This window comes from Rhododendron vialii, chromosome 8a (assembly GCF_030253575.1).
Source record: "Rhododendron vialii isolate Sample 1 chromosome 8a, ASM3025357v1".
NCBI classification, from domain to species: Eukaryota; Viridiplantae; Streptophyta; class Magnoliopsida; order Ericales; family Ericaceae; genus Rhododendron; species Rhododendron vialii.
In genome coordinates, this window is record NC_080564.1 from 34,304,531 (window position 1) to 34,365,478 (window position 60,948).

At 39.1% G+C, this 60,948-nt stretch overlaps 5 protein-coding genes, 2 long non-coding RNA genes and 1 other non-coding gene across 9 annotated transcripts; 3 read left to right on the plus strand and 5 right to left on the minus strand.

Annotated features, from left to right (window-relative positions):
* Positions 1-2,540: 2,540 nt before the first annotated feature.
* LOC131299331 (small nucleolar RNA R71) lies at positions 2,541-2,643 on the minus strand. Its single transcript, XR_009190714.1, has one exon. It is a non-coding gene; the product is annotated as a small nucleolar RNA R71 (small nucleolar RNA).
* A 13,072-nt stretch (positions 2,644-15,715) lies between these two features.
* LOC131335754 (uncharacterized) lies at positions 15,716-17,506 on the plus strand. Its single transcript, XR_009202621.1, has 3 exons — positions 15,716-15,852; positions 16,649-16,713; positions 17,325-17,506. It is a non-coding gene; the product is annotated as an uncharacterized LOC131335754 (long non-coding RNA).
* Positions 17,507-17,650: 144 nt separating this feature from the next.
* On the plus strand, positions 17,651-18,579 carry LOC131335753 (uncharacterized). The gene is made up of 2 exons (XR_009202620.1): positions 17,651-17,680; positions 18,261-18,579. It is a non-coding gene; the product is annotated as an uncharacterized LOC131335753 (long non-coding RNA).
* A 1,552-nt stretch (positions 18,580-20,131) lies between these two features.
* On the minus strand, positions 20,132-21,668 carry LOC131335755 (transcription factor MYB26-like). The gene is made up of 3 exons (XM_058371248.1): positions 21,509-21,668; positions 21,124-21,253; positions 20,132-20,817 (listed from the first exon to the last, which is right to left on the minus strand). Exons 1-3 carry the CDS (start codon positions 21,639-21,641, stop codon positions 20,154-20,156), a joined length of 927 nt encoding a protein of 308 aa, XP_058227231.1. The 5' UTR covers positions 21,642-21,668; the 3' UTR covers positions 20,132-20,153.
* Positions 21,669-32,105: 10,437 nt separating this feature from the next.
* On the plus strand, positions 32,106-36,215 carry LOC131335758 (uncharacterized). The gene is made up of 3 exons (XM_058371250.1): positions 32,106-32,467; positions 35,301-35,400; positions 35,786-36,215. Exons 1-3 carry the CDS (start codon positions 32,191-32,193, stop codon positions 35,856-35,858), a joined length of 450 nt encoding a protein of 149 aa, XP_058227233.1. The 5' UTR covers positions 32,106-32,190; the 3' UTR covers positions 35,859-36,215.
* Positions 36,216-38,095: 1,880 nt separating this feature from the next.
* Positions 38,096-40,145, minus strand: LOC131335757 (transcription factor MYB26-like). The gene is made up of 3 exons (XM_058371249.1): positions 39,684-40,145; positions 39,357-39,486; positions 38,096-39,238 (listed from the first exon to the last, which is right to left on the minus strand). Exons 1-3 carry the CDS (start codon positions 39,814-39,816, stop codon positions 38,527-38,529), a joined length of 975 nt encoding a protein of 324 aa, XP_058227232.1. The 5' UTR covers positions 39,817-40,145; the 3' UTR covers positions 38,096-38,526.
* Positions 40,146-50,180: 10,035 nt separating this feature from the next.
* On the minus strand, positions 50,181-53,330 carry LOC131335759 (protein IQ-DOMAIN 8-like). 2 transcript variants are annotated; one of them, XM_058371253.1, is made up of 5 exons: positions 53,015-53,330; positions 52,580-52,807; positions 51,604-51,831; positions 51,367-51,480; positions 50,181-51,178 (listed from the first exon to the last, which is right to left on the minus strand). In XM_058371253.1, the coding sequence occupies exons 1-5, from the start codon at positions 53,081-53,083 to the stop codon at positions 50,543-50,545; spliced, it is 1,275 nt and encodes a 424-aa protein (XP_058227236.1). In that variant the 5' UTR covers positions 53,084-53,330; the 3' UTR covers positions 50,181-50,542. The 2 variants fall into 2 exon arrangements, with proteins under 2 accessions (XP_058227236.1, XP_058227234.1); XM_058371251.1 differs by having other exon boundaries at positions 52,967-53,232.
* Positions 53,331-55,572: 2,242 nt separating this feature from the next.
* Positions 55,573-58,830, minus strand: LOC131335760 (IQ domain-containing protein IQM1-like). The gene is made up of 9 exons (XM_058371254.1): positions 58,705-58,830; positions 58,038-58,441; positions 57,835-57,949; positions 57,502-57,567; positions 57,305-57,393; positions 57,130-57,217; positions 56,809-57,039; positions 56,396-56,497; positions 55,573-56,324 (listed from the first exon to the last, which is right to left on the minus strand). The coding sequence occupies exons 2-9, from the start codon at positions 58,388-58,390 to the stop codon at positions 55,947-55,949; spliced, it is 1,422 nt and encodes a 473-aa protein (XP_058227237.1). The 5' UTR covers positions 58,391-58,441; positions 58,705-58,830; the 3' UTR covers positions 55,573-55,946.
* Between the last annotated feature and the right edge of the window lie 2,118 nt (positions 58,831-60,948).

The following is a 60,948-nucleotide window of genomic DNA, read 5'->3' on the forward strand; positions in this document are numbered from 1 at the left end:
AGTTAAGTTCATAACAACGCAGTTTGTTCTCCCCCCTCTCTCTCTCTCTCTCTCGGGCATAGAGAAACACCGACGTGCGACGGAACTGCACAGAAAAATGGCGTCCAAAAGCGTTGTTAGGACCAGAGGCTCCATGATTAGCCGACTATTGAATAATCCAATGCTTCAGAAACAAAAGAGTACAAGCAGCTCAGACCATCTAATTGCATCGAGCTGCTTCGAAGTTGCTCCGATGATCTCCCCAGTCCCCACCTTCTCTGTCCAAGTTCCAAACCTCTCTCCGTTTTCCCCAGACCGATGAGGACACCCTCAAAAGAATATCTTCCGACGGATTTTTGTACCTGATAGGTGCATAAATATGCCTATTTATACCCCATAACTTAGGTTTGTTATGTCCGTTTAGTGCGCTACTTGGAGTTTGATACTCGTTTTCTTTATTTCAGAACCTACGGAGCCGTTGGATAGCATTTGAAGCTAAATCGATATAAAAATAATTAACGACGCAAAGTGAGCTCGAAGTCATGCTTGGAGAATGTAATACTTGCCGATCAAATTAATTAAGAGGTGAGGCCAAGCTTATAATGGATGGTTCAGCCAATAAACTTTTTGGCTTGGCTTTGCACGTGCATATGATGAGGGCCCACTGAATTCCTTTTATTGGGCTAGAGGTTTACAACAGCAAGTATAAAAAGAAGCAAGGTTTTGTTTAGGGCAGATTCTCCCACGGCAAACTGAGAACAGAGGCTGCTGTGCTAGGATCTGTTTTCCACGGAAAAACAGAGGGGGGCTGCCATCGAGATATTTTCCCACGGCAGAAACAAAACAGACGGGGGCTGCCATTGGATATCTGATTTCCCACGACAGAAACAGAACGGGGCTGCCTTCAAAGCTTCTTTTCCACGCGGACCACGCACGAACAAAGAGCACGGCAATTTGACGACGCCACGGTGCTCACGGCTGAAACAGGAAAGGACGAAAGGCTTTGGGGTTTAATCTCTTACTGTTATTTCAATGGAGTCTTACACATGCATGATTATTTGTTCTAACTCCATGAGTGGCTAAATCCCTTGATTAGGGTGATGAGGAGGTCTCTCCAAGTAGCGTAGTTGTTAGATTTCTAGGGTTTTATATTCGACTGGATTGTATGACTTGGTCAATTCATAATTTTTTATGAGAGTTTATATTTTTTCTGATATTCGAATGTGTTTATATCCATTGTTTCAAGCACAGTCATGCAATGATTTTGAATGTTTCGAGATAGGCTTTGAGATAGATTATACGACATGAGACGGATCGTGCCATGGTTAAATCCAATGAGACGATCCGTGCCGTGTTGAGATAATCTATACGGAGTACGAATCTTGATTATATTTTTGGGGATTATCGATAGGAATTGCTACCCTATGGTGATCTGGTTGAATGTTGAATGTGAACCCTAGGTTTCGAAATAATTGTGTTACAAGGGGAGACTGAATCGAAAACCCTAGTCCCATCTCTCATCAGTTTACAACTCCTTTAATTTGCATTCTAGTTTAATTTTAGCTTAATCAAATCCAAATCCAATTTCCTTTTAGTTTCAGAATTAAATTAGAAATTAATTGAAACTACTGCAACTTAGCTTTTTACTCTCCGTGGACGATCTCGGACTTAACTGCTATTCTTTGGGATAATTGTTAATTCCCTGTTTTATAAATTATATTTTTGGTACGAAAACGACGGACCAAATTTTGGCGCCGTTGCCGGGGAGTTAAAACACGGTTGCGTATTTTCAATTTGTTTTTAGTTTAATTCTTTGTTTTATTTAATTTTTTTGTTTTCTTTCTTTCCTGTTAGTCTGTTTCAGCATTGCCAGGTTTTTGAACATCACAAGGATTGTGAAGTTGAATTTATTGGTGGCCAGGCAGATCAAAGCGATTTCGTTTACCCACTGTGAGTTCTCTTTTCGATTACTTTATTGTTGGATCGCTGAAACGGTAGTGGAATTGGGGTTTTTGGGATATTTATGCGTCGATATCGGTCGTTATCACCTCAGACAGCGTCTGATATCGATCCTGATTTTGACAAAACCCTTAGATCTTTTAAGAAGTCTGTTAAAGCAAAACGTGAGCGCCCAATTGCTCGTAATATAAACTTTGACATAATGGGCGACCAAACAGGAGCAACCGGTGGGGAACAGGGCTCCCCATTGGTGGAGTATTTTATTCCAAATGAGTATGAGTCCACTTCGTGCATAGTCATGCCCACGGTAAGAGCCAACCAATACGAGATAAGGCCGGGCACTTTACAGATGTTGCCCTCATTTTATGGGAAACCAAACGAGGATCCTTATGATCACTTGAACCAATTCATGGAAACGAGCAAAATTATTTGCATTCGTGACTTTGATAAGGATGCATTGAAATTACTCCTTTTCCCATTCTCGTTGAAGGATAAGGCCAAACAGTGGTTGAACTCCTTACCGGCAAACTCCATCACCTCTTGGACTCAGATGTGCGAAGAGTTCCTAAAGAAATATTTCTCCATCGGTAAGACAACCCTTCATAGACAAGAGATCACCGGATTTACCCAACACGATGGAGAACAGTTTCATGAATCTTGGGAGAGATTCAATGACCTTCTTAGGACGTGTCCTCACCATGCTATCCCCAAGTGGCAGCTTGTTCAATCTTTTTACCAGGGTTTGACAGAACCGCATCGCCAACTGGTTGATTCTTCTAGTGGTGGGACCTTCCTGCATAAGAATGTGAACGATGCATGGAAGTTATTCGAAAATCTTAGTGAAAACTCTCAACATCTTGCATCGTCCCTCAGACATTCGAGAGGGGCAGCGTCTAGTTCTTCCAAACAGAGAGGGGTCTATGAGGTTCAACCCTCTAATGACCTTACACATCAAGTAGCTGCCTTGACCCAAACATTGAAAGAATTAATCACTTCAGGTCAACATCCTCTCCCTGTGGGACATCATCCACCCACTTTTCAGGAGGCGTGTGGGATTTGTGCTAGTCCCATGCATTACATCACTGATTGTCCTTCTGCTTCCCAATATCCAGAGTTTGTGCAAGAGCAAGTTAGTGCTGCACAAGGGTTCTCCAGGCCAGGCTACGACCCATTTTCTCCAACATACAATGCTGGCTGAAAAGATCACCCAAACTTTTCTTGGAGGACGCAGAATCAAGGCAGTCCCTCCTCTTTGCAACAGAGACCGCACAACCAAAGTGGTTTCACCCAACCAAGGCCCAATTACCCAAGCACTTTTAATCAAGCGGCTTCCCAAAGGGCACCACAGCCTTTCCAACAAGTACCTCCTCCTTCTCAGGCGCCCCAGCCTCAAAGGTCTCCCAATTTTGATGAGACCATGTTACAAGGGATGCAAACTGTGCTCCAAAAACTGCAGGGATTAGAGAGTACCAGCCAACAATGTAATTCCAATACTCAATCCATAGTGCGGTTAGAATCCCAAATCGGCCAACTGGCCAATGCGCTTAGCAAAAGAGAGGAGGGTAAGCTACCCAGCCAACCAGTTTCCAATCCTAGGGGTCAATTCCAAGTTGACCAGCAGCATGCTCCTAACCATCACCAAGAGCAAGCTAAAGCAGTTGTGGCCCTTCGATCAGGCCGGATTGTAGAGACTAGGCCTACAGATGACATTTCGAAAAAGCAAGATGCTCGATCTTCTGTTTCTAGGCCTAAGGAAAAGGACAAGATCCTTGAAGAGGAGGATGCGCCTCCTTTTGTTACTGATACCACTTCACCTACTTCTCCTTCCACCAGTTCCGCCGTGGTACCACCAGGTGTACCACGTGTCCCTTTTCCAGCGGCTCTTAATTCACAATCTCCTTATACTAAGAAAGTCGCTGTGATGGAAGATATGATTGAGACTTTCAAGCAAGTCAAGATAAATCTTCCTCTTCTGGACGCCATTCGGCAAGTCCCCTCATACGCTAAATTTCTTAAGGACCTTTGCACTCAAAAACGTAGAACTCGAACCAATGTTACAAAAAAGGTCCTTCTAGCTGAGGGTGTCTCCTCTGTTTTCCACACTTCTACTGCCCCTAAGTTGCCCGATCCAGGGACCCCCACAATTTCATGTGTCATAGGTGACCACATTATAGAAAGGGCACTTCTGGATCTCGGGGCCAGTGTTAATCTTATGCCATACTCTGTGTATGAGCAGTTTGGGTTTGGGGAGTTGAAACCCACCTCGGTGACTTTACAGTTGGCGGACCGATCCGTTAGAATCCCAAGGGGCATTGTCGAGGATGTATTGGTCAAAGTTAACCAATTTCTCTTCCCTGCAGATTTTATCATCCTTGACACAGAGCCTGGCCAAGCATCCATGCAATCCTCCACCATCATACTTGGTCGTCCTTTCTTGGCTACAGCCAATGCTAATATCCATGTCAAGGCCGGGGTGATGGATGTGTCTTTTGGAAACATGAATATTAGGCTTAATATTTACAATTCCACCAAGTACCCTTCCACGGATGAAGACTGTTTCACAGTCGATGTCATAGATGATGTTGTGGAGGAAGCTCTTCCCTACATTCTCACTAAGGACCCTTTAGAGGCGTGTTTGGCCCATTATGGCCATGAGGAGTACGACTCAGGTCAAACCATTGCAGAGGTCAACTCAGTGCTCAATCATGCACCTCCAACATGGCAAGCCAAGTTTGAATCATTACCACCATTGTCACGTGAGCCTGCGCTCCCTTCTATAGAGGCCTCTCCGAAGCTTGAGCTGAAGCCACTCCCGGCCAATCTCAAGTATATCTTTTTAGGGTCTACAGATACTCTTCCTGCGATTATCGCGTCTGACCTTACTGTCGTGCAGGAGGGTCAACTTGTTGATGTGCTTAGGAGGCATAAGGGTGCCTTAGGGTGGTCAGTAGCGGACCTCAAGGGGATAGACCCCTCCGTTTGCATGCATCGTATAAATTGTGAGGAAGATGCCAAACCATCTCGAGAGATGCAACGGAGATTAAATCCCAACATGAAAGAGGTGGTAATGAAGGAGGTGGTCAAATTGTTAGATGCGGGTATCATATACCCCATCTCTGATAGTAAATGGGTGAGTCCCACGCAGGTGGTGCCTAAGAAGTCAGGCATCACCGTGGTGAAAAATGATAAGGGTGAGTCTGTCCCCACTCGCATGACCACGGGGTGGCGAGTGTGCATTGATTACCGGAAGTTGAATTCCATGACTAGGAAGGATCACTTTCCACTTCCATTTGTGGATCAAATCCTAGAACGGTTGGCCGGTCAGAGTTACTATTGTTTTCTTGATGGCTATTCAGGCTATAATCAAGTGCCCGTTGACCCCGCAGACCAAGAAAAGACCACGTTCACCTGTCCATTTGGCACCTTTGCCTATCGGCGTATGCCTTTTGGTTTGTGCAATGCACCTGCGACCTTTCAACGGTGCATGATGGCAATATTCTCCGATATGGTGGAGAATTTTCTTGAGGTCTTCATGGACGACTTCTCGGTTTTTGGGAAGTCTTTCGAGAGTTGTCTCCATAATCTTGAGAGGGTGCTTAAGCGCTGTTTGGAGACCAATTTGGTGTTAAGTTGGGAGAAGAGCCATTTTATGGTTCAAGAGGGGATTGTGCTAGGTCATGTCGTGTCTAAAAGGGGGATCGAAGTCGACAAAGCCAAAGTGGACCTTATCTCTAAGCTTCCTCCCCCTTCTACTGTCAAGCAAATCCGCTCATTTTTAGGGCATGCAGGGTTTTACCGCCGCTTCATTAGAAACTTTAGCAAAATTTCAAAGCCCTTGTGTGACCTCCTTGCAAAGGATGCCCCTTTTGTCTTTGATGATGCGTGCATGAATGCCTTCGTGAAGCTTCGTACTGCGTTGTCTTCTGCCCCGATCATGCAATCCCCTGTTTGGTCTCTTCCCTTTGAGATCATGTGTGATGCATCTGACTATGCGGTCGGCGCGGTCCTTGGCCAACGGGTGGATAAGGTGCCTCACGCCATTTACTATGCGAGCAAGACTCTCTCTGATGCTCAATTGAACTATACCACTACGGAGAAGGAGATGCTCGCGGTAGTATTTGCGTTAGATAAGTTTCGGTCCTACCTCTTGAGGTCAAAGATTATTGTGTACTCTGACCATGCCGCGCTGCGGTACTTGCTTTCAAAGAAGGACACGAAACCTAGGTTGATTAGGTGGGTCTTGTTGCTACAAGAATTCGACTTAGAAATCCGGGACAAGAAAGGTTCCGAAAACTCCGTAGCTGACCATCTCTCGAGGATCTTGATTGACTCCGCATGTGACCCTTCACCCTTAAAAGACTCTTTTCCAGATGAGCAACTTTTTTCGGTGTCACATAGTCAACCCCCTTGGTATGCAAACATTGTAAATTACCATGCCATTGGAGCCATACCTTCCCATTGGTCTAAGCAAGACAAGGACCGATTCTTTGCGCAGGTTGGTAATTATTTTTGGGAGGATCCGGAGTTGTTCAAATATTGTTCGGATCAAGTGATTCGGCGATGTGTCCCCGAAAGTGAGCAACAGAGCATATTGACTTTTTGTCATACTCTCGAGTGTGGGGGACATTTTAGCAGTAAGAGGACCTCGGCGAAGGTCTTGCAATGCGGGTTTTATTGGCCTACACTTTTTAAGGATGCCCATGAGTTTTGCAAGGCATGCCTTTGTTGCCAAAAGGTTGGCAACATATCCCACCGAGACATGATGCCTCTGTCCGATATTCTTGTGGTAGAAATTTTTGACGTGTGGGGAATTGATTTTATGGGACCATTCCCAACCTCTTTTGGGAATGAGTATATTTTAGTGGCAGTCGATTATGTCTCAAAGTGGGTGGAAGCGGTAGCAACGCGGACTAATGACCACAAGGTTGTGGTCGAATTCTTGCAAAGTAACATTTTTAGTCGCTTTGGCTACCCACGTGCGATTATAAGCGATGAGGGGACCCACTTCCTAAACAAATACTTTGCGGCGCTAGTAAAGAAATATTCTATCACTCACAAGGTGGCAACACCTTATCATCCTCAAACTAGTGGCCAAGTAGAGGTCTCGAATAGGGAGGTTAAATCAATTCTTGAGAAAACGGTTAGGCCCGATCGGAAAGATTGGTCGCTTAGGCTTGACGATGCTTTGTGGGCCTACCGTACGGCTTTTAAAACTCCCATTGGCATGTCTCCTTACCGATTGGTTTACGGTAAAGCGTGCCACTTGCCTGTCGAGTTGGAACATAGGGCCATGTGGGCCATTAAGAAATTTAATTTTGATATGGCTGTTGCCGGTTCGAATCGTAAACTCCAACTCAATGAATTAGAAGAACTTCGTAATGATGCATATGAGAGCTCTAAAATCTATAAGGCTAGGACTAAAGCATTCCATGATAAACATATCCGTAGGAAGTCCTTTGAGCCTAATCAAAAGGTGTGGCTCTTCAACTCACGTTTGAAATTGTTTCCGGGCAAGTTGAATTCTAGGTGGGATGGACCTTATGTTATTACTCGTGTTTTCCCCCATGGTGCGGTTGAAATTCGGGATCCACGTGATGGCCAAGTATCTAAGGTCAATGGCCAACGATTAAAGCCATATGTGGACGGTTTGAGTGAAGAGGGTGAAATTGAGTCCATCAATTTGGTGGACCCAGTGTACCCTAACCTTTGAGTGCTTTCAATGAGTCTAGGAGACTTGAAATCTATTGAGTTTGAGAGACCTCCAGTGTTTACCGTGCTCGAACGGTTTTTAAAGGTCTGGTATAGCCACCTTGTCAAAGCTATGTATGTAGTACTTAGGAGGTTGGGTCTGGCGGCAAGCGTGTAGTTAGCAGCGAGAATTCTGTCTGAACCATCTGATTTTAATGTCCAACTTGGTGGAGATTGCTTCATAAACCGAGTGGTGGGTAAGGGATCTGGCAGCCCCAGAGGGAGTGACAGCCTATTAGATGATGGCACCACTTCTCACGATATCGTTGAATCCTACACATATTGTCCTTCCAACAAATAGGGAACCACAGTCTTTGACAAGGGAGAAAAGTAGTACCCGTGTCTTTCACGTGAAGAAAGTGTATACGTTTTTGTCCTGGTGGAGTATTTTAGGGAGTATTTGTTATTATTATTTTTATTATTATTATTATTTTTTTTCTTCTCTCTTTTTCTTCGCTTTGTGTCTTTTGTTTTAATTTCTTTTATTCTCTTTATTTTTTGTTGTGGGTCTAATGAAGTGCAGGTTTACGCTACAAGTTTGGGGATGACTCCCACTTATTCTTTTGCCTTGCTTTTTGTTGCTCCTACATGAGGTGATATCTCTCCTTTCTTTCTCCGGTTTGTCTTTTACTTTTCTATGGCTGAGCCGTCACTGAGGACAGTGCCATTATAAGTTGGGGGATGGATCGCTTTGCTTTTTGTCTATAGAGTTTTTAAAATCAAAAAAAAAAAAAGCTTTGCTTTTTGTCTATAGAGTTTTTAAAATCAAAAAAAAAAAAAATTAAAAGAAAAAATACTTGTTGGATCCTTTCTACTTGAGACTTAGAGATTGCAATGTTTACTTATTGGTTGCTTGTGCTGAGAATCTATGAGCATTACTTGAATACTTATGTTGCATGATAGTTCTTTTTGCTAGCTTGGCGATAGGAATTTATCTTGGCATACGCTCTTAGCATCTTTGCACTGCACGTTTCTTGGACCTTGACTGCTTGTGAGTTGTAACTTAAGTGCTTTCAATGGCTAGATTAGTGGAGACTTATGCCCATGTGAGCTTTAGTGCCTTACCTTCCTTTGGAGTGGTGTCATATAAACTCTTTGTTTGTCGTAAAAAAAAAAAGAAGTTTAATCATTGTCGATCTCATTATCTTTTGTCGTCAAGTATTGAGACTTAATGCATGCCTATTATTTTATCTTTTGGGATTGGATCGTTACATGGTTGTATTGCCCCTAGGAGAGGATAGTAGGCCATTTTTGTTGCTTTGAGCCGGTTCGTTTCTTTCTACCCGCTTACCCCTTGTTAGCCACATTGAACCTCTTACATAAGCCTTTTTCTTGTTGTGCTCCACCATCCATATTGTGTCTTGAGAATTGGCAAATATATGAGAATAATCTTTGGAGAAGGGAGTGAGCGAATTTTTGTGAAAGAAGTGCTTTAAGTGTGGTGTGTTCTTCCCCATTGTTAAAAACAGTGAGAAAATTGCAAAAGAAAAAAAAATAGAACTTGAATGAAAAAGGGGAAGACACCTATGCATTTGTTTGAAGAAAGAAACATGTGAACTTCATTGTGGAATTGTGTGAAGGGTGAAAAATATGAGAGATATGGCGGAGTTGAAAAGAGTTGGAAGAGGGCGCACATTGTTACTTGCCCTATGTGTTTTGGCTTATTCTCAGACACTTGATTATGTTATACCCTAACCTTTGAAACACTTTTCCTTAGCTAATGATATAACCGAATAAAAGTCCTACTTGATCTTAGGGGCAATCGGTTGTGGATCGATGTATAGATATGGTCTTTAATACTTGGCATTCCTTTCATGAGATCTTGTGTCCACTTTAAAAAGCTTTCTTTTCGTGTCTAAGTGTGCAGGAGACTTTGGTTCTTTATTGCATAACTTTCATCCGTACACTTTGAGAGTTTACTAAATGCACCTTGTTTCGAGAGTTTTCTTTTGATGAGTGCATGACATGGTGAGAATTGAAGTCGAGACTCGGTCCGGAGAGGGTGCTCGGTTGTGGTTCACTTGTAGTCGAGGTCCTTGCTCACACACGCTAAGCTTGGGTGCCATGATTTATTTCTATGTTTTGATAGCCTCTAGAACTATTTTTTGCATATGCGTTATTCTTTGCATTGGCGTTTCAATGAGTTGCATTGCAGGTTTTCGGGTTCCAAGTAAAGGAATCCGCGGTGTTTTGTGGGTGATCACTGCTGAAAACCCTCACGAGACTTCACTCGTCCTACCGGGGCCACCCGGGGGTTTAAAAGATCTATCCCTTAGTTAATTGCTTTATTTTATTTATTTTTCCTTTCTTTGCTAGGGACTAGCAAAGTGTAAGTTGGGGGATGTGATAGGTGCATAAATATGCCTATTTATACCCCATAACTTAGGTTTGTTATGTCCGTTTAGTGCGCTACTTGGAGTTTGATACTCGTTTTCTTTATTTCAGAACCTACGGAGCCGTTGGATAGCATTTGAAGCTAAATCGATATAAAAATAATTAACGACGCAAAGTGAGCTCGAAGTCATGCTTGGAGAATGTAATACTTGCCGATCAAATTAATTAAGAGGTGAGGCCAAGCTTATAATGGATGGTTCAGCCAATAAACTTTTTGGCTTGGCTTTGCACGTGCATATGATGAGGGCCCACTGAATTCCTTTTATTGGGCTAGAGGTTTACAACAGCAAGTATAAAAAGAAGCAAGGTTTTGTTTAGGGCAGATTCTCCCACGGCAAACTGAGAACAGAGGCTGCTGTGCTAGGATCTGTTTTCCACGGAAAAACAGAGGGGGGCTGCCATCGAGATATTTTCCCACGGCAGAAACAAAACAGACGGGGGCTGCCATTGGATATCTGATTTCCCACGACAGAAACAGAACGGGGCTGCCTTCAAAGCTTCTTTTCCACGCGGACCACGCACGAACAAAGAGCACGGCAATTTGACGACGCCACGGTGCTCACGGCTGAAACAGGAAAGGACGAAAGGCTTTGGGGTTTAATCTCTTACTGTTATTTCAATGGAGTCTTACACATGCATGATTATTTGTTCTAACTCCATGAGTGGCTAAATCCCTTGATTAGGGTGATGAGGAGGTCTCTCCAAGTAGCGTAGTTGTTAGATTTCTAGGGTTTTATATTCGACTGGATTGTATGACTTGGTCAATTCATAATTTTTTATGAGAGTTTATATTTTTTCTGATATTCGAATGTGTTTATATCCATTGTTTCAAGCACAGTCATGCAATGATTTTGAATGTTTCGAGATAGGCTTTGAGATAGATTATACGACGTGAGACGGATCGTGCCATGGTTAAATCCAATGAGACGATCCGTGCCGTGTTGAGATAATCTATACGGAGTACGAATCTTGATTATATTTTTGGGGATTATCGATAGGAATTGCTACCCTATGGTGATCTGGTTGAATGTTGAATGTGAACCCTAGGTTTCGAAATAATTGTGTTACAAGGGGAGACTGAATCGAAAACCCTAGTCCCATCTCTCATCAGTTTACAACTCCTTTAATTTGCATTCTAGTTTAATTTTAGCTTAATCAAATCCAAATCCAAATCCAATTTCCTTTTAGTTTCAGAATTAAATTAGAAATTAATTGAAACTACTGCAACTTAGCTTTTTACTCTCCGTGGACGATCTCGGACTTAACTGCTATTCTTTGGGATAATTGTTAATTCCCTGTTTTATAAATTATATTTTTGGTACGAAAACGACGGACCAGTACCCTTGTGGCCTCCCTTCTCTCCGATTCTTCTTACTTGACGGTACTCTCTCTCTCTCTCTCTCTCTCTCTCTCTCTTTCTCTCTCTCTCTCTCTCTCTATATATATATATATATATATACACACACACACACACACACACACACACATACACACACACGTATACATACATGAATTTAGTGCTGCAAACGATTACCGAGATGTTCACGAACAGCTTGAGGCTCGGCTTGTTACAGGTCTGCTGACTCGGCTCATTAGTAAATGAGTTGAGCAGTTGAGCTAGAGCTCGAGTTTTAAGTTCGTTTAGTAAACCAACCAAACTCGAGTTCGTTGTAACTCGGCTCGTTTATAAAAGGTCGACTTGTTTGTAGGGCTCAACTCTAGCTCTAACACCGCGATACTAAACGAGCCAAGCTCAAGTTCGATTATTTGGGCTTGACTTGATTTAGACCAATTTTGAACGAGCCAAGCTCTAGCTGGATTCTTTGGGCTTGAATCGATACAGGACAATTTTGAACGAGCTTTGCGCAAACACTTCAAAAGCTCGGCTCGGCGCATGATAGTCCATCAGGAGTTAGTAGTTTGTAGTTAGTGAGACGGGCTTAAAATTTGGTAGGAGTAAGTTAGTTGCTGAGCTGAAATGTACCAATGTTGAGATCCCATTGTATGTATGTACATGAATTTAGGGCTGCATACAATTGCTGAGCTATTTGTGAGCTGCTCAAGGCTGGGGTTGTTACAAGATTGGCATGTTAGTAAACAAGTCAAGCTCCGGTTCGAGTTTTAAGCTCATTTAGTGAAGGAGCCAAACTAGAGTCGACTCGTTTATAAAAAGCTCAACTTGTTTTATAGGGCTTGGCTCATTTACAGAGGCTCGTTTGGCAAACGAACCGAGCTCCAACACCTCCGTACTAAACGAGCCGAGCTCAAGCTCGATTATTGGGGCTCGACTCGAGCTTAAGCTAGACCAATTTTAGTCCAGATGAGCTCGCACACTTCAAAGTTTAGCTGGGTTCGTTTGCAGTGCTAGTTGGCAGTAACATGATGATAGTCAGTTAGTACATACGCGTTAGTGAGATGGGCTAAAAATCTGTTAGGAGTGAGTTAGTTGCTCTGTTGTGTTCATATATTCATGCGACCAAGTGCATCCTCTTAACGTGTATATACGCATCTTTGACTTGGTAAGTATAAAATTGGTCATTGATGTGTAGTAGGAGGGCTCGAGAAATCGGGCCATCTGATTATTATGTGTTGCTGTTTCATTCCGTTTTTATGTAGGTTTAGCACTTGAATGTGCAACTGGCCTGATTCACTGCAATTCTTAATATTGGGTGCATTATACGGGGTTGCTTTTTCTCAATGCTAAAATGGTTGAGTTAGTTTGACTGTATTACTACACTAAGGTGTGTTGTTTAACATTATGAGAAAATAGTGTGGTGGGCGTACGTTATTGTGTAGTGGGATGTAGTGATCAATGCTCTTCCCAAATCATGTTGAGCTGATTCTGTTGAATCTATTTACGTAGCTACTCCAAAGTCTGGATTCTTGAAGTATAACTTTCCTTTCAATGTGTTCTTTGGCTGAGTACGAAGAAGTGATAGAAAGTAGGATAAATACAGAACCAGTTTATAATAGGGATATCAATAAGACCATAAGCTATTATTTGCTGGCGCCTGGTGGGCTGACAAAACTTGGTTGCTTGCTTCATGGACACAGGGAGTATTCCTGACCAAATCATTTTTGTAAATGATTTGATTATCTTCTCTGTTATGCCTTAAGATTATGCCTTTCCTATTTTGTGAGCGGTGTTCACCTGTCATCAGATTTGCTTCTTGCAGCATTTTGTTTAGTTCTTTAACAACTCTTGAACAGGGAGGAAAAAGGTCAAGCATGTTTCAAAAAAGCTTTACTTCTGATGAGGAGAAAATCTATTACAGGCCATGTCAAGCTTAAAAGGTTTACTTCTGATGGGGAAGTTATCTATTATAATTTATAGTCAGTGTCATGCTTAAAAACCTTGCATTTACTTTCAGTGTTATAGGAAATCGATTCAATGTTATAGTTGCCGAGAAGTTTTATTTTTGGCTCATTTTTTCCAGCTTTGGAGCATGCCTACCTGAGTGCCGGGTAAAGAGCTCTGCTGTTTTGAATGTAGTTTGATGATTATGCTAATGATGGGTTTGACTAATTATCAAATGCAATAATTACACTACTTCATGGTGTTGGCTTGCTTAGTCATGTCAATGATGTCTTGTTCACATATTTATAGGGATGGTCCTAGTCTTCAAAACTTCTTCCTAAATGTTCTGTTTCACGTTGGTCTGAGGAGAGTAGTCCAATTTTCAAAGGCAAGATTTGTTGTTGCAGGGCAGTTCCCATGTTAATATAAGTTGCTGATTAGCAGTAACCAGTTGCAAATTACACAAAATCTATCTAGACCACCACTACTACTTAGCAATGAAAAAAGAAGTCCATCTACAAGGGATGTTTTCCTTTCAACGTCTCTCATAATTGAGCTAGCTAGCAAGTATTGCATTATTGTTAGATGGATTGTCAGCTTTTCACCATTTCGGTAGATTATATTTGCTCAACAAAGTAATTTTATGCACTATTGTAATTCATATTACCTGTTTATTTTCTTGCTTCTTAAGGGGATGGGTCTTCATCATATGCTCTTATTCCCTAAAAGAACTGTAAGGAACAAATTTCGGAGTCTTTGAGTATTGGCAATTCCGTATGACAAAACACATAAATTTTATTGAGTTGTAATTTTATTACTTTTAATAAGCTACTGAGTCTGTATAGGATTAGAGTGAAAGGAATCATTATTATTTGTATTTGAGAGTGAGCGTTTTTGGATAAAAAATGAAGTCGACTACAATGAGTTTGTAACCGTGGCTGTGTGCGGTGGGTCTGTGGTGTCGTTTCTCAGCAGATCGGGTGGGGCGGCAGTGGTTAGGTGGTTTCTGTTGGGGTTTGGCAGGCAGTCTCGTCGGCGTGACGGCGTGTGGTGGTGGTCGACAATCTGGGCTAGGTTTGGCTGCTGGTGCTTGCTGCGGTGTTGGGCCTTTGGTGGAGGATTGGGCTAATGGTGGTGGTGGCCCACCGGAGTCCTGCTAGGTTTAGATCTTGCCGGACGAAGGTGCTAATGCATTTCTACTCCCGCTGGTCTTTGGTTGGTTTAGGGTTAGGTTGTGGTGTTTGTGCTGAATTGTTTTGATCTGGGCTTTTGGCCTATTTTAGGTGTGGGCTTGTCCCAATGGGTGTATTCTAGTTTAGGCTCAGCCTGTTGGGTCTTTTTCAGTTCCTCTGTATGGTTTGGAGAAGAGGGTCTTGGATAGTCAGGCCGGTGTATCCAAGCTCCTATTATCTCTGTAACTTCGTGTTTATGAGTTAATGAAATTATTTTTTGTTGATAAAAAAAAATAAAAAAAGACGGATCAATCGGTTATCAATCGGCACCATCTGTTCATTTAAATAAAAAGGCAACATGAAAAAGAGGAAAAAGGATGGACTTTTTATTTCCTAGGGTTTGACTACATGCAGTAATATAAAAGAAAAAGGGAGCAGCCATACAACATATACTCTTGAGGCCACATACTGAATATACATATACGGTGATTAAGAAAAAGACAACGGGCGGCGGCAGGAGCAAAAAGATCGAAGCATCAGTTCTACTTCAGAACTATTCCAAAGGAGAATTTTGATTAGGTTTTTTAGAGGGTTTGTGGACTCAAGGCTTTTGGCAATCAAGATCACTGGGTGCGGGGTACGTGTGAGGACTCGGCATGTGATATTTAGAACGTTGTAAGGATTTACTTCATTTGAACAGGTATATCTGCAATTGCACATTGATTATATTGATTTGATTCATTCCCGCGATTTTTACACATTCTAGAGTTTTCTACGTATATCTCTACATTGTAGGTTTGATTGCTTGCGTAGTTTTTGCTGATAGTATTATTTTGTGATTCGCATTCATATTGTTAGGGTTTTTAAGTATTGTTAGGGAACTCTGATTTTTCAAGAACATACCAACCTAGTACCCTTAGGAGGAAGAGGGTGTAATACCCGTCCCGAATATTTAGTATTTTAAACTCATATATTTAATTGAATTATGTGTTTATAGGGTTAATTATTATTTGATGGGAATTTAACTAAATGTTATTGGTTGGTTGCATAAGTGGTTCGGTGGTGTGGTTACACCACATAATTTTTCAAAAGGAGATATTTCTTAAATATCTCCTTCCTCCCCCTTTCCCTGATATTTTTCGGAGAGAGAGAGAGAGAGAGAGAGAGAGAGAGAGAGAGAGAGAGAGAGAGACGCAGGGAGAAAGAAGAGGAGAAGGAGAAGAAGAGAAGAAAAGAAGAAGAGAAGAGAAGGGGATTTGCTTGTGGATGATCATTCTTTCCTAGAATTGAAGTCCTAACATGGTAATTCATGTTTTCTTGTATTTGATTTCATATTTAATTTGTTGAGTTCATATGTTTGGGGGTTGAATTCGTGCCTAGAATAGATGGGCTTGGGTTAATTTGGATGTGGGTTGGAGTTCTTGGAGAAATTAGGAACCGAGTCTTAAGTCTCTTGAATTTGGTGTTTAGAACTTGATTTGGTCCGTGGGTTTTGATGTTCTTGAGTAGCTCTTTGTTATGTATGAGTTTGAGCATGATTTTGTGAAGTTTTGGTGAGTTTTAGATGAAATTTAAGTTAAGAAAATGTTGGGAATCGGAGGATGAACAAGCTGAATTTTCGCTGAAAATCCAGTCGGTACTTGTACCACTTTTTGTTGGTACCTGTACCGACAGATCAGAATTGAAGCATTTGGGTCGATTTTGGATGGGTACCTGTACTGAGTTTTTGTGGTACCTGTTCCTCTCGGGTAAATTTTCAGCAACTGTTGTGAAACTTCGAACGATCATATCTTTTTCATCCGAACTCTTTTTTGGGCAAATTATATATCGAAATTGATGTTCTCAAAACGTACTTTCTAATGGTGGAGGTTTCATAACCCAATTCTAATCCTAAAAGAAGTTATGGTCAAAATATGGTGAAATGGTTATAAGTTTTCATATAGATTTTGGAGATTTCGTTTGAATGCCTTAGGGATGTTTGGTGACTTGGTTAACTTTTTGGCATGTGTTAGCTTGGTAAAATGTTATGAGATGTTATCATATATTTGTTTGAGCATTTCAATGGAGTTGTATGCTAATATGGTTAGCTTGTGATTAGGTAGCGAGTTGGTCAAGTGGGAGGTGTCGAAACCGTAAGTTTGGCATACTCCAGTCGAAGTGAAGGTGAGTGTGTCTGATATGGTTCTTCTCAATAAGATATTGCTATGGTGATATGTATATATCTTGCTAATGGTATTTTAGTTTTCGTTATGATTATCGATATGTAAATAATGCGGTGGAGGTGATTGTATATCAATGATATCATGCTAACCGAGATTTAGCTATTGATATGGATATATGTGGTTGAAATTGTATATCATGCTATATGTTATTTTAGCCAATGGTATGCATGCTTGTTGTATGTTGATTGTACCCGCGAAAGGATTGTGGAGTGAGTCACGCCATGTCGTATGCCATTCCGTCTAATTAACGGAGGTTGGGAGCATGGTTTGCGGGACACAATGCCTTGGGTTCATGGGAATGTGGCAGATGTGTCACTTCATGCTTGTGTGATTTACATTCATGCTGTCGTTAATTCAGTTATTGTTACGTGGTTGTTTATTGGATAATATTGCTATGTTTGGCGGATGTGGTGGTTATAACTAATATACTCATATGGGTATTGCGGTTATGTTGGTGGTGAATATTCTTATTGATATTCTTATGGGTATTGTGATATTTTATTGAGCATTTCTATATTTCACACACTCTGGCTTTCCTTTTTGGACTGTCAGGTAGCAGGTGGCTTAGAGTGGGTCCACTACTGGTCAACGCCTTGGAGAGTGCTGAGACTCGTGTCGGGTGATGTCTTTGGTTAGATTGTTGTGTAGCTGATTCGTCTAGAAGTTAACCTACATGTTTTGTAATTAATTGAAGAGAGGGATATTTATTATGACTTGTGAGTTGAGTTTTTGGCGTTGACTTGGTTGTATTTTATGTGAGAAGTCTTTCGCTAAGTTGTATTCTGATTGGTTGTAGAGTGTGGTGTGGTTTTTTGTGTGGAATGCCACGTGGCCGCGCCGACTCGGGTCCACTTTGGGTGTCGTTTGCGGGGCGGGACGTGACAGAGGGTACACGGGTTCTTGGTTCGGTACATCTCTCTCACACACACACACACAAAGAAAAGTAAACAAAATACCGTGTGTATGCTCATGAACACATGTATATTCGTCTTTGTATCTTGCTTACATGCCTTTCAATTCTGGTCGCCTTTCTTTTGTTTACTTGTGGTGCAAACTTCGTTCCAAAACGAGTGACATTTTTTGGAAAACGTGTCGTTTTCAATTGATTATATTTTTCAATATGAATATTAAAAAATATGCAATATGGATCTTATTTGATATGAGTAGATTTTAATTAGTTCTATTAAACAAAGTTTTCAAAATCACATAAAACTTCATAAATCGAAAAATGTAAGCATTTTAAAATGACACAGAGTCCCAAAAAGGTCACTCATTTTGGAACGAAGGGAGTATTGTGCAAACAAATCTTGGATTGCTTGTCAAATAAAAAATCTTGGATTGGAAGAGCATGCATGGTTTTTGTTTAAATTTTTAATGGTCGTCCAGAGATCTGTCTTCTAATTATGTGAAGTTGGTTGTTTCAGTAGTTAATGGAGCCGTGTGCATATATCAGTTCTACTATTAATCCAAATCCTAAACTTTTTCCAGCAAATCAACCAAGGGTGGGCGGCGGGTCATTGCTCGAAGAATCGCAAAGGGACGGTTTAGAATCACAGCATAGCTGCTTGTTATTTTGACTCTGTCATGTTTCAATGAAATCAAGTTCTAGTTCTCCACTTTTGTAAGGGTGGTGAGCAACTAGGAGGAACCTTTGCTTCTTTCCGGTGGCTGCTTGAGTGCCTGATGGTCATTTAATAGAGCTATGGTTGACAGAGCATCAGAGCCCTCTCTTGTGAAGCTACTTGAATTCTCTTTGTCAAATTATCCTCTTTCGGTTATTCATATGCATGTCTGCTGCAGTTTATTACGTACCCAAATTGCTGCTGCTAGTATATATGCTAGTAGTGATTGTTTTTGGAACTCATCTGTCAATTACGGAATTTGGTTCTGTAACCCTTGTAGCCCTGGAGCTATTTATAGCCCTCTTAAATAGTGTTTGGGATAATCAGAACATTGGATGGATTTTTCTGTAGCTTAAAAGTTGTTATATTAGCAGACTTCGAGGGCGATGCGTTCCATTACGACCTTTCTTCGATTTTAGCAAAACAGGGGAAAAAAAAAAATACACTTTACAACAAAATGGTCTCTCTAAGTATGATCCAAGTAGTTGATCAGATGCATGCAACGGCACAAGCTGGCCTCGGACATAAAAAAAAAAACTGGAATAACGAAAATCAGTTTGTTAATCAAATTACATTACGGACATTGTGAATTTTAGAGTTGGCTTAACCACGCCATCGCTTTATACTGATACGAAGTGTTAAAAAAAAAAATCCTCTTATTAAAGATTTGGATGTTGAACCTCCAAATAATTAAAATAGGCCTATTAATAAAAACTTTAGGCCACTATTTGATTCAATCTACCACTTCTACGTGCATATTTACCAGTCAACACAAATTCAGATACCCTCTCATTAGAGGTTGGTCTCGCAATGCACGCCACACGTTGTGAGACCCACCATTATGAAGGCGATAGAGAGAGGGTGGGTTTCACCACGTGCAGAAAAGACCCACCCTTATGAAGGTAACGTGTTTGGCAGGTGTGCACGCATCTTCTAGATCTTTACCTAATATAATTTGGGGATCGATCAGAAGCATTCTGTAAAAATGTGTCCACAAAGGGGTGTTGAGTGATTGTTGCTCAATGTTATGAATTTGGATCGTTTGCCGTTCTTCGTTCCATCTTGTTTGTTATGCTGAAGCTGTAACATAGGTATGAAAATACGGAAAGATATGAGATCCCTTTGACACGACACCTCTTCAACGTAATTGGGAGCTAAAGTGCATGACAGCGTCCCCATCTGATCTATAATACGTACACAAACACTTACTGATATGCGCAGAGAGAGAGAGGGGACTATAGAGTACTTCAAATGAGAAACACTAGTGAGACACAAGTACTCTATAATTATGGTGACAAGGCATTCAAGAATTGAAACATTCAAAAGTAGGACAACTTTATGGCAACATTTAATGTTTTTCAATCCCCGTAGAATTTTACAAATGCGACAAAATAGGAAGTAGGCATGACCACTTCAGAAAGAAAAATGCTTTCGACATAAATCTAGACACCGATGTGTCTGCAGCCATCTAAAACATGCGGATTTCACGTGCATCGTGTGGGGTTCAACGTGGATCGAAGGGTTTTGCACATGTATGCATGTGATCTAATTTATGTTTGGTCATTTGTGTCTTCGACACTACTCTTTTTGAAATAAATGCGTTGTAATAAATCATAATCCGTATCGACATACGTACCCAAAATACTAACATATACCATCAAGTCTATGGATCCCAGCTTATAGAAAAATTAGGGTTTGTCATAAATTGACTGCTGCACGTTGACGGTAACGATGATATGATAGCATCAATGATTTCCATTTAATTGGTTGGCACATGGGGATCACATGAGTTCAAAAGATCAGATGGGAAAAATGTATCAAGACTTGTTGCAACAATAGAGTCAACTTGATCATGTGAAGCAGTTGATGAAGATGGCATAGCACAGCTGATCATCTCACAGAGTTTTGGCATGGAAGGCCCCACAAGTCCAGTTGGATCATCATACGGCGGTAGTACTAGTACTATCGTCTTCGGGTTTGTAACTTTATAACATGGAGCGGCGGTATAGCTGATCATGCACTCCTCTTGTCTAAGAAAATTTTGGTGATCAATTTGTGGAGGGTGGTTATAGTCTAAGGACAATAAGGAGTGATCAAATGAAGGTGGGTCTAGGGGAAGGAAACTAGGACTATCAAGACCTTGTGCTATGACTGATGTGAATGGGTTGGGGATGTGCATGTAGTGTTCTGGCTGTGGAGATGGGATGAAATTAGGGTTTGGATTGAGCGTGTGGAAACATTCAAAAGGGACATTTGGGTTTGGGTGATAAGGAAATGTGGTGGCTGCTAGATGATGATGATCAGAGAGGCCATGAACATGGTGATTGTGATGAGATATGAGCTTCTTTTTTATGCTTGAATTCCAAAAATTCTTCACCTCGTTGTCAGTTCTTCCCGGTAAATGTTTAGCTATTTGAGCCCATCTGCACAAGGGGATCGATGTTCTTTTGCATAGATATGTTGATAAACAAGAAATATAAGATCTACAATTTAAGGTTGGAATATTATTGGTCCAAATTTTTGAATACGAAGAAAACTTGATAATCGCTTGAAATCTTCTACATGCGTTAGGCTTGGATATATAGATAATCGTGAACCACACTTGACTATTCTAATCCATTCATATCGTTGAAGTAATCTGAAACCAAAACTTACAAATCAAGCTGGGCTTATAAGTTATATATATGGACATTGATAAGAATCGCATTTCAATAAGGAAATTAACTTACCTGTTGCCAAGAATGCTACGGAGTTCAATGATGAGAGCTGCTTCTTGGGAAGAGAAGCTCCCATGTTTTAAGTCGGGCCTTAGATAATTTATCCATCTTAATCTGCAGCTCTTTCCACATCTTTGCAGACCTACGTACGATCTCAAGCTTATTGGCCCAAAAATTAATACCCATATAGAACCGCATACATGATACGTACATAACAAAGCATATTGGTCGGAGACTCGGAATTGCATGCATTTATGTTCGTGCTACTTTTTTCAAAACAATTGCTGATTAAGAGACTGAAAATAACTAGTAGCAGAACAAAACAAAACATACAAGACTTGACATTTTAAAATTCCAGAGAGAGAGAGAGAGAGAGAGAGAGAGAGAGAAAATTAACCAGCAAGTCTAGGGACTGAGCTCCAGCATCCATGGCCATAGGTGGATATGTAGTTGATTAGTTTCTCATCCTCCTCTGGTGACCAGAGCCCTCTCTTTACATTTTGTTTGTTGCAGCATTTGTGATGTCTCATCTCTCTCTCTCTCTCTCTCTCTCTCTCTCTCTCTCTCTCTCACTTGAGACAATGGCTGAGGGAAGATCAGATATAAATAGTAGTAAGAGGGAGAGGAAATGAAAAAGGAGCGTCTGGGATGTGGATGATATCAACTGAGAGAACACTGAGGTCATGTACATTTTCTCTATCTGAGGTCATGTACACTGAGCGTCTGACTTGTTCATTTGGGGATTTTAAAGCTTTTGCGTACGGTCTTTAATATATTTTTTCTTTCTATCTCTCTCTACTCAAATCTCCTTCAAAATCTTCTTCAAAATTCAAAACGAACAAGCCCGTATTTATTGACAAGCGTGGTACAAAGGAGGGGAGGGGACCCTACATTTGTTGTTAAAAGCTGCAAAATATCCCAAAATTTGAAATATGTTATTCAAAGGCTGTCCATAATCCTGAATTTCAAATCCATCCCACGTGGAGCTCAAATTCAGGCCTCTACTTAGGATACATGAGAGAACCAATTTCACCAAGCTTGGTTTCTCAAGTAATTTCTTATTTGGTCTTTACTCGATCATTTGCCAATTGAGTATCATTCTTTAAACACAAAAGAGATAAACAAAAATGGAAATAATGTTTGCACAAATTTTAAGCGTCCTTCTATTGACAACGGGTTGTCAATAAGCAAAGAGCAAGATAAAAAACACCCCCAGCGCATTTTCCAAACTTTTTAATACACCTTTACACTTTTATACATTTTTCAAACATTTCAATATACTTTTTGAACTTTAATGACAGTCTATTGGGCTGTCTTCAGCATTTTCCAAATTTTAATAGTGTCACATTATAGACGGAGAAAAGTTAGAAACTGGCTTGCATATATGTTACTCATCTACTAAATACGTAGGAGCTGTTTTTTTTAATATTAGTCATTTCATAAAAATAAATCTTTATTAGTAGTAACCAACTCAAGTGTACTCTTACAAATATGTGGAATAAAGAGGTCAGGTTGGAGCAAACTGAGCTCTTATCCATCCGGTTTAGTTGGAGCTATTGTAAGTGTGATCATATCGGAACTTTATTTTTTCCTTTATCGGCAAAAGAAAATTTTATTAAACTCGAAGAGGGTATATCGAATAAAAGGGAAGGGAGAACCAGAAAGTTCATCCCAACCCTACAAAGACAAGGTAAATAAAAGGAAAATTACACCAAGACACTCCTAAATAATGAGTCGTCTAACACCATCAAGATATCTTTTAATATCGGAACTTCATTAATAGGTAGTATATAAGATAATGCTAACTAGCTACTGTTAACATGATGATAACCATTTGAGCCACATTATTTGGTTAAGGGTGGAGGGGGTCATAAAGTGAGCACACTCAGGATAAAAAACAATGACTTGTATTTCATCTTGTAACTCTTGCACATAAGCTTATCCACGCCAAAAATTATGTTAATCAGATATTAATAATTATGTAATGAATAAAGTACTGGAACAAAAAATTGTCGACACAAGTGATTGTAATGGTTGCTCTTGGGTTTTGTGAAGCCTGATTGTCCTTAGCCTAGGTTCCAACATAGTTGGGATGTAGGTTTTTGATTGTGATGCCGTCTTTTCCCCGTTCCCGTTTAATCTTTGTAACTTTAGTTCGGAGATTAATAAAATTCTTTTTACAGATAAAAAAAAAAATCAGGGTTTGCAAGGGTCCAGTGGCAGTGCCAACAGCGAAGCGTCGGAGGCAGCACCCTCGAAACTTTAAAGGAAAAAAAAAAAAAAAACTCAGATTATAAATGCTATATATAGGAGCCAATGTAGGTACGTAACTCTCTATTTTTTGAACCGCAAGCCAATGTTACTCTTGTACTCCCTTCATTAAATAAACAGTAAAAACTGTGAACCGTGAATCGATGTACTCAACTAAACAGTGAACAATGTAAAAATCTCAAAGTCTTGCGTTCTTTGTTTTCTGGCTTTGATTGCTAGCTCTTCGTTTTTAGTTTGACCAATTTCTCAATATTAATTTATACCATTCCGTCTCTTTTACTCAATTGTGTATAGTTCATATAGTTATCGATACCAGCTGATTATGCTAATTTCTGATGGAAATGAATTTCTTCGCGCATGCTACAAGCTAAACCTACTATTGTGGGTCCCTAGTGAGCCGACACAATAGCCTAAAATGGACCAAACTGAACTGGTGGGTCTTGATAGGTTCAAAAGGAGTCCGACATGCTGTTGAGTGTATGGCTCGTCTACTCAACCAATTGGGTGAGCTCTGAAAATTCAAACAAAATTGGTTCTGCTAATTAAATTGATTGAACATAGCATATGGGATTCTTGGTGTCGTTTCTGGTCATCAAGAATAGATTGATTGAACACGTACCCATGATTAATTACTTTCATGAGATGTGAGGTCTCATCTCATCTCTCTCTCTCTCTCTCTCTCTCTCTCTCTCTCTCTCTCTCTCCCTCCCTCCCTCCCTCCCCTCTAAGAATGCAATATCGGTAATCCTATTTCATCAGCCACAGTTTTCAAACTCGTTTTCCATTTAGAATTTTATTTTTATTTTTTTTGTCATTTTTTTAACTGGCATGACTTTACAAGTACGTCAAATTTTATAATCGGTATGAATTAGGAAATGTCATTGGATTTCATTTCCATTATTGTCAAGCTAGCTTGTTGAGCAATATTGATATGCAATAACATTGCTTAAACAAAAATCAAACAGACATGGATGGATACGCATGCATGCACATCCACCGTTTTGGGTTCGAGACATATTTGTAAGTTGTATGCGGGTTTGCGTACGTTCATATGTGTCTATAGCACTGGTCTTGTTTACATACCATTATAGAGAAAATGTTATGAATTATAGAGAAAATGTTGCAAATCGTATTGCTAAAAAGTTACGAATTGTATAAAGGTTACGAGATACACTAAAATGTTATGAATCCTAATGTAAATATTACGAATCTTACTGCTAAAAGGTTATGGATTCTAGAATAAAAAGTTACGAAACACACTAAAATGTTATGAATGAACCATAAAATAGGTGCATATGGTACATCTTTTTAAAGGGGTGTGTATTGTAGACTTTCCTTTCAGTTTTTAGTGGTCTTGAAGGTCTTGGGCTTTCGCTGTTGCTGTCGGTTTCTTTTGGCTTGGGTTGTTGCCGTTGGTTCTGTTCGTTTTTGTCGGTCATGGTGGCTGGTTTTATGTTGGTGTGGCTATGTTTTCGGTGTTGTCGATTTCTTCTTTGTTGACTTCTTGTCAACTTTTCTCTTGGGTCTCGGGTTGTCTTTGTTTGCCCTTATATCTTTAATTTTTGTATCTTTTTCACATATTAATAAATTTCTATTTGCCGAGGGAAAAAAAAGTTTCTCCAAATATAGGACACAACAGCAGCTAGCCCCAAACAAGGCCTCCCCTAAATCAGGTATTTTGCACTGTTGACATCATTTCTTTATTTTTCTATATATATAGAAGGAATTTTTTTTTAAGCAGGAAGGAATTTATTTTTGTTAATTAGTTCCTGCTTAAATTCCTATGCACTGATCACGAGATGAGGAAGGAATGAGTTACTTAGAAAGATTGCAATTTACAAATGAAACTTAGGTTTTGTTTCTCTCTCTAAAAACTGTTATGCGGCGGACCCCCGAATGATCTAACCGCAACCTAACGATCATTGATGGTCATGATACAGGGAAAATAACCAAACCAAATATATGCGAAATACCAACGAAGAAACCAAACCAAACAAAGAAAACGAATAAGAAAGATCAAGATATACGTGGTTTGGCTTACATATGTAAACATACTCCAAGGGCAAGCGAACGAGAGACGATTATACTAAGTGAAGAGAATGATACTCCGAAGAGCTACAATGGTGACGAACAAACAGAGCCCTCACAAAGAGCCTCTCACCAATCCCAAAATACAAGTTCTCTCACCAAATAAAAAATCCGATTGGAATCTCTCACCAAATACAGATTCTCTCTCATCAAGTCTCACAAAACCCTTAGGGTTTTTAACCAAGAGACACAGACGGAACGGGGTTCTTCAGACGTGACCGGATGTCACACAAATACAGATGATTCTCATGAAACCCAACGGTTTTAACCAGAAAGAATCGCTGAAACAGATAATCTTCCAGATGGCCGGAGGCCTACAGAACCCACCATGAAAGGGGCAACTAGATGTAGATGAAGATCTTCCAGAAGAACCCTAAAGTTCTACAGATGAGGCCCCCTAGGGGCCTCTCAGAGCGATTCACTCAAGAAGTCCAAACCCTAATGAGAGAGCAAGGCTATATTTATAGCCACAGATTGCTTCTTAAAGTCAGAATCCTTGCCAGATTATGTTTCCTTTGCATATAGAGTTCAAAACCAAAAAGGAAACTCCAAAACCAATCTTTAAGAAGTCCAGAATATAACCAAAATTGGCTGAAACACGCACGCTGGTCCGAACCAAGTGTGCGTTGGTCCGGACCAAGATTCCAGCGAGCATTGCCTTCAAAACGGGATGGCTAGTCCGGACAAAAGAGGAGCTGGTCCGGACCAGAATACCAGCAAGCTAAGTTTCAGAAATGTATAACAAGCGCTGGTCCGGACCACCAAAGCTTTGGTCCGGACTGACCAAGCTGCGAACTCCCAAAATCGAGCCGAAAATAAAAAACCTCAACACCTCACCTCCCGACCTCGTTTCTGCCGCCTAGCGGAGGCGATCTCCACCCTCCTCATGGAGATAAGTATGCCGAGTCATCTGCACACCTTGTATGCGTCCTGATAAGTATGCCGAGTCATGGATTGCTCAAAAGATTTGATGAGGTACCTGCAATCATCTATAATCGTGCTAAGGGGGTGATTTGCATGGTCGGTATCCCGCAAAAGGTTGAGCACAGAACCCCAAGGAGTTGGCAAAGCCTGCACGAGAAATCAATAAGTTCTTGACTATAAAATCGAATGTTCGAATTCGACGGAGGCCAACCATCCCAAACTTTGAGTCACTGGGGGTTATACTCGATCGTTACCTTAAGAGTCTCGGAATTTGCTGAAGTGCGTGCAAGCTGACCCAAATTAGAAACTCCTCAAAGGGGAAACCAACTCTCATTGTATACCGGGGATACATAAAAGTTTCTGGAGTAGTGAAGTTGAGAAGGAAAAGAAACAAAAATTACATCCATAGCATAGCATGCTTTAGATCATTCCAAATATAGTACTAGCATATATATCCATCTTCAATTATTCCATTACGAGTTTATTCCAGACAACGACAACAAGAAATACTCCATTCTAGGCATAAACAACTTCACTTCACCATCCCTTTGATCGTAAACCATCCCTTTGATCGTACTATCAAAAAAGTCGAAACCAAAATAATTAGCGACAAATAAAGATGGCTCTGCGTGATTTTAACTGTAGAAACAACTTGACTTCACCATCCCTTCGATCGTAACATCCAAAAAGTCGAAACCAAAATAATTAGCGACAAATAAAGATGGTTCCTCGTCATTTTAACTGTAGAAATAGAAATTATCCCTCGAAAAATCAGCCATCAAATTTTTTGGACAGATCAATATCATAGGCTCCCTAAGTCAAGAAAAAGCATGCATGCATGAATAAAGGTGTGTTGGTAATAGAGAAAAAAAAAGAAACGAGACAAATATGTCCCAAAAATAACACTGCAAAATGGACCCCGGCCAGTACTGTTCCCTCCCTGCGCTTTCCTTCTCTTCACGGCAACCCCATCAAGCTAGAGAAAGTCCATTCATTTGTTTTTTTGGTCAATAATTAGGAAAATTTTCAAAAAAACCTCAGAACTTTTTAACAACTTGCAAAAAAACACCTGGACTTTCACTATTGACAAAAAAACACCTAAACTTAGCATTCTGTTAGCAATTAGGCCCCTGCCGTCCAATTCCGTCTAGTCCTAACGGATGGAGCTAACGGAAGGCGTTAACTTTTTTTTTTTTACTTTTTACATTCAAAAATTACTTTTAACTCTTTCTTTTTTTATTGGTAAATAAATATGCAATAAAGTTCTTTTTTTTCTTACTATTTATCAAAAATTACTTTAACTCTATTTTTTGCTATTTACAAAAATAACTTTAACCATCATCTTTTTTTTTTTACTTTCAAATTTTATCTTTCCCCTTCTCTCTCTCTCTCTCCCTCTTTTTTTTTTAGAATTTTAACCCCACTCCACCAATCAACTGCCAAAGCTCTAGCTCTAATTTCATAAATTCAAAAAATTACTTTTAACCTCTCTTTTTTTAGCATTGTTGTTTTTTTTATATATTTTTTACTTCCAAAATTACTTTTAACTCTTTATTATTAGTAGTAAATAAATATGAAATAAAGTTTTTTTTCTTACTATTTATCAAAAATTACTTTAACTCTAATCTTTACTATTTACAATAATAACTTTAAGACCCATTTTTACTTTCAAATACTCTCTCTCTCTCTCTCTCTCTCTCTCCACTGATGAAAATCCTCCCCCCTCTTCTCTCCACCGATCAGTTTGGAGAAACCCAAAATTCCTCTATCAGTTGGTTGTGGGGTTAAATTTGAAAGTAAAAAAAAAAAAACGGAGAGGGGTGCAGGGAAGCAGGGGGGTGTTAAAATAATTTTCGTACATAGTTAAAAAATGGGAGTGAATAATTTTTGGAAAAGAGTAAGGAAAAAAGAACTTTATTGCATATTTATTTATGACCAAAAAAAGAATGAGTTAAAAGTAATTTTTGGAAGTAAAAATAGTAAAAAAAAAGAAAAGGTTATAAAGAATGAGTTAAAAGTAGTAATTTTTGGAGGTTAAAAGAACTTTTGAATTTTTGAAATTGTAGCTAAAGTTTTGGCGGTTGGTGGTGTGGAGTTGATTCTAATAAGAAAAAAAGGGAAAGAGAGAGAGAGGGGAAAATGTAAAATTTGCAAAATAAAAAATAGGGTTAAAGTAATTTTCGATAAATAATAAGAAAAAAAAGAACTTTATTGCATATTTATTTACCAATAAAAAAGAAAGAGTTAAAAGTAATTTTTGAATGTAAAAAGTAAAAAAAATAAAAAGTTAACACCTTCCGTTAGCTCCATCCGTTACAAATTGACGGAATTGGATGGCAGGGGTTTAATTGTTAACGGAATGCTAAGTTTAAGTGTTTTTTTGTTAATAGTGAAAGTTCAGGTATTTTTTTGTGAGTTGTCCGAAAGTTCAGGGGCTTTTTTGAAATTTCCCCCCAGTAATTATGGAGAGGAGTATCTCTCCCTCAAAAAAAAAAGGCGTCGCTATTCGCAGCCCTCTATTTACTCCCATAGCCCGTTAAAAATTTTCAATTATACTCAACAGTTAGTTACCGAAATTGAGATATATTTTCAGCATCCAATTACCGAAATATAATATTTTTTTCAACAGATGTTTACTGAAAATGCATGTTCGGCAGTTGTTTATCGAAAGTTGAACATATTTTCGACATGTAGTTACCGAAATATAATCTTGTTTTCAACAGCAATTTACCGAAATGTTATTTATGATTTTCAACAACCATTTACCGAAATGTAGTGGGCTACGGGAGAAAATAAAGGGCTGCGAATAACGGCACCCAAAAAAAAAAAAAAGGAAACATAGTGTGATAATGAAATCATTGAAATGTATAGACCAGGTCTAGGGCAGACGCAAAATTCCAACCTCAGCTCACATGAGAAACGCTATAAATGAACCGAATCAAGCCAAATTTCAACGTGCTCGGATTTATTTGTTAAGGTTTTAGCAAATACGAGCTTGAGTGCAGGCCCACAGATAAAAATTTGAAGTGCCAAACTTGAGTTTCGATCGTAATTTTTTACTTTTTAGATTTCTTCCGTCATGACGAAGCAATAACCCACAAAAAAAATAGACGTAAAATTAACAAATGCAGAAAAAATTAAATAAGAACAAAAAAAACCCCTTTGAATATTTGGCCGAAATAGGACGAAGTTATATATTCCCTTCGTCCCTTTTTAAGTGTCCTGCTTCGTAACTCCAATTTATTAAAAAGACATCATCATTATACATTTTACATCAACTTTTTATATTTATCTATCATCATTACACTTTTACTCATTAACTTTTTAAAATGGAATATACTTTTAGGGACAAAATAGACAATGTACAAACTTTTACCTATTAACTTTACAAAATGGACACTTATTAAGGGACAGTCCAAATGAAATACTGTACTCTAAATAAGAGACGGAGAAAGTATGTATTACTAATATGTTTTAAAACTTGGATAGATCAGATTCGCTATACTTGTGGCTCGCAAGGATGGGATCAGGGGGGTCTAGTGGCGGCGACCGTCACGACAAGAATTTTAGAAAATACAATTATTTTATGTAAAAAAAAAATTATGTACAATTTATATAGTCTCGTCACCACTAGATGTTTTTAGTATATATTTCGTCACTGCTAAGGTAAAATCCTGGTTCTGTCCTTAGTGGCTCGTATCACAGTAATTTGAGTACTACACTGTAGGGCCACACCATTTTGAACATGGCTCCCAATAGCCTTGTTCGTTTGGGAGTTTTAAAATTTTTGGGCATAATTTCTAACAAAAATTTTTTTATTTATCTTTCTTCACTTATTATTTTAAAAAAAAATCTTTCTCAAAATTCAAAATGAGAGTAGGATTTTTTTTTAGACAGAAAAGTTAGAGAGACGTCTTCTAACATGCCAGTCTTTGATTTGTAGCCACCATGAGTTTTCCACGTGATCAAAACAAGTTTTCTGACGTTGAAAAAGCTGACCGTGATTCTCTTGTATCTCATGCATGCGAGAAGGCCAGTCAACTTCAAACCGGTGAAGAAACCAACCTTGTCAAGTTGGTTATCTCAGTTATTTTTTCAATGGACCTGAATTTGAGTTTCACGAAGAGCAAATTTGAGTTTCATGATAAGGATAGCTTCTGAACCTTTCGTTGACTAACATACTAACAATCTGCTAACCCCCATTAATATAAACTATATGACCACAAAAAAAAAACCTTCAAACTAGAGAACCACTTTTGGTGACGCAGTGGAATTCACGACGAGACTAGTTAGTAGTTACGTACTAATCCAAATGAATGATAGGTACTCGTAGCCACGAGCAGTTTTTGAATCCACAAGAAAAGAGATAAACTCAAAGATTTTATTATATTAATGAAAAAAGTGAATAATTGAATATGTTACAACCTTTATTTATACTAATAGAAAAATTCTATCTTAAGTAGGAATATAGTAAAACAATTTCTTGTTATTCAAGAAATTATAAAAGAGAAATAAAATAAAAGACTAATAAAATCCTAAAAGAAAAGAAAAGAAAATTTCTAAAAGAAATCTTAAATCATGGCAAAACAAGCAAATTAAAAAAGTGCAAAACAGGCGGTACAAATAAGATTTTCTAATAATATAATTTCAAAAATAAAATTCTAATTCTAGATAAGATTTTGTATTCTTATTTTTATAATTCTGAAATCATAAAAATAAGAATAAAATTTTTCAGAATCTTATCATACGTCATCTAGTGAAGTTTCTTGTTTATCTTTCTCTCTCTAGTGGTGACCAGGGTTCGAGTCCTACAGGAGGCGAGGCTATGGGGCTAGGATTATGGATAGCCTCTAGACTCCCCATGTGCTAACTCTAACACCCCCACTAGCCTTGTATATGATGTATAGGGCTGTAAATGAACCAAATCGAGCCGAACCCTGTTAAGTTTGGCTCGGGTTCGTTAAGGTATGAGTTCGGCTCGAGTTCGATTCGAGCCTGAACAACTTGGCTCGAGTTCGGCTCGTTAAAATTTTTCAAGGCTCGGGTTCGGCTCGGTTGGGTTCGTTAAGATACTAGTCTGGCTCGAGTTCGGCTCGGATTCGGCTCGAGTTCGATTCGACCTTGAACATCTTGGCTCGAGTTTGGCTTGTTAAACTCAAATGAATCGAGCCGAGCTGAATCTAAGCTCGAATTGAGCTCGTCAAGACTCAGGTTTGATTCGGCTCAGCTCATTAAACTCAAGCGAACCCAAACTCTCTCATTGATCGTATAGAATTTGGGAGAAAAATGAGTATTGAATTATATATACAACCTTAAAATTTTTTACATTTACAAATAGACCCCTATTGAATTATTAATTAAATTTAAGTATAGGTTCGCGAACCTAATCGAGCCGAATACCGTTAGGCTCAGGTTCGGCTCATTTATGGAACGAGCCTAGAATTGAGGTTCAGGTTCAGTTCGTTTAGCAGACGAATCGAACTCGAACGAGCTCTTACCGAACTGAGCCTCGAACAGTTCGCAAATGGCTCGATTCATTTATAGCCCTAATGATGTATACAATGTTGACAAAAAAAAAAAAAAAAAAAGAAGAAGAAAAACTTCAAACTGAATCAAAATAGTAATGGGCTAAACTTAAGTAAACATAAGAGAACAGGCCGTAGCCCAGTGGGCTTTCAGATTTGCACCTTCTCCAGTCTAGTCGTTAGTCCACTACTTCTTCTTCTCCTTCTTCCTCTCTCTTTCTCTCTCCAGGGTATAGAGAAACACGGATGTGCGACGGAGCTGTACAAGAAAATGGCGTCCAAAAGCGTTGTCAGGACCGGAGGCTCTGTGATCAGCCGACTATTGAATAATCCAATGCTTCAGAAGCAGAAGAGTACGAGCAGCTCGAACCATCTAATTGCATCGAGCTGCTTCGAAATCGCTCCGATGATCTCCCCAGCTTCTCTGTCCAAGTTCCAAACCTCTCTCCGTTTTCCCCAGACCGACGACGACACCCTCAAAAGAATATCTTCCGACGGATTTTTGTACCCTTGTGGCCTCCCTTCTCTTCGATTCTTCTTACCTGATGGTACTCTCTCTCTCTCTCTCTCTCTCTCTCTCTCTCTCTCTCTCTCTCTCTCTCTCTCTCTCGACATATACATGAATTTAGGGCTGTAAACGATTACTGAGATAGATGTTCACGAGTAGCTTGGGGCTCGGCTGGCTCATTAGTAAATGAGTTGAGCTTGAGCTCCAGTTTTAAGCTCGTTTAGTAAACTAACCAAACTCGAGTTTGTTGTAACTCGGCTTGTTTATAAAAGCTCGACTTGTTTGTAGGGCTCGGCTCTATCTCCAACACCACGATGCCTAGCTCAAGCTCGATTATTTGGACTTGACTCGATTTAGACCAATTTTGAACTAGCGATTATTTGGGCTTGACCCGATACAGGACAATTTTGAACAAGCTGTGCTCGAACACTTCAAAGATCGGCTCGGCGCATGTTAGTCAATTAGGAGTTGGTAGTTAGTAGTTTGTGGGACGGACTTAAAATTTGGTAGGAGTGAGTTAGTTGCTGAGCTGAAGTGTACCATTGTTGAGATCCTAGTGTATGAATGTACATGAATTTAGGGCTGAAAACGATTACTAAGCTATTTGCGAGCTGCTTGATGCTGGGGTTGTTACGCTCATTAGTAAATGAGTCGAGCTCCTGTTTGAGTTTTAAGCTCATTTAGTGAAGGAGCCAAACTAGAGTCGGCTTGTTTATCAAAAGCTCGACTTGTTTTGTAGGGCTCGGCTCGTTTACAGAGGCTCATTTGGCAAACAAACCAAGCACCTATACCTTTGTATGAAACAAGCAGCGCTCAAGCTCGATTACTTGGCACAACTCAAGCTCAAGCTAGACAAATTTTAGCCCAGCCGAGCCCTCACACTTCAAAGTTCATTTGGGCTCGTTTGCAGTGCTAGTTAGCAGTAACATGATGATAGTCAGTTAGGACTTAAGATTTAGTGAGATGGGCTAAAAATTTGTTAGGAGTGAGTTAGTTGCTCTGTTGTGTTCATATATTTGTAGGACCAAGTGCATCCTCTTGTAAAAACGTGTATATACACATCTTTGACTTGGTAAGAATAAAATTGGTCATTGATGTGCAGTAGGAGGGCTTGAGAAATTGGGCCATCAGATTTTTATGTGTTGCTGTTTCATTCCGTGCTCGTGTAGGTTTAGCACTTGAATGTGCAACTGGCCTGATTCACTGCAATTCTTAATATTGGGTGCATTATATGTGGTTGCTTTTTCTCAATGCTAAAATGGTTGTGTTAGTTTGACTGTATTACTACACTGAGGTGTGTTGTTGAACATTATGAGAAAATAGTATGGTGGGCGTACGCTATTGTGTCGTTGGATGCAGTGATCAATTTTACTGTAATGTAGGGTTCAGGAATTTCCAATTGCTGCTTAGTGAGTTCTTTAAGTTTGATGTTTGGTTTTCAGTGCTCATTCTATTTGGTTGTTCAATTGAATAGTGGTGAAACATAGGCACAGCTCTGCAAAATATTGCTTCATACTGTTCTATGACTATCTATTAATACAAAAGCTACAAATCATTGTACTTCTCCACTAGATACTGTGTAATGTATGACCGAGTACACACTTGTGAAGAAGATGATTCTGTAGATTCAGGGCAAGAACAAGGTGCAGGGGCAATTATATGCTTAGTTCTTGGAAGGAACCTCTTCTAGGATTAGGACGTCCCAAATCATGTGGAGCTGATTCTATCAAATAAATTTACGTTGCTACTCCAAAGTCTGGATTCTTGAAGAATCACTTTCCTTTCAATTTTTTCTCTGGCTGAGTACGAAGAAGTGATAGAAAGTAGGATAAATGTAGAACCAGTATATAATTGGGATATCAATCCTACCATAAGCTATTATTTGCTGGCTCCTGGTGGGCCGACAAAACTTGGTTGCTTGCTGTGTGGACACTGGGAGTATTCCTGACCAATTCGTTTTCGTAAATGATCTGATTAGCTTCTCTATTATGCCTTAAGATTACGTCTTTCATATTTGTGAGTGGTGGGTGTTCACCTGTCATCAGATTTGCCTCTGGTGGCATTTTCTTTAGTTCTTCAACAACTCTTGCATAGGGAGGAAAAGGTCAAGAATGTTTCAAAAAAGCTTTACTTCTGATGAGGAGAAAGTCTATTACAGGTCATGTCAAGCTTAAAAGATTTACTTCTGATGAGGAAGTTATCTATTATAATTTATAGTCAGTGTTGTCATACTTCAAAACCTTGCATTTACTTTCAAAACGTCTTTTTGCTGGGTAGGGAATCGATTCAATGTTATAGTTGCTGAGAAGTTTTATTTTTGGCTCATTTTTTCCAGCTTTGGAGCATGACTACCTGAGTGCCAGGTAGTTTTGAATGTAGTTTGATGATTATGCTGATGATGGGTTTGACTAATCTTCAAATGCAATAACTACACTACTTCATGGTGTTGGCTTGGGGAGTCATGTCAGTGATGTCTTGTTTCACATATTTATAGGGATGGTCCTAGTCTTCAAAACTTCTTCCCAAATGTTCTGTTTCATGTTGGTCTGAGGAGAGTAGTCCAATTTTCAAAGGCAAGATTTGTTGCTGCAGGGCAGTTCCCACGTTAATATAAGTTGCTGATTAGCAGTAGGCAGTAGCAGAGTACACAAAATCTATCTATACCACCACTACCACTTTTGCAATGGAAAAAGAAGTCCATCTACAAGGGATGTTTTTTTTTCAACGTCTCTCATAATTGAGCTAGCAAGTATTGCATTATTGTTAGATAGATTGTTAGCTTTTCACCATTTCGGTAGATTATACTTGCTCAACGAAGTTATTTTATGCACTATTGTAATTCCTATAAACTGTTTGTTTTCTTGCTTCTTCAGGGGATGGGTCTTCATCTGGTGAGCCAATGCTCTTATTCCCTAAAAGAACATACCAACCTAGTACCCTTAGGAGGAAGAGGGTACACGGGTTCTTGGTTCGGTACATCTCTTTCTCCCTCTCTCTCTTACACACACACACACACACACAAAAAAAAAATACCGTGTTTATGCTCATGAACACATGTATGTTCATCTTTGTATCTTGCTTACATGCCTTTGAGTTCTGGTCGCCTTTCTTTTGTTTAGTGGTGGTGCAGTAACATGATTGTGTAGAAACCAACCTTTTGTGCAAACAAAGCTTGGATTGCTTGTCAAAAGAAGAAAATAATAAATCTTGGGCATGGCTTTTGTTTAAATTTTTAATGGTTGTCCAGAGATCTGTCTTCTAATTATGTGAAGTTGGTTATTTCAGTAGTTAATGGAGATTTCATCCCTGTGCATATATATCAGTTCTACTATTAATCCAAATCCTAAACTTTTTCCAGCAAATCAACCAAGGGTGGGCGGCGGGTCATTGCTCGAAGAATTGCAAAGGGACGGTTTAGAATCACAGCATAGCAGCGTGTTATTTTGACTCTGTCATGTTTCAGTGAAATCAAGTTCTAGCATACTTTTTAAGGATGGGCAACTAGGAGGAACCTTTGCTTCTTTCTGGTGGCTGCTTGAGTGCCTGAAGGTCATTTCCTAATAGAGCTATGTTTGACAGAGCATCAAAGCCCTCTCTTGTGAAGCTACTTGAATTCTCTTTGTCAAATTATCCTCTTTCGGTTATTCATATGCATGTCTGCTGCAGTTTATTAACCTAAATTGTTGATGCTAGTCTGCTAATGATTTTTTTTTGAACTCATATGTCAATTCCGGAATGTGGTTCTGTGACTGTTGCTATATCTATACACATAGCATAAATTCTCTTAAGCCCTGGAGCTATAAGCCTTCTTAAATAGTCCAGTGCATGTGAATAGTGTTTGGGGGATAATCAGAACATTGAATGGATTTTTCTAGGGGAGTGATTTTGCCACTCCTCTTTTTGTTAATGTCACTTCCCTTTGTGTCTATTTAGGATGATTTGTTTTGTGAGAAAAGAGGAGTGACATTAACAAAAAAATGAAGTGACAAAATCAATTCCCTTTTTCTATAGCCTAAAAGTTATCTTAGCAGTGAAATTATTAGTGTTTACTATTGAGTACTGTTGTTGTAAATTATTAGTGTTTACTATTGAGTACTGTTGTTGTATTAATGTTTTCCCAGCATGCTAGTACGTATAAGTTTGTTCAATAGTAATAGACTAGGGCTTCGAGAGCGATTTGTTCTATTATGATGTTTCTTCGAATGTACCAAAACAAAAACAAAAACAAAAAAAAAGCAAAAGAACTTTAGAACAAAAGGGTCTCTCTATGTATGACCCAAGTAGTTGAGGTGCTAGCAAAAGGACAAGCTGGCCCGAGATATAAAAAAGGGTATGATTCAGAGAAACGGTAACTTCTGTCTTCTGCCATTGACTTTATACAATATTACTAGAACTAGTCTGATGCAAAATAATACCTAACCGAGAAAAAAACGGGCAAGCACACAGTTTTCACCTCAAGTAATGACAAATTACACAATGCTAATCAATTTGTTAATCAAATTACATTTCGGACATTGTGAATTTCAGAGGTGGCTTAACCATGCCATTAAATTTTCGCTTTATACTGATAGGAAGTGTTTAAAAAAAATCCTCTTATTAAGGATTTGGATGTTGAACCACCAAATAAAATTGGCTTATTTAAAACTTTAGGCCACTATTTGATTCAATCCGCCACTTCTGCATGAATATTTACCGGTCTTCACAAATTCATATACCCTCTCATTAGAGGTTGGTCTCGCAATGCACGCTACACGTTGCGAGACCCTCTCATTATGGGTTGTATCGCAACGTTGGCCGCACGTTGTGAGACCCACCCTTATAAAGGTAATAGAGGGAGGTTCATCTCGCAACGCAATCTGCACGTCGTGAGACCCACCCAGGGCCGGCCCTAGGCATAGACTCACTAGGCGACCGCCTAGGGCCCAATAATTGGGCTCCTAAATATTGGGATGTATTAAATATTATACATGCTAATAACTTTTCAACTATGTTACTGTATCACAGTGTTAAGTGTCGCGTGCATTGAGTGTGTGCTTGCGAGTTTGACTCCCGACCAGCTCATTTTTTAACGCCTTAACAGTTTTGGAACTCGTCCAAAAATGGTTATAAATAGATGCTTTTGAGGTTCAAACTCGCCACACTTGATTTTAAAGAGAGAGTTCAAACACTAGCCACTAAATTAAACAACAAGCTTGTCTTGTTTTTCCTAGCGAACAAATAATTAATATAGAACAAAAATGAGAGGCCCCATTTTCAAACATCGCCTAGGGCTCCGAAAATGTCAGAGCCGAGCCTGGACCCACCCTTACGAAGGTGACGTGTTCGGCAAGTGTGCACACACGCATCTTCCCTTTACCTAATTTGGGGAATTGATCAGAAGCAGTCAGTAAAAACATGTTCACAAAGGGGTGTTGAGTGATTGTTGCTCAACGTTTTGAATTTGGATCATTTGCCATTCTCCGTTCCATCTTGTTTGTTACACTGAAGCTGTAACATAGGTATGAAAATACGTAAATTAAGATGATGGGATCCATTTGATATGACACCTCTTCAACGTAATTGGGAGTTAAAGTGCATGACAGCGTCCCCATCTGATCTATAATACGTACACAAGCACTTACTGATATGCAGAGAGAGAGAGAGAGAGAGAGAGAGAGAGAGAGTACAGTTGACTATAGAGTACTTCACAGGAGAAACACTATTGAGACACAAGTATTTAATTAAGGTGACAAGGCATTCAAGAATGGAAACATTCAAAAGTAGGACAACTAACTAGCAACATTTTAATGTTTTTCAATCCCCACAGAATTTTACAAATGTGACAGAACAGGAAGTTGGCATGACCACTTTTGAAGGAAAAATGTTGTGGACATTAATCTAGACACCGATATGTCTGCAACCGTTCAATACATGTAGATTTCACCTGCATCGTGCGGCGTTCATCGCGTGCATCGAAAGATTTCACACATGTATACATGCATGTGACATGATCCATGTTTGGACATCTGTGTCTGCGAGACTACTCCTTCAGAAATAAATGAGTTGTAATAAATAACAACCCATATAATGGACCCAAAATACCAACACATACCGTCCAGTCTAGGGATCCCAGCTTGTAGAGAAATTAGGGTTTGTCACAAATTGGTTGTTGCATGTTAACGGCAATGATGACATGATAGCATCAATGATTTCCATTTGATTGGTTGGCACATGGAGATCACGTGAATAAAAATCACATGGCAAAAATGTACCAAGATCACTTGTTGCAGCAGTAGGGTCATGTGAAGCAGTTGATGAGGATAGCATAGCACAGCCGATCATCTCACAGAGTTTTGGCATGGAAGGCCCCACAAGTTCAGGTGGATCATCGTACGGCGGTAGTACTGTCTTCTTCGGGTTTGTAACTTTATAACATGGGGCGGTGGTGTAGCTGATCATGCACTCCTCTTGTCTGAGAAAATTTTGCTGATCAATTTGTGGAGGGTGGTTATAGTCCTGTGACAATGAGGAGTGATCATATGAAGGAGGGTCTAGGGGAAGGAAACTGGGACTATCAAGACCTTGGGCTATGACTGATGTGAATGGGTTGGGGATGAAATTATGGTTTGGATTGAGTGTGAGGAAACATTCAAAAGGGAAATTTGGGTTTGGGTGATAAGGAAATGTGGTGGCTGCTAGATGATGATGATCGGAGAGGCCATGAACATGATGATTGTGATGAGAGATGAGCTTCTTCTTTATGCTTGAATTCCAAAAGTTCTTTACCTCGTTATCTGTTCTTCCCGGTAAATGTTTAGCTATTTGAGCCCATCTGCATAAGGGGAACGATATTCTTTTGCATAAATATGTTGATGAACAAGAAAGATAAGATCTAGTACGATTTAAGGTAGGAATATTGGTCGAAATTTTTTAACACAAAGAAAACTTGCCTGTTGCCAAGAATGCTATGGAGTTCGATGATGAGAGCGGCTTCTTGGGAAGAGAAGCTCCCACGTTTTAAGTCGGGCCGTAGATAATTTATCCATCTTAATCTACAGCTCTTCCCACATCTTTGCAGACCTATGTACGATCACAAGATTATTGGCCCAAAATTAATAACATAACAAAGCGTATGGTCGGAATTGCATGCATTTACGTACGTGGTACTTTTCAAAACAATTGCTGATTAAGAGACTGAAAATTACTAGTTGCAGAACAAAACAAAACATACAAGACTTGACATTTTAAAATTCCAGAGAGAGAGAGAGTAAATTAACCAGCAAGTCTAGGGACTGAGCTCCAGCATCCATGGCCATAGGTGGATATGTAGTTGATTAGTTTCTCATCCTCCTCTGGTGACCATAGCCCTCTCTTTACCTTTTGTTTGTCGCAGCATGTGTGATGTCCCATCTCTCTCTCTCTCTCTCTCTCTCTCTCTCTCTCTCTCTCTCTCTCTCTCTCTCTCTCTCTCTCTCAGGCTCTCTGTATAAGAGTGCAAAAGAAAACAAATAAGAGTACGTAAGAGGGAGAAGGAAAAGGAGATCGAGCCCTGGAAATTGTTTCAAAGGGAAACGAAGAAGGAGCGTCTGGGATGGATGATATCAACTGAGAGAGTACACTGAGGTTATGAATTTATTGACAAGTGCTGTACAAAAGAGGGGAGGGGACCCTATTAGGGTTTCTTGAATTAAAAGCTGCAAAATATCCCAAATTTTGAAATATGTTACAGATTTTCAAGGTTCACATTAACTCTCTCTCTCTCTCTCTCTCTCTCTCTCTCTCTCTCTCTCTCTCTCTCTCTCTCTCTCTCTCTCTCAACTATAAGGAGTAAACCTTCTTCAAATATCAAGATAACTTTCTTATTTGCTCTTACTCATTTACCAATTGAGCATCATTCTTTAAGTACACAAAACAGATAAAGAAAAATGAAAATAATGTTTGCAAAAATTTTGAGCGTCCTTCCACTGGCTGTACTCAATAAGCAAAGAACTTAACAATATAAAAAAACACACACCCCCGGTCCTTCTATTTGGTTGTTTGTAGCATTTCAAAAATTTTAATAGTGTCACATTGTAGTTATCAATGCCCGATTAATCTAATTTTCTGATGGAAATGAACTTTTCTGCACATGCTACGAGATGAACGGTTTAAACTACTATTGCGGGTCCCTAGTGAGCAAACAATAGCATAAACTAAACTAAATTGAACTAGATTTCAACAGCAAGACTATCTCCACCGCTCAACATACACTACTCAACATCTCACCGTGCGTCTTGGCAATCACATGTCCGGATTTTAAAATCCAAACCCGTGAGATTGAGAGCGGTGAATATTGAGCGGTGGGCGTAGACTTTCTGGGATTTCAATAACTGGTGGCTCTTGATAGGTTCAAGGAGTCCTACATGCAGTCGAGTGCATGGCTCGTCTACTCAATCAATTGCTGAGTTCTGAAAATTCAAACAAAAAATAGTTCTGCTAATCAATAAATTAGGAAGATAGTGACCCTAGCTTGCTTGTATATATTCTTGGTGTCATTTCTGGTTGAACACGTACCCATGATTAATTATCATTAGATGTGAGGTCTCAACACCCTCTCATCTCTCTAGAATGCAATGGTAAGCCTATTTAATCAGCAACAGTTTTTAAACTCGTTTTTTTTTTAGTTTTAGTTTTTTTTTTTTTTGTCATTTTGCTAGCTTGCATGACTTTACAAGTACGTCAAATTTTATGTCGGTATTAATTAGGAAATGACATTGGAGTTCATTTCCATTGTCAAGCCCCTTTTTTTCGATCGGCAGAAGTGACATTTTATTAAAAGGGGATACGGGGGAGGAAATTTCAACCAAAGGTTGAAAAATACAATCAGTTGGGAACAAAACTCAAACTCCTATAAGGATAAAGCCCAAAGCCTTGTCAAACATTGATGCAATAACATTGTTTAAACAAAAATCCTACACACGAATGAATATGCACATCCACGTACCGTTTTGGGTTTGAGACATATCTGTCCTTGGATTTGTGTACATTCATATGTGTCTGTAGCTAGAGGCAGAGAGGTACACGGGGACAAGGGAGGGCGGCCGACTCCACTGGCTGCCAAATTTTCGTAGGAATAGGTATAATTTTTACTAATTTGACCCCAGTGTAAAATTTATTTTTGCCCCAGTCCATATAAGAATTTTGTACTTAGAAAAAAAATGAGTCAAAATAAAATCTCTACCCACAAAATTCCCAAACATAGCGCTAACAAAAGGGTTTCGTTCGATGTTCGAAGATCACTCTTCAAACACTTCTCCAGTTCTCCTAATCTCTGCTCGACTGCTCTACACCAAAATCTCCATGGAAGGTAAGAGCCTCCTTCTCTTCTCAATCGTCGCTCTTTCTCTCTCTGTCTCTCGATTTCTCTCTCACAGCACAAACCAGAGCCAAATCTTATTGTTTTTCTCTCTTTTTTATGGATTCACATAATCAAATTTTGAGAATGATAAAAATTGGTAGAGACTTGGAATATCCAGATAACTTAGGAGAAGAGATTGTGAAAACCCTAAGTCACTTGTCTTGGTGAAATCGAAGGTGTAACCGTGTAGGCAAGTTTTTCCCTAATTGTAGCTCTAGTTGCCCATCAGAGTTTTTCTAGTCATGTGAATAATGTGATAATTGTCACTGGGATTTGTGCTTTTGTTGTTTCAAAAGTATGTGTGATTAAAATAGTACTTTTGTAAAGTGATTAAGTTTTGTGGGCTTGTTTGTGTGGCTTATTAAGCGAGTAATTTAGTGGTTCTAGAAAGTATGTCATATAGTATAGTATTAGTATTAGTATTAGTATATATTCTGTTTCTTTTACTTGGAAACAACCGAATGACTAAAAAATTAGTTATAAAAGTCACTGTAGGCTGTAGTTTTAAAGTTGTCTGTGGAAGGTGGACCAAATTCTACGTACATGTATTGATTATTATATGTTGATATGTTCTTTCAATTAGTAATTAGAAAAGTGAATTACACATAGTTCAAATTTTCGACCGTACTTATCGAAAATTCTGGCTCCGCCATTGTCTGTAGCATTGGTTTTATTTACGTACGGTTCTAGTATCTTTTTTTTTTTATCAGACGGTTCTAGTATCTTGATTTAACACATTTATAGGACGGGAAGGTGCTGTATATAATTTTTTAAATCCCCTTAATTCATAGTACGTATTTGCATAAAACTTAAAAATTCTTTTGTGTGGCTGTTGACTAGCTAATTGCGTCGGCTTTGTAATTCTTACATGCATGCACCTACTAATTGGATACAGAAAGTCGACATACACAACTTTAAAACAAAGCTCCGAACGTAATTGTATCCAGAACTGTTATGCATGCATGTGGAGTACTCATGTGCATCCAACAGTTCCGGACAAATTTGTGCACGGACGTTGCATGTGTTTTAAAATTGTGTACTTACTGCTTAGCATGGTAGAGATGAAAAGCAAAACGTGATTGTTTTCGTGGTTGTTATTATATACGTATACGTATTCGCTCGCTGCTAGCTAGGATTACACCGGCCGTTTTAACGTAACCTCTGATATGATCAATTCTATTTTTCACCTTCAGATAACTACTGGATGAAATTGAAACCTTTGGACTAAGAAATCAAAGAGATTAAATTTCTATTTATAACAGCCATCAATAAAAGGCAAACCAAATTTCAAAGTAGTAAGAAATTAATGCAAGCCAAAAATAAGCGAGAGCATTTTAGGGTTTAATTTCCACAGATTAATGAGTACTAGTACCGTAAGAATTTTCGGATAGGGACAGGTCGTGAATAATTATTTGCGTGCATGTTTAATTGAACGTAATGATCATTTCATTGACATGTTAAAAGGGATCGATCGATGCAATGGCCCGATCGAAAGTTTCTCAAAATAGTGGGAGACAGAGAGCAACAGCAGCTAGCTCCAAACAAGGCCTCCCCTTAATTGGTTACTATTTTGTACTGTTGCTTAAATTCCTACACATGATCACGACAATACGAAAACAAGAATGCCAAAAGTAATGATGATCAGGAAGGAAGAATGAGTATGAAAGGTTACACTTCACAAGTAAAACATGGACGTACGGAGGAGTTGATCGTAACGGTTCGGCATGCAGCTGGGTGGTTCTTATTAGAGATCACAACGGGAATTTTCTGGCAGGCTAGCTAGCTTTCAATGTCATATTGGCTCATGGTAGCTCCATTCTAGCAGCAGAATTATATATGGGGTGTGAGGGACGGATTATGTAGGGACTAAATATCCCATACTTATTTTTAGTTCGTAATAGATATATCGAAACCTTTGCACCAAAAAGAAAAATAAACTAGAAATAAACTCCTTCAAAACGAAGTCAGTTTTTAAATTCGTACTCGATCTCTCTCTAGTACTCGATCTCTCTCTAGTAAGCAAAAGTAGTGCATTATAGAACGAGAGTTTGCACCCCTTGGGTACTTGGTCCCAATCAAGTCACAAGTAGGAATAACACCACAATAATGTAAATTCTATGCCGATCATTCGCAAATTAAAAGCATCCGCACACTTGTACGCGTCCCGGTAAATACTCATCCAATTCAATTTCTATATTCTGAATCTTGCATGATTTTTGCTTGATTAACAGACAAGCTGACAGTCATAAGTGCAAGTACTGCAATTAATCATGACAATTTAGCATAATATTTTTCTTCAAGGACAAATCATGATAATCTTTCTGGAACCCATCACTCGTTAATTTTTAGCTTTACTAGAGTATCTACTGCGGTGTCCAATCATCCTAATCTTCTAGTACTATAAAAAACGCTTCTATTAGGGTCGACTTTTTTTTTTTATAACTAAATGTTCGGATCAACTTGTTCGCTGCACTTCGACTAATTTTAAGACCCTAACATTAACGGGACAGTCAAACCTACAGTGACCCAAAAGTTTTTTTTTGCTTGGCAAACGGAACTTTTTATTAAACTCGAAAGGGTACATCGATGAGGAAACCAAAAGTACAAAGATCTAGCCAACCAAAGTTGGATAAAACACCCTGTGACCCAAAAGTTAGGGAGTATATTTTTTTCAGATGGGACATTCTGACTTTAGGTAAATGTAAATCATGCAATCCGGTCTTATATAGGGGTACTATCTTAATCTTCGCTTCTACAGGGAAAAAAAGTTCATTAAACTACTTATCACGAAAGCAAATTTGTTCACGCACTAACCAATAACTTGTAGATCACACACGGATCTTCGTTTTTATTAGTTTTGCTTCAAAATTTTATGTAATATTGGTTCGTTTCAACGAGAGAAATTGCAAAAGTAAATAAATTTGACTTTTACATAAATATATTTTGAAATATCCAAGAAAAAACCCACAAAGTCAGGGGTTCGATTCCTGACCGGGCGAGTACCCTGATAGTAAATGGGGGGCCGTGACTAGTGTGACCGCGCTAGTTCTCCCAAGGTTTGAGTTGCGTAGTCGGGTTCAATTATAACTCGGCTGTAGGGTTGTTCCTTAGTTATAAATAAAAATTTTGGGCTGGATTGGTGGAATACTTGTGATGGAAGAAACAGATGGGGGACCAAACAAGACACCTGATATTTGCAACAATGGAAGAAACAGAAAGAGGACCAAATAAGACAGCGATCCTACCATATCGCTCTGTTTCACCGCTCCTTTTAACACCATTCTTAATATCATATTATCATCATCCGTCTCGACAATCAATGGTTTAGACTTTAAAAGAACTCTGAGAAGACTTCTTTTAAAATCAGAGAGTTCTTTTAAAATCCAAATCATCCAAAATACTTGTTGATGGTGAAATTGAGGCGGCCGGTGGGTGGAGCAGTGAAACAGAGCGGACAAATAAGTCACGATTTTGCTGTTGCACATGCAACAATTAACGCAAGCAGGCCTTTTGCCACGTTTGTTGAGGCCTCAGAGCACAGAGAATTAAAGCTGTTCTCTCTTGAGAGAGAAGATAAGACTTTGGTATTTGTCAATTTCAGTCCAATGTTATTGATCACGATCCTCTTCTTGAATAATGCCTCTCCTATATATGAACTATGACCCTCTATATGATTCAGATCCACCACCATTACTTCAGTGATGATCTGATTCGTACAGTTTTTAGATCTCAACGTATTAGTCATCCATGCACGATAAAATTTCCTTTGAGATCAATGAAAATTAGCAAAAAGCCGCTTATTTATTTATGGCTTCATAGAAATATGGATCGATCCTGTAGTGCACCCATGTACTGTATCAAATTGTTTAGAATTGAATTAGAAGTTACATTAGTTTAACTCAACTCAAAACCACTTTAAATGGGGACATATTAATTACATCGTTTTGGAGCACTACATCACTTCCCGAATCTAGTAAGTGAAAGGTGTGCAAAATCAAAGAGCAATGAGACAATATCGATCGTGACTAAATTCGGTCGCTTAAGTGCCTTATCCCGTTCATCTATCCGGGTTTGAGCTACAGAATTGAAGCTCCACTTCCCCACTCATAATATATTTAAAAAAAAAGTCGAAACCAAAATAATTAGCGACAAATAAAGATGGCTCCGCGTCAAGCGAAGGTCTTTTTCAATCGACAGCTATAAAGCAAAATTTTAACTGTAGAAATTATCCCACGAAAAATCAGCTGTCAAAATTTTTGGACACATCAATATCATAGGTTCTCTAGTACGTCAAGGAAGAAAAAAGAGAGAAATTTATTCATGGCTCAGTCGTGAACAGCTTTTTTACGGCAGCAATCAATTGCGATTGTCTAGTTGGACGGTCTTGCCACTAATGAAATTTTCCCTCGAAAATTCGGATCGTCCAAAACACTTTTGAACGGCCGTAAACAACTATTCACGGCTCCAGATTTTCTCAAGAAAAAAACAGAGGAAAAGCATGAATAAAAGTTATTGATTGTAAAAGAGAAAGAAACAAGACAAATATGTCCCCATCGTTAGAGGAGAAAAATGACACTGCAAAATGGACCCCGGCCAGTGCTGTTCCCTCCCTGGGCTTTCTTTCCTTCTCTTGATGGCAACCCCTTCAAGAGATCTGAGTCCATTCATTTAATTACTACTCCAGAATTCTCTTTGGTTTTTTTGTCAATAATTAATGATATGGAGAGGAGTATCTCAAAACAAAAAAGAAACATGGTCTGATAATGAAATGTATAAAATTAGGTCAAGGGCAGACGCAAAATTACAACCTCACATGAGAAATGTTGTAAACGAACTAAGTCAAGTCAAATTTCAACGTGCTCTGGTTTATTGTTAAGGTTTTAGCGAATACGAGCTCATGAAGTACGACTGTACAAGCTTGCAGATAAAAGTTTGACGTGTCAAACTAGAACCGAATGATGTAGGCCTGAGTCAAGTTCGAATTTGTTTACAAATTAACCAAGAAAAATGTTATTGTATATATTTGCGACCAACGTAGTAGTTGGAGCGGCTACAAATACGTAAAAACTTTGTCATGGAAAGGAGGCTCCGACGTCGTGGAGACGGAGATTGCGATGATGCTCAAATTTGGGGCACAACTTTGAGCAAATCCTATCTCGCTTTGTGTCTTGAGTGGAATCTTGTCATTATCAGGTTTAGCTTATTAAATTAAATGAACCTAAAAATGATGTTTGGGTTCGGATTATTCCACAGAGGAATTGAACTCGAATGAGCTAGTACTCTTTACATGAGTCAGAGAGAATAATAAAGGGCGGAAATTTGTTTACAAAACGTTAACGAGCCAAAAAAATTCATACATTTGTGTTCGACGTTAGTCTGAGATGCAAATTCAATATCCGTTGTGGAAAAGAGGCTCCGATGTGGAGAGGGAGATTGAGGGGAGGCTCAAATTTTGGGCAAAACTTTGAGCAAATCCGATATTGGTTTGTGTACGCGCGTCTCGATTATGTACTCATGGGCAAAAGACAATCGCAACTCATATAGTATACTCCAAAAAAGTATATATTGTAGTATTTATGAACGATAGACTAAAAAAGAAACACTAGTACTTATCGTCAAACGTAACTTACGTTCTCGTACTTAATCGAGTCGAATATTAATTATCATTATTAGGCTTAATTAGCTTATATTTATTAAATTTGGCGCGCCTAATTAAAAATGAGGTTCGCGCGGGTTGGGTTTGTTCCATGCATAGAGGAATCAGTACTTGCATGTGGCTATATGATCACAGAAATTTGAGTGTTACGCTAGCTATAGGGCCACACGTACCCTTTCGAATATGGCTAGCTAGCTCCCAATAAAAGTTACTTTGTCTGAAAGAAATAGCGACAGGAGGAGGAGTACTTCTCAAATCGAAAAATCAAATCAATTGCAAGAAACTTTACAGCTTTCCGATATGCCAATTAATCTTTGATTTGTAGCCACGTACGTACAATAATGAGTTTTCCACGTTGAAGAAGCTTATCGTGATTCTCATGCGATCAATCACGTAGAGCCCCATGCACTAAGGGGAAGTCAACTCCTATATATCTGATTCAAGATATATATATTCTCCTGAAAACTAATTAGTACTTGAAAATCACCTAGCTACGACGTCCTCACTCGTGAAAATGACTCGCTAACCATTCCCTTGCCTGCCTTGCGTGGTCTATTTTGTAAGAGTACCGGCCGGCCACCACCTCCCAAAAGATTAATTACATAAGCATAAGAGCTGTACTGCTGCTCAAAGTTGTCAATCTCGTACTATCCGGCAGCAAGCATACCTTCTTTTTTTTTACTGGGAGAGTAAGTACGTAGTAGTACCAGAGTATATCTCGTTACCGTTTCTGATTTAAGGGCCTTTTTGTATTACCGGCCGAGATTCTGGATTCTAGTACAAGCCGGTACAGGCCAATATGCCCGGAATCGACCTGGTACGTACCAACTGGTATTTTGGCCGGTACGAATCACAACGTACATGTACCGTTTTATTGGCGGTACGGCGCGAGATTGACAACACTAGTGCTACGTACACAGATATACGAACACAAATGTGTTCGGAACCGTGTTAAAGAAATAGAATTCTACATTACTTGGAAGGGGAATAGGTGATCTCTTAATAACGATCTTCACTCATTGCCAATTGATTTTGATGCGCGTGGATTCCATGTTCAGACACAAATGTGTCTAGATTTGTATACAAACAACTATGCACGTCCAAAGCAATTTTCTAACCAAAGCAATCACAATTATTATGAGATGTCTCGAATTTTACCGTCTACTTAAATATTATCCTCTCAGAAAAGGTAGAGGGGCGAGAACAATTACCCGAGATGCTTGCTATAGTCCAAGCTAGCTAGCAGAAAAGGGCCTACAATTCGCCAAACGGGGTGGTAGACGGTGGGATTGGTCCTTCAAAAATTAGTTAATGTGCGTGCAAATTGGTCTGGACATCAAGTAACCAAAAAAGAAAGTTTTCAGTGTATTTATGGTACTCTTTGTGTTTGTGTTCACGTATATATCATGTGTTTTTTTTTCTTTAATGTTTGTGTTAAGTGTGAATTGTGTAATCCTTCTGTCTCTTTTGTTTGTATATTGCTTCAAGATATGACAAATTAGGTGGTTGAGGAGTTGTCAGTGAACCATGACCCTTGTGGACCTCTTCTTAAGCACGAATGCTGGCCGACCAGAGAAAAATTCATAAGTGGTTCATGGTGATCACATTTCTCATTTGGACCTCACTTGCTTTTGAAAACACAACCACCAAACAACCATTCCTGTTTTACTGTTAAAGAAGATTCAAGCAATGCCCCTGGTTAACCGTAACTACGAGGTTGTTTGGTAAATATTTTGGGGAAACAAAATTTGGGTGATAAAGTGAAGGGAGAGAGAGATAAGAGACGAAAGTTTTAAGATGAACATATCCAAGAAGGGAATTGATAGTTACGCTCCTTTTTTTTTATGCAGGCGCTCCACTTTGTTTATGAAGTTTCTAAGAATTCCTGTTAAGGGAATTAAGCTATCACAATTGATCAGCTTCCCCATCTTGCTGCTTGAAATGTGTCTAATGACAGAAGGGGGATCACACTCGAGGGAGAAACAGAAACGGATGTGAAAATTGGATTGGTTTCCCATGTTTAATTCCTAAAAAAAAAAACCAGTAGCATGTAAAGCATATATATATATATATATATATATATATATATATAGTTAGCTTCTTCCTTCCAATGGGTGAAAGGAATTCGAATCAAGATCTCCTCATATTTGTCTCGAGAGGTATGGATCGACCACCAAACATCAATCATTCTGATGCATAGCATGTCCGATTTATGAATATTTTTACGAAGGGTTATCATATGGGGATCCCTGGTGCAAGAAAATCATACAAAAGATTAATACTACTATAAATGAATAGGTTAGGCAAATGAATCTTGTTTGCTGTTATAGCCAGTTAGGGTACAATTTTGCACCTCCCATGGTCTAGTCAAATGACGAGCCATTTTACATACTTTTTACTTTGATGATTAGCTTCGTATAGCCAACCATTAAAATCTAGGCGAATTTCATCAACCAATCTGAAAGTGTCACAACGTCAACCATTGCACCAAGTATGTTGGAGCATACTCCTTGTGGACTTTTACATGCTGTCTAGAAACATCTACCAAGTGCTTGGAGTAAAACCCCCCCATATGTCTACCAACAGAAGCAATTTCATTGGATTTACATCATCCAACAACCAAGTAATAGAAGACACCACTAATGATCAAATCAAATCAAATCAAAGGAAAAAACAAACCATCGATAATTAGGACATAACAAAGCCACCAAACCACACATATTAGCCACGGAGAACCCATTGACTTGGGAAACATATCCATGCAGCACTGTTGATGATTGCCAAAACCACAATCTTACAAGAACAGTACATGTCATTCACCACAAAAGAGAATTCCTCAAGGCATCTATATGAAAACCAGAAACTATGTTTCGCCAACCCTATGTAATAACTCCACTTTATGTCAAATCTAAACTTCATACATTACACCGGCATCACTCTTTTTGACCAGAGATGGCAAAAGAGCAATCCCAAGAAACCTATCTAGTACAACAAGCTGTTGAAAATCCCAAAAGGTGTCCCAAGATTTGTAAATGAGTATATCAACTGTCAATCTTGTTTACTTCCCGTGTCGACTTTTTCACCTAGTCATATCCATCAAAATGCGTTGGTGGTGGGTAAAGATCATTGCACAAAGAAACCGCGTAGAGATCAGATCCAGCATTACTCCGCGTATCCCCACAAGAAAGTTGCATTGTCTTCTTATGAAGCTGAGGATTCCCCTTCACTAGCTTCTTCATGTTGTGAGATGGCTTCTGCCAACCCCTCTGCTTCGCCCTGATTGACTTTGTGAGATTCATGTAGCTTGGTCTATTACTGTTTCCACCTTCCAATTGGGTATTGCTAGACCGTGGAGTTCTCTCAGAATTCGAAGAGTAGGAATTGGATGTGGAGCTCTCATCGTACAAAAATTCAGAACACGGGTCAGAGGTTGAGCGAGTAATTTGGCCACTCATAGGAGGCTTAGCAGTTATTCTTGTTGAAACATTGTTCCGCGTAACCTTCACAGAATCAAACTCAGAAAAACTAGCACGAGAGCCAACTATGTGGTCGTCGTATTTCTTATATTTAGGAGTAGATTCTGATTGATCAGTCTTCATTTCTTCCACCAATCTGCTTTCCCAAGGCTTGGATGCTATCCAACCATCTAACCAGCTCGATCCTGAATTGTTCTTATCTAGGTTGTTTCTCCTGGTTGAGCTGGTGTTTGTTCCTAATGGCTGAAAGCAAGATAACACAAATCTAATTAAGTTGACAACATGACCAAACCAAAAGCTCTGTACTCCCCTCGAATCAAGAATTCGGGCCTCGCAATCACTAGCCAATAGGCTTTTCTCTCATGCCTTGCGTATAAACTAAAAAAAGAGTAAAACAACATCTATAAGGTGTTTGAAGTAAAATCTCTAACCTGTTTAGATATAATGTAGGCAATTGCTCTCTCCCTCTTGATGGCTCCTTGCTGCTTCATTTGTAGCTTTGCCCTCACTTGTGCTGCTGTTCCAGGGCTGTCACACCACCCGCCCTATGAATAACCATGACAAACGGATCAACTTTAATTATTTGAATAGTATTTGTGTATGTGTTCAAAAAAAAAAGAGTATTTGTGTACATTATTGTAATGTTAATATGTCAAGTTATAGCGTACCTCAGCTTGCTTAATTGGATCAGCGTGTTTGAGGTTTTTATCGAGCGAGTTCTCCACGGGCTGATCTTGGGCTGATGTTTGGACAGAGGAAGCCCTTACTCGGGCCTGAGCTCGAACAAGAGCCTGCATACACCTTAGTGTTACAGCAGCCTGCTTTCTGACCTGCCTACCTCGGAATATAGCTTGTAATCTCACTACTGCTTTCAAGGCCCTCAAAGCCTGTCTTGCCTTCAATCATCAATGCAATCATACAACCAAAATGAGCCAAAATTATATTGTGCAGAGAAGATAAAATTTCAACAGATGAATCATGATTCGTTGTCACCAATTTAACTCCAAATACAGAAAACTGTATTTGGGGAAACCGAGCAGAAACATAAATGTGGGAGTCACATAGCACATGAAAAACCATCATCTGGAAGTTAAATGGGATATTTTGCCTTTCTACATAAGATCTATGTTTAGGCACGGACAAGAATCGGAAGATGGAGAATACAAGATCGGATTGTTCGTCAAAAGTTTTGGAAATTTGTCAATGTTCCTCTCCTCTGTTTCTCCTTATCTATTTTCTGCTTAACTAAAGTTGCGGTCACATATTAGGACGAGTTTTCTAAATAAAGAGAACCATCTATCACCTTCAATCGGCTGTCAAAAGACTCAAAACCAACAGACTTACTGCAATTGCACCTTGTTCAAGAATTAAAATGATTATCGAAGAGTAAAAAAGGGTTTTTTTAGTCACTAGAAAGCAAGAGTCTAGAGTTTATTTTTTGCTCACTCAATGGGTTGGGTCAGCTTACGCATACATAAACCAATTTTATAGTGACTGAAAGCTTAATAAATCCAAAAAAAACCCAAAACTAACCAAAGCCTTTTCCAATTTTCAGCCAGAACATGAACAGCGCAAAATGAAATGGATCTATAGAAATGCACGTAAATTGAGCAAGATTCAAGAAAAGCATAGAAACCCAGTTACCAAAAAGGCCCGAAACATGGTCTGGATTCGAATCGCAGCCCATTCTCGCCTAACCACCACAAAATCCTTGGTTTGAGCTCGAACCACAGTAGCCACAGCTGCATAAAACGCACTATCAACTCCAGACGAAGAAGAATCGGAGGCCTCAGACATTGCACCCAAATGGGCTCCTTTCGAACCACCCGAAGCGGTCCTCCACAGCTTCCACTTTCGGCCCTTACCATTTTCCTACAAAATCCAAAAGAAATCAACATTGAGAAAACAAATCGAGAAATGAGAAAAACAGTAACTGGGTTTAATACGGTTTGTAAAATGGTGGTGGTGGAGTGAAAATCCAAAGGCAATCAACATTGAGAAAACAAATCGAAAAAAGAGAAAAACAGAAACTGGGTTTAATACGGTCTGTAAAATGGTAGTGGTGGAGTGAATCTTTACTGGGTAGTTTGTGTTGGACTTGTTGTGACCGATCAGTGACTTGATCCACTTCGTTCCCGAACCACCCATTGGAGAAAGGCCTCTGTTTTCTGCTGCTAGAGAGATTGTCTGAAATCTCTGCTTGTCAGGAGACCAAAAACAGAGAGAGAGAGAGAGAGAGAGAGAGAGAGAGAGAGATGGGTTTGATTGGAAAACGAAATTGGAGGGAGATTAGGGGGATGCTTGGGGTTCTACGTTGTGGGAAAATACGAGGAGGCGTTTGAATTTTGAAATTCGAATTAAAAGGGGAAAGTTGGAAGGGCTTGTAACGGATAGTGCATTGAAAGGGTTGTACTAGTAGTATTTTATACTGAAGCATGCCAGTTTGTCGGCTGTATTTTTAGTTTTGTTGTGCAAGATTTGGGGTAAATTAATCTAAACTTAGGCTCGCTCCGTTAAAGGGAAATAAGGTTTAGTTTTTTTTTTTTTTTGTTTTTTGTATTTTTGTTTGTTTTTTCTGAATTTTTATTAGATTTGTGTGATTTTTTTGGATTAATCATCCGTCTCGACACGTGATTTTTTTAAGATTAATCATTCTTCTCGACAAGAAGAATTTAAAAAGTATAAAATTATGACCAAAAGTAAAAAAAAATTCACTAAAGATGAAAAAAAATATCAAACAACTGTCTTTTAAAGGGATCCAGGGATATTGTAATGCACCCTCCGCACTGCACATGTAGTGCGGTCAATCCAGCCGTCCATCTCGGCAATAGACGGGTAGGATTTGTAGAAACTCGGATTATATCCAACCATTCATTATTAAGATCAATGGCCAGTATGTGCCATACAAGGTGTCTTGCAGGGCCTTGCACTATAAGATTTTAGACCTCGTTCGTTTTGGGGTTTTGGATTTGGATTCTAATATTTCTCTCCAATTATTATTCCAAAATTTCAAAACGAACAGAGCCTTAGAGCATCTCCAATGAGAGATGTCAAACATGACGTGGACAGTGTAACGGTTACTTTTGGCATCAATTCATCTTCCAACCCATCCGCCTTCACTCATGTCAAAGCTGATGTGGCTTTGGCATGAACCTCCTGCATGCCAATTTTGACAACTACCATCTCCCATGCCAGAGTCCAATGGAGAAAACGGATTCATGTAGCCGACTCCAAGTGATTGGGATGTAAGACTCAGTTTGGTTTGGTACCATCACCCATCCCAAATTTCAAAAAGTAACCGTTAGAATGTAAAAAGCTATTGTTAGAAAGTTTAAAACCTCTCTGTACTACTTGTTTGAGTTTTTTTTTTCTTTTTAAATAAATAAAATTTGGCATAAGGATTGGAGAGGATGTTTTAATGTCAAATTTGAGATGCCAAAATACCACATAAGTTTTCAAAAAAAATTTGACACATCCTGTTGGAGATGCTCTTGAAGCTTAAATGCCTTCTTATTTAAATTTTTTCAATATCTGTTCATGTTTTTATAATTTTCTTATCCGTCTAATTAAAGGTGATATATTATAAAAAAACGACATATCTTATAAAACGAGAAATAAATACTTATTTTAACCTTCGCAGTCAGCTGAACGGAGCCTTATGATAACTTGGTAACTTGCTAATGTTTGAAACCTCATTTGCACAGGGGTGTGTGCCTACCTACTTGTGCCCGCACTCCCTGGCTACCTACCTACTTGTGCCCCATTTCTAGCGGATCGACTTCGAACTTGGAATGGTTGCTGATGAAGAAACCAATTTTTACAAGATTGCCCGAAAAAAAAGAGAAGAAAAAGAGATGCCAAATTTGGCGTGGCAAGCATAATGTACACTTTTTAAGCTCAGCAAAACTTTCAACCCAGCCAAGAGACTTCCAAGCAAAATATGCTTTTGTTTTGAAATTCCGACGTACCCAAAAATATATAATATATATGCTTTTGTTTCGAATTTTGACCACCATGTGAAAATAAAGTCGCGGTTTGAGTTCAATTTTTTTTTTCTTTTTTGAAGAAATGAAAGATACTCCTAGTAATAAAATTTGGCCCTATAATAAGAAAGGGAGGGTTTGATGCCAAATTTGATTCTTTGAAAATAGAAAAATGTCAGATCCAATCGAGTTGCCAATTTGAAAGGCTCAATGGGAGCCTTCAGATCTTATGTGGTGAAGTAATGGTCACTTTTAAAGTCAGCACAAGCTCCAATCTAGCTGCCATTTCAAAGGCCGAATTTTATGTGGTTTGGCATGACCTTCCCTCATATTATTTTTGAAGGCAATGTTTAATCTTTTTTTGTTGGAAAAAAAAAAAAACCATTTGAAACCAAAAAATTTCAGAAAAAGGAAAAAGAATGGCAACTTCAAACTTGAAGCTATAGTTGGACAGGGAGAATATGTATAGGTCAATCTAGGAGAGGTCAATTTGCTACATTAGTCTTCAAAATAACAAATGGCAACTCAAAATTTGAAGCTAAGGTTGGAGATGTGAGAATAAAAACTTAATTTCACAAGAAACACTCGAGCAGGTGAACTTAGATTGAAGCATAAATTTCAGTAAAAACATGACAAAGTTGACATTTTGGACACATTGTGCTCAAGCATTCTTGGCAATAATCTATACAATAAATTCTTGAACTTATTTTATTAATTCACTTGTATTTGAATACAATTCAATTTCAAAGAATTGATTAAAAAAAAAAACATAAGTATAACTCTAACTGCTGAAACGCACAACGATAAGACTATACAAGGAAATCCAAGCCCCGAAAGGGCCGGATCACCATTAAGAAGTAAATTTTGGATCAGCTCAAGTTAGATGACCCCAAATTCAAGGCCATGAAAAAACCTTAATCTCTGAGTCAGTCCTCTTCATCCTCTTGTAAGATCACATCTTGCACCAGAAAGTATACCTAACTGCTCCAAAAGCAAGAATTCACCATTGCAGTGAAATTGGTCAAAACTTAGTTTGCTACAGAATTATGCTTTACCCTTGGGCTAGGGAGTCCCATCTTAGCCAGCCGAGGCGATAAATGAATGCTCGAACTAGGCCTTGGCGAAGGGATCACGCGGGTGCTAGATAAAAAGTGTCCCATCTTGAGCCGAGGGGATAAATTTACTTGTTCCATCGCATGATATTGCAGCATTGGAGGGTATTCCCTTACACAACCGATACGTGGGCCAGCTCCAGTAGTCCATTTGGATGACTGGTGCTGGCCTAGTTGAAGTACCGGCACCTTGACATTGTCAAGGTGGTGTCCATGATGATTGATGGAGCTTGACTTCGACTCCTCTTCTTTGGTAAATTTCGATGGTGGAACATCATCATCTATTGCACACCTCTGCAGAAACAACCATTCAGATAGATGCAACTAGATTCTCATTAAGCTATTTTGGAGATGCAGCGAAATACCTTGACATTGCTCAAGTCTACGTTGTGCTCCTCGAGGAAACTAATGAACTCCATGAAATTCTCTTCTGTTGGGCAGTAATGACCACTGTATGGCCATATAGCCTGAACAAATGAGAGATTTTCTTTAGAAATACTCAACAAAAAAGGATTTCTTGCAAGTGTATATCAGTAACGCAAAATCGCTCCCAGCAGCTTGATCTTTCTCCATGAATGACATTAGGCTTTTGCCATTTACTTCATTTCCTTTTCTATCCTACTAAGAACAATTTTGGAGTTCCAATCCCTCTAATGGGATGGCTAATTTGCTATCAAAAGATAAGGTGCTTGAATCAATGGCTTACCAAATCAAAATGCAAAGAAGTTCAGATGAACAGATCACAACACTATACAAGTGAATCATGTTTGTGACATACCTCAAGAACACCATTATGTGCAACCAATCTCCCGGCTGCAGTTGTGGCTCCTCCGGCTAAAAAACTAGAGTGCTGGAAAAGGCCTTTCTTCTTCTGCCCAACATAAAAGTTTCTCGATGTGCTGAGCACAAATATCCACTTTGAGCACTCAGTGGTGTTCAAAGGTACCCCACTTTGTTTGTAAACAAGCTTCCCACTCTCTACGATCACTTCATATGCTTCCCTCTCTATCTGCAATAGGATATGTATCACTAGATTGATTCATTGACATATATATGTATATACGTATGTGTGCGCAACAAGAAAATCTCAGATACTTACTGGTCCCAGATATTTGATGCATTGATGCTGCAAAATGGTCCTTTGGCACTTATCAAGATTTGCTTCTTTACCATCTCCAACATCAAGCCTGAATTTTCACAAGTAATAAGTAGATACGAAAATAGAAGGCAGAGATTCAGTTAAATGGAAATAGGCAGGCTTTTTTGTGCTTCACCAGTAAAAGAAAGGTTGTGAGCTCTGACTGTTAAACCAGATGTCATAATACAAATGTAGGTTGTGTCCATAGCGATGGCGTGGATCAATCTATCAGATATGAGAAGGAAAAACTGTTAGGTAACTGAGGCTAATTAAATGGTCTAAACGATGAACTTGATCTAAACTGAGTAAACATGGAATGGAAGTTGCACTTACAGCTTCAAGCCAGTGTCTGAGAGCTAGTTTTTGAGCTTTCTCGTCCTTCGACAACCCCTTTCCAACCTAAAATAATACAAGGTGTGAGAGGAAAAAGCTTATATTTAACTTATTTACATTTTATGTTTTGTGTTGGTCAAACTTCAAAACATGGCACTGAATTTCTGAAGTTTGAAAGAAGAAACCTATGTCAAAGTAAGACTTTTATTTTGAACAGAAAAGTAAGATAGACTTGGTTTTAAAGTGAGTGGTTTCAAATAATTTTTCCAAGCCTTATTGGCATACCATAAAGGAGACTAGGTTAGTAGAAATGTAGAATGCCATGGGAAATACCTTAGCTGCTCTCATCTTAGCCCGAGCCCATCGCGAAACAGCACTTTCTGGTTTCTCAATGCTAAAGAACGACACAGAGCTCCTCCTAAGGGCTGCAAAATCTAATACCTTCCACCTGCATTATTCAACACATGAGTATGAACTCGATGAATAATTAAAACACGATTCTAAAAGACTAAAAAGAGGGAACCGAAAACGGGTACCAGAGCTCCTCAACAAGAACGGCACAGTCTGCAAGGTTTCTTCTAGTCCGGTAACTCTTGTAAACTTTCTGCACCTTAACCGCAGCCTCATCAAGCTCGCCAACTGGCCTTGGAGAGAAGAGAATTCCAAATTCAGCCGATGATTTTGAAGGAGTATTTGCCTGGTGCGTGTAGGAAACAGTTGCATCGAGTTTTGGCCTTTTGGGCTTCCATTTCTCAAAGCATATGTCAGGTTGTTCACAGCTATCAGAAAAATCTGGCGCATTATCGTTCTCTGAATCTCTTTTCTTGAAGCTAACCATTCTCAATGTCTCCTTTTGCTTAGAGTCGAAGCTAAGTGATCTTATAACCATTCTCAAGTATCTCTTCTGTTAATTGAAATCACAATCTCAAATGTATATAACCTGTTCAGCAAGAAATGGAAATTGATCATATAGCAATATAGTAATTAGCCATTTTGCAGGACTAACCACAAAACATGATCAGCTTTTCTTTTGACAAAATAAAGCAACAAAATGCTTCAAAATTGCGATACAAACAATTAAGTCCGTTCGCAAACTTTGAAGGCATGTTGGAAACAAAGAAAGATTGAGAAATGAAATGACAGGTTGAAAGATTTGTTACGTAAAAAACGAACACCAGAAACATCCATGATCCCCCTTTTTACCTTATCTGATGTACAAGTAATCAAACTTGTGATATTCTATCCTGATATGCAACGACTATGATCGAAAGCTATATATAGAGAGGTCAGGAACAGAATGTACGTAAGTCCAAACTGAAGTTGGCTCCTTCAAGTACGCAGGGGGGAGTGGTGGGGGGGACAAAGAAAGTTCAAAAAGAAAGTTCTTAAAAGTCAGTATCTTGTTTGTTTGAATTGAAAAGGAAAGAAGTGTCGGTGGGAAAGCATTGGTTTTTTCTTTTTTTTTTTGTTGCATGGATGAATACACGAGTGGTTTGAACTTGACGGGTTCAAAGCGTTTCGATAGTGCTACTTTCGAAACATGTTGATGCCTTGAGGCCAATAGTGCCATGCTTGTTTAGAGAGAGAGAGAGAGAGAGAGAGAGAGAGAGAGAGAGAGATTGATTCTGACTAGTTTCCTGGAAATTTCAGAAGAGAAAACGAGGAAGAGAGAGAGGTAGGTAACTTGAATAATTTAATGGAGTGTGAGATACATCATGACCAGAAACGAGGCAAACGACTCTAGGTCCAGTGCCGAAGCAGAGTACAAGGCACCCGCCCTCACTACCTCTGACCTGCTACGGCTTTCTTGCTTGCTACGCGATCTAGCGGTGCCATTTCGCTATCAATATAGCCTGGATTTTGTGTACTGACAAGAGGGACATAATCAGTTTGACCTCGTTCAATTAACACTCTTGTGACATTAAGTCAGTCTTCATAAAGGTTACAAAAAATTTCCCCAGATTTTGGATGGGGACATTTATTTGGTTAGACCATTTCTCCAACTGCCGTGTTAGAAAAATTGTAAAAGTGTCATGTGGTGTCCAAGACTCCTTTTCTACCACACGATAAGGAGTCCGGGGCACTTCCATATGGTGCATGCCTAGGGGCCAGTATGTTGTCTTGTATATAAAGAAGAGGAATTTGGTCAATCGGACACGAGATATAGAGACAGCAAATAAAGGCTTGTACTCAAAAGTTCAAACTTGTATAAGGCTAAACATTCTAAATTTTAAGGTTAATGAAGGTTTTTGTGGTACTTCACATCAGAATCTCAAAAATTAGTTAGGATGAATGCATGCTGGCCGAGACGTCCGGCTACGTACCCAAACCAAACAAACCACTCGGTCGTACTACCAATGTTATAACGCATTGCAAAGGGCACTCCACTCGGTCGTACTACCAATGTCTTCCCAATTTAATGAAGTAAAAGTAAACTCAGAGACCGAATTCTAAAACGAGTAATTGAACAGTTGCGTAATTAGATTGTCCTCTGGGGCAGGGAAAAAGGACAATGAGCCCACTGGAGTTTCAAACAAGTTGTTTAGACAATCTGACCTTTTATTTTTCTTCACATCCGACAATGGACCTTCGAAACACGTTTTACAAGGATCTCGTTTTACCAGATAGCCACCATTCTCCATTGGCAAACATTATTGGATGGTCTTCAGGCACGGTCACGTAACGCCCTGACGCCCTTTTTCACTACACAATTATGCTGGGTCCACGACTTATGTACGGACTCTCCGTATGAATTTGTGGCGGAGAAAAGGTTGGCCCACCATGTGACGGTGCCTGGACACCGTTGAATAATTACTCATTGGATCTATCTCTTTTCAAGGGTACAAAATCAAAGAAATTCTCTCTTTTTCATGAATATGGAACTAGACAGTCAAGTTTGTTCATTGGAGGCGTATTGAACGATCATCTTGATTCTTCGTATATATTCAATTTCCTAATCACGTAATTGTCTTAAAATCGTCTTTAAAAAGTAAAATAATCATATTATTCGTGTATTTCATCGTATATATTCAGTTAAGTATCGATTTGATCAATAATCTGCTCAATCGAGCCCTGGATGAGAGGACAATTTTAAATTTTACTTAATTCTAGTGGGTACCGTAACAAGAAAACTTAATAAATCTCTTTCAAACAGGTGGCCGGTTATTGGTAGTAGTATCACACATATTTTTCATACCGATAAAGATTAAAAATAATACATTGATGAGGATGGATGATCTTGCTTATCCCTAACAAATCCTTGATTTTTCGGATCAAAATCTCTACTCGGGGGACAAGCTTGGGGGTTTGTGGGGCAACCCATGTCCACATTTGGGGACACACCCCTGCTCCTGCATGAAAAAAAAAAAAAAAAAAAGAGAGGCAAAAAAAAAAACTACAGTGTTAAGTGAACAATAATTTGAGATTCAACTATTTTCATCGAGAATG

What these genes read in the sequence shown, in the direction of transcription:
- LOC131335755 (XM_058371248.1), bottom strand. Translation starts at nt 21,641, where the DNA reads ATGAGACATCACAAATGCTGCAACAAACAAAATGTAAAGAGAGGGCTC. An exon ending in CTCAGTCCCTAGACTTGCTG is followed by an intron (nt 21,254 to 21,508) that starts GTTAATTTTCTC and finishes GATCGTACGTAG; the next exon opens with GTCTGCAAAGATGTGGAAAG. An exon ending in CGTAGCATTCTTGGCAACAG is followed by an intron (nt 20,818 to 21,123) that starts GTAAGTTAATTT and finishes CCCCTTGTGCAG; the next exon opens with ATGGGCTCAAATAGCTAAAC.
- LOC131335758 (XM_058371250.1), top strand. Translation starts at nt 32,191, where the DNA reads ATGGCGTCCAAAAGCGTTGTCAGGACCGGAGGCTCTGTGATCAGCCGA. An exon ending in TCGATTCTTCTTACCTGATG is followed by an intron (nt 32,468 to 35,300) that starts GTACTCTCTCTC and finishes TTGCTTCTTCAG; the next exon opens with GGGATGGGTCTTCATCTGGT. An exon ending in GTACACGGGTTCTTGGTTCG is followed by an intron (nt 35,401 to 35,785) that starts GTACATCTCTTT and finishes AACTTTTTCCAG; the next exon opens with CAAATCAACCAAGGGTGGGC.
- LOC131335757 (XM_058371249.1), bottom strand. Translation starts at nt 39,816, where the DNA reads ATGGGACATCACACATGCTGCGACAAACAAAAGGTAAAGAGAGGGCTA. An exon ending in CTCAGTCCCTAGACTTGCTG is followed by an intron (nt 39,487 to 39,683) that starts GTTAATTTACTC and finishes GATCGTACATAG; the next exon opens with GTCTGCAAAGATGTGGGAAG. An exon ending in CATAGCATTCTTGGCAACAG is followed by an intron (nt 39,239 to 39,356) that starts GCAAGTTTTCTT and finishes CCCCTTATGCAG; the next exon opens with ATGGGCTCAAATAGCTAAAC.
- LOC131335759 (XM_058371251.1), bottom strand. Translation starts at nt 53,083, where the DNA reads ATGGGTGGTTCGGGAACGAAGTGGATCAAGTCACTGATCGGTCACAAC. An exon ending in TACAGACCGTATTAAACCCA is followed by an intron (nt 52,808 to 52,966) that starts GTTTCTGTTTTT and finishes TGGATTTTGTAG; the next exon opens with GAAAATGGTAAGGGCCGAAA. An exon ending in CCTACATTATATCTAAACAG is followed by an intron (nt 51,179 to 51,366) that starts GTTAGAGATTTT and finishes TCTTGCTTTCAG; the next exon opens with CCATTAGGAACAAACACCAG.
- LOC131335760 (XM_058371254.1), bottom strand. Translation starts at nt 58,390, where the DNA reads ATGGTTATAAGATCACTTAGCTTCGACTCTAAGCAAAAGGAGACATTG. An exon ending in CTAAGATGAGAGCAGCTAAG is followed by an intron (nt 57,568 to 57,834) that starts GTATTTCCCATG and finishes GTATTATTTTAG; the next exon opens with GTTGGAAAGGGGTTGTCGAA. An exon ending in TAGACTTGAGCAATGTCAAG is followed by an intron (nt 56,325 to 56,395) that starts GTATTTCGCTGC and finishes TTGTTTCTGCAG; the next exon opens with AGGTGTGCAATAGATGATGA.